The sequence below is a fragment of the Kogia breviceps genome, chromosome 17 (genome assembly GCF_026419965.1).
Source record: "Kogia breviceps isolate mKogBre1 chromosome 17, mKogBre1 haplotype 1, whole genome shotgun sequence".
NCBI lineage: Eukaryota > Metazoa > Chordata > Mammalia > Artiodactyla > Physeteridae > Kogia > Kogia breviceps.
The window spans coordinates 23360014-23432102 of record NC_081326.1 but is presented as its reverse complement, the minus strand read 5'-3'; the positions used below and the strand labels follow the sequence as shown (position 1 = coordinate 23432102).

At 36.9% G+C, this 72089-nt stretch overlaps 1 protein-coding gene across 8 annotated transcripts; it reads left to right on the top strand.

The window, feature by feature from the left end:
• Positions 1 to 17539: 17539 nt before the first annotated feature.
• On the top strand, positions 17540 to 52137 carry SNX16 (sorting nexin 16). 8 transcript variants are annotated; one of them, XM_067017994.1, is made up of 9 exons: positions 17553 to 17718; positions 19457 to 19704; positions 19792 to 19931; positions 25536 to 25622; positions 32643 to 32791; positions 43447 to 43516; positions 47443 to 47579; positions 48103 to 48222; positions 49089 to 52137. In XM_067017994.1, exons 2-9 carry the CDS (start codon positions 19557 to 19559, stop codon positions 49183 to 49185), a joined length of 948 nt encoding a protein of 315 aa, XP_066874095.1. In that variant the 5' UTR covers positions 17553 to 17718; positions 19457 to 19556; the 3' UTR covers positions 49186 to 52137. The 8 variants fall into 8 exon arrangements, with proteins under 8 accessions (XP_058898687.1, XP_066874095.1, XP_058898686.1 ...); XM_067017997.1 differs by having other exon boundaries at positions 17573 to 18191; positions 49089 to 51390; XM_067017996.1 differs by having other exon boundaries at positions 17607 to 17948; positions 49089 to 51390.
• Positions 52138 to 72089: the final 19952 nt, after the last annotated feature.

The window sequence follows — 72089 nt, the reverse complement described above, 5'->3', positions numbered from 1 at the left end:
CTCTGAGAAGTAGGTGTAGATTCAATGTGTTGTGGGAGGAGGTGAATTCAGGGTCTTCCTACACTGCCATCTTGAACTGGAACCTATTCCCTTCCCTTCCGAATTTGTTCTCCACATAGTAACAGAAGTGATTTATAAAAAGTAAATTTGAAAACAGAAAAAGTAATTTGAAACTTCTGCTTCAAGAAGGAAAAGTAGATCTTCTTCCCCCTATTTCTCCCATTAAGTACAACTGAAAACCCTGGAAACTGTATATAAAACAAAAATGATTTTCTCAGGGTATATGCCCAGTAGTGGGATTGCTGGGTCATATGGTAGTTCTATTTGTAGTTTTTTAAGGAACCTCCATAGTGGCTGTATCAATTTACATTCCCACCAGCAGTGCAAGAGTTTTCCCTTTTCTCCACACCCTCTCCAGCATTTATTGTTTCTAGATTTTTGGATGATGGCCATTCTGACCGGTTTGAGATGATATCTCATTGTAGTTTTGATTTGCATTTCTCTAATGATTAATGATGTTGAGCATTCTTTCATGTGTTTGTTGGCAATCTGTATATCTTCTTTGGAGAAATGTCTATTTAGGTCTTCTGCCCATTCTTGGATTGGGTTGTTTGTTTTTTTGTTATTGAGCTGCATGAGTTGCTTATAAATTTTGGAGATTAATCCTTTGTAAGTGTCCATCAACAGATGAATGGATAAAGAAGATGTGGCACATATATACAATGGAATATTACTCAGCCATAAAAAGAAATGAAACTGAGTTATTTGTAATGAGGTGGATAGACCTGGAGTCTGTCATACAGAGTGAAGTAAGTCAGAAGGAGAAAAACAAATACCGTATGCTAACACATATATATGGTATCTAAGAAAAAAAAATGTCATGAAGAGACTAGGAGTGGGACGGGAATAAAACACAGACCTACTAGAGCATGGACTTGAGGATATGGGGAGGGGGAAGGGTAAGTTGTGACAAAGTGAGAGTGGCATGGACATATATACACTACCAAACGTAGGGTGGAGAGCTAGTGGGAAGTAGCTGCATGGCACAGGGAGATCAGCTCGGTGCTTTGTGACCACCTAGAGGGGAGGGGTAGGGAGGGTGGGAGGGAGGGAGACGCAAGAGGGAAGAGATATGGGAACATATGTATATGTATAACTGATTCACTTTGTTGTAAAGCAGAAGCTAACACACCATTGTAAAACTCCAATACTCCAATAAAGATGTTAAAAAAAAAAAAAAAGACTCTGGAAAGTGGAGAGAAGGCAAACCAGCTAGGGACATGGAGACCCAAGGAACCAAAGGGTAGTGAGTTACCTGTGTTTTCTTTTAACCTCATATATTCCAGATTTGGAATTGAAGAACTGGCAAACCAGAAATGTCAAGAGACATAAGCAAAAAGAGCCCAAACAAAAGCCATACTCCTTGGAGGTTTGAGAGGGATAAATATGCTTGGAAATGAGAAAGGAAGCAGGAGCCACAGAGGGTATTATTAGTGAGGAGAAGCAGCATGTCTCAGTGTTTTCCTTTTCTCTTTTTTTTTTTCAATCTAACTCATCTACTCCTCTTCCCTCTGGACTATATTTTAGATTGCAGATCTCCCTGACATATTTCCATGGCAATACTAAACCATTACCACCTGTCTCGACTCCACCACTATCAGACAGGAACCAGATTTTCAGATGAGATCTGGGGAACAGGAATAAAGGAAATGAGAAGTGGCAGGAGAACAGAAGGGCAGATAATAAGATGCTGAATTAACCTCTTAACTTATAGCAAATATTCAAAGTGTCAGTGGAGAAGAAGAGAGAGGAAACTCATCGATGGTGTGGCATTTCATACTTCAGTACACATTATGAATACTCACTGAGAGTTTCAAACTATTTATTACCACATTCAACTAAATGGGGAAGGCTTTATGGAAGACATGAACATGTGAGAATCAATTGAAAGATGGATAATTCAGTGAATTGCTGGGATGTAAGAAAGAAATTTAGGAAAAACTGCAAAGGTGTCAATGTAATAACTGAACCAAAAAGGAAATTTAGTATTCTTGATTATTGATACATGAATACTATACATGAATATATTATGTATATTATATACATAATACTATATATTGTTATGTAAATATATTGAAATATATAATTAAATTTAAGCTGTATTATCAGTAAATATTAAGAAAAAAATCTAATTGAATATACTTTTAAAGTTTCACTTTTAGGTCCAAATCAGTGCTGAAACAGTGTACTAGGAAACAAGTGAAGCCTTGAAACAAGCATTTTAAATATAAATTTATTAGTGTTCTTTATACACTAATGAATTAGTCCACACACTAATGAATTACTCTAATCTAGGCTTTTTGAATTCTCAGTAAATACCTTTGGATAATATTTGCTAATGTTAAAATCAAACCATGTATCTCAGAAACCATATTAAGTGACCTGTATATAATATCAATACCTTTTGTTTTGCTAGCCAATGGATTCCTTTTAAAGCTGCTTATAGGGCTTCCCTGGTGGCGCAGTGGTTGAGAGTCCGCCTGCTGATGCAGGGGACACGGGTTCGTGCCCTGGTCCGGGAAGATCCCACATGCCGCGGAGCGGCTGGGCCCGTGAGCCATGGCCGCTGAGCCTGAGCGTCCGGAGCCTGTGCTCCACAACGGGAGAGGCCACAACAGTGAGGCCCGCATACCACAAAAAAAAAAAAAAAAAGCTGCTTATAACTTTTTCTTTAATATATATAACTGTGAAATGCTAAATTTTACCACAAGGTGGCTCTTCCTAGATTCTAAATTAACTGTATCATGTAAGTAGCACTGAAGGGCTTCCCTGGTAGTACAGTGGTTAAGAATCCACCTGTCAATGCAGGGGACACGGGTTCAAGCCCTGGTCCAGGAAGATCCCACACGCCGCAGAGCAACTAGCTCAAGTGCCACAACTACTGAGCCTGCTCTCTAGAGCCCGCAAGCCACAACTACTGAAGCCTGCACACCACAACCACTGAAGCCCACGCACTGAAGAGCCCATGCTCCACAACAAGAGAAGCCACCACAATGAGAAGTTTGTGCACCACAACGAAGAGTAGCCCCCACTTGCTGCAACTAGAGACAGTTTGGGAAAGGAGAAAAAACGTAATATGTACAACTACATGCTCTTTCAATGATTTTTATATGTATATGTGTGTGTGTATGTGTGTGGGGGGACGAGGGGTGTTGGAAATCCATGATTTAACCTATTTCACTTGTACAAGAGTATATCTCCCATTCAATGATGGATACAGGATATGAAATGTCAGATATGAAATAATTCACTTAAGGAATGTCTTTATTAGCATTTGAGAGAAGCCCAAAATACAAAACATTCATTCATTCAACAAATATATATTGGTCCTGACTATATTCCAGATTCTGTAATAGACAACATAACAGAGTGGTTAAGAACATAGACCCTGGAGCCAAATTGTCTAGGTTCCAATAGTAGTCCACACACCCCCGCCCCCACTATCTGTGTCCTCTTAGGTGAAACACTTAATTTATTGTACCTAGATTTACTCACATGTAAAATGGGTCCGATAATATAAGCTTGTCATGAGGATCAAATACTCAATATAAGTAAAAAGTATAAAAGAGTGCTTGCTATGTTTAAGTGCTTGGTAAGTATTAGCTATGATTATTAGGCACTGTAGTTGACTTAAATCACATCAGCAAATTCCTTGACACTCCTCCCATCAAAAGTCTAATGTTCTTTTCTTTAGATATGAGCTAGCCTTAGTGACGCATTCACAAAAAGCAGAAGGCAGTGACTTCTGAGGCTAGTTTAAAAAAGCAATACAACCTCAGCATGGTCCACTCTTTCTTAGGATGCTCACTCTTGGAACCTAGACACCATGTTGTGAGGAAACAAGGAACAAGACACAAGGAAAGTGCAGGTAGAGGCGTCTGGCCAACAGCCCCAACTAAGGTTCCAGGCAACAGTGAGCATCAGCTGGCAGACTTGTGTATTATTGAGCCAACAGGTGGTTCCAGTCACAGCCTTCAAGTCGCCCTAGGTGTGGCTGAGTAGAGCAAAGCTAAGTTGTCTCTCCCAAGCCATGTTCCCATGGCAGAGGCATGAGCAAAATAAATGTTATTGCTTTAAGCCACTAGGTTTTGCCAAGTTTAGTCACTCATTAATAACCAGGACAGGCACTGAACCCATAAATAAGAAGACCCAGCTTCTTCCTTCAAAGAATAGTATAGTCGAGTACACAGGGACAGTATGATCTACTAAGAAAATTTATGGACTTTGGAGTCAGATAATCCAGAGTCCTAATCCTCTCTGTTTACTGCCAAACACCTCCCTAAGCTCTGCTTCTGCATCTGAAAAATGAAGGTAGTAATACTTGCCCTCAAGGATTTCTATATACCCTAGCAAAGCAAATCACCTCCCTGCCTTGAGATTTGCCTCTCTATTTCTTCTGGACACCAGAGGCAGAATAATCTGTCCGAAATGCAAATTTGATCCTGGGCTCTTTTCTCTGTCTTCCGAATAATCTGTCTGAAATGCAAATCTGATCCTGGATTCTTTTCTCTGTCTTGCCATTGCCCATTCCCAAGAGGAAACTTCTATGCTCCTCAACCTTGCTTTCAAGGTCCTCTGTGACCTGGTCTTCCACCTCCTCGGCCTCATCCTGAGCCTTCCCAAGTCTAAGATTTGAGGTATTTGCTCTGTAGACTTCCTCTATTTCTCTTCTTGCATTTCCTTCTAAAATCCAAAGAATTCCCAGTCAGGTCTCTATGTAGTGTTCCAGCCACAGAAACATGAGCTTGTCTGAAAGCTTGAAGGACAGGGTAGATCTTAAGTATGATGTTCTTAAAGAGGTGAACCAGGAGTTTCATGCAGAATATCAAAGAAAGCTACCTAAGCATTACCTTTATACACCTTTCCTTCGCCTGAAGGTTTTCCATTCTGAGCAGCTGGCAAAAATCTTTTTCCCCACATGGCTCTCTTATAGCCAGGTAGCTCCACCCTCCATTCTATCCCACCTCAATCATGTACCCCTCCTGGTCATCAATCTTCCACCCAAGACTAATAGCTAAGGAAATCCATCCTAGAATGGTTTAGGACATACAGAGAACCTAGCAGTCAGACTCCTAGACTTCTCTCACGTCCTCAGAAAGAAGCCCACATGCAACTTCCTGGGAAAGGCAATCTCAGCTATCCTCTTGGTTGCTTTACTTATATAAAAAAAATCAGCCCATTACTACATTATGCAAAAGACCTAATAAGCAAGTTGACTCGTTTACTTTAAGGTCTGGGGTGCATGGAAAATTGTACATATTCATATACTCATAATGTTTTGCCCCTAATACACTTGACTCTACCATGCTGTTTTGCACCAACAGACCTTAGGAAATACTGTCCTGCCTGGAATGCCGCCGTCCCCACACTTCCAATTCCCACTCCCTTCACCTAACTTTTAATAATCCTTCAGATCTGACCTTAGATGTTATTTTCTCCAGGAAGTCATCACTGATTATCCACCTTACAGTGGCCAACGCCCACTTCCTTCGTATGAACACTCTCCACTTTACTGAGTTATGGTTCTTGCTGCTCTGCATTGTAATCACCTGTTTGGTCTGTTGCCTTTGAACTATACTGTAAATGCCATGAGGGCAATAACTAATTCTGATTTCATTACCACTGTATCTCTTAGATCAGAGTATGGCAAACATAAGTATTCAATAAATATCTGTTGGTGAAAAGAATAAATGAGATAATACATGTAAAGTGACTACCACCGAACCTGACACTTAATCCCCAACTCCAAGTAAAACTGCCTCTCTCTTCTTTATGCTGATCAGGTACCCTGTTGAGAGATCCATCCTAGTGTCTAGAACACATTCATATTTATTGATTTAAGTGCCTATCTCTACTTAACTGCTCACTGAAGTTGTTAAGTATAAAGTGTTTATTTTTAAATGACAACCACTTGGAATTATGCTTCACACACACAAGGTACTCAGCAAACGTGGGCTGACTGAATGAAGGGGGAGACAAATATGAAAACAATTTCAATACAATGTGATAAAGGCCGAAGTTTACACTAAGGACAAACAGGAGCACAGAGGAAGAAGTGCCAATGAAGCTTGGGAAACTTATGAATAAACACATGAAGGATTTAAAATGTAAGCTTTATGAATGGACTCTTTCAAAGGAGAGAGAAGCAGCAGCATGGACCAAGGAGAGGAGGCATTTCACATGTACAACAAGTGCTTCATCCAGTATAGGGGCTAAAAAGAGAGAAAATGAGAACTAGGAATGAGGACATTAGAGTGGTAGGCAGGGGCCAGATCATAAAGTCCTATGTGCCAGCTGCCAGGCTAAAGAGTTTTGTGTTTTATCTCATAAATGATGCTTAATAATAAAAGATTATGATGCATGTAGATCTATGTTTCAGAATTCTCACTCTAGTAGCAAAAGTGGAGAATGAAAGTCTGGTATCAAGGATACCAAGTGTGGAGACAACTGTATTAGTCCAGGGCAATATATTGGATGCCCAAAGGAATGTATTTGTAGTGATAAATGAAGAGAAAACAGTTTTGAAAGATATTTTAAAAAACAATTGATAGAGACTGCTTCTGACAGAGTATAAGGAATGGAGAAATAAAACTCTGGGACAATTCTTAAGTTTTCTGCTTCAGGTGATCTAGTAGGTAGGAATATTGTCACCAACCAAAGTAGAGAGGGGAGGGGAACATCAAGGTAGAGAGGAGGGAGACAATGAAGAAATAATGACTTTAAAGTACTGATGGAACATTCAAGTAGGAATGTTCAACCAGCTTTAGGGACTAGGCCTAAGTGGAATGCTCCTTTCTTGTCTGTTCTCTTCACTTCTAGAAAAGGAAAAACTGGGATTGGGGGGTCAGCTTTACCATTTTTCCAGCTGGACTGTTGCTGACAGGCAAACACTTCTCATCACTCAGCAGCCACAATGAAGTGGGTGCTTCTCCCTGTGGATCACTAGAGGGGAAGAAACGTGACCTCAATCTGTACTAGACAGCACCTAACCTGACTTTCCATAAATCAATAGAGATCCAGTGGAAGTATAAGCTGATCTTTATTGAGGAAGAATCTCAACCTTTCTCTAAAGCTATATATCTTTACCCATTAATTGGGACACCATCCAAGTTCTTCTGCCTCTTATTTAGGATTTACACATATCTTCATCATTGATCACCTCTCATTACATCATTAACTACCCTCAGAGAGTACATTATTGATTGTTTTTCAGCATCCATGTTCCATCCTCCCCTACCAACAGCATCCGGATTGTTATGCTGACATACACCCCCTCCCCCATGCAACCCATGTTCTTTGCATAAAGCTTATTCAAAGTCACCTACTTCAGGGCTGGACCTTGGTTGATTTAAGCCAACAAATATGTTCTATTCCCCTGGCCACAGTCACTACTGCATTGTTGGGCATCTGACTTAAACCATCCAATCAGGATAAATCTCAGGAATCTGCTTGGAATATTCAGATGGAAGTTTTTTTTTCCCACAAGAATTAACGAGGAGACATATATACTTCATTACTGCCAGCAGCCATCCTACATCGTGAGGCTTTTTAGCCTAACACTACAGAAAACAGAACAGAACCATTAAGTCATCAGATCACCCAACTTAAAATCCATCCTACCTCTGTATTTTCAGGTAATTGTGTCAATACATTTGATTATTAATGTTTCAGCAAGTGTGGGCCGTATTTTCTATTACTTACACCCCCGAGTCATACCAACCAACTTAGAACCTGGTACTAAAATGTGAAATGAGCTGAATGAGAGCAGCACAGTCCAGGGCATATCCCAGGCTGAGGAACTGGTCATCCTGATAATAAGGTTGAAAAATTGTTGGTTAAACTGTTAGCTGTTGTGATGGGAAAGAAACACTGTATTCACAAACACTGAATTCTCCAGGGCACCTCATCCTCTCTCTTCAGGCCTTCTCAAATGTTACCTGGGTGACGTTGGTGGCACATCTCAATAATTCTCTGAACTAGCAGCCCTCAACAAGAATTTTGGAGAAGTTTGCTGGCTCCACCTACCTGTGTACTGCATCCTTAGAACATGGAGTACTTAGCAACTTATATCCTCATCTTTGGTACTTAGCTGCCATAAGTGATAAAACTCATGTATCAGCTACTTGCATATCTTTATGCCTATTTATATCTACACCCATACCTATAACTATATTTATACACATGCTTATGTATATATCTATAAAGTATATATATATATATATATATATATATATATATATACACATATGTCTAAATCTATATATCCAGCTGCATACATAACAGTACGTTGTTGTAACATTAGGGTGGTTATAGCAATTAAAGGCGCTCAAGGGGTATTTGTTGAATGAATAAAAAGTGCCTGCAACATTTTGCATTCTCAGTAAAGCCTAGGCATTATTATCTGTATTTATTGTATAATAGTAAAGATAGTAACAACAGAAAATCCCAAGTTAAGCTTGCTTATCAATAAGGAAATGTACTACCTCAGATAATTTCAAGACCAGAAGCAGAGCAGACTCTAGGCACAGTAAAATCAAAGACACCATCATGTCATCAAGATGCTTACCCCCCTTCACTCTGCCATCCTCATACCGGCTCCATCCCAAAGTGATTCCCTTGCAGTTGCAAGATGAGGACCAATGGTGGTCAGGACTATGCTTCCTTGTTCACAGCCAGTTGCGGAGAAGAAGAGAATATTTCCCCCCAAGAACAGAAATTAAACCCTTCCCTTTTCTTGGCCTTTCTCTTGACCCTTCTCTTCATTTGCCTATGTGGCAAGCAGCCCTAAGGTGGCTCTGTCCAATTTAAGATAAAAGAAAAATTGTACAGATATTGACGAGCCCACAGAACCTCTAGGAAACTTGGGGACAATGCCGCCAGGAACAAAGCCTAAAACCAAACCATAAAACAAGTCTTGTGAGGATGCTTCTGTCACTGAGCTTTAGACGCTGTACCTCAGACGACCCACACAGCCGGCAAGGGAAAGGATTCATCTGATTGGTAATGCCGAAGGCATGTTCTGTACCCTAGCTGCAACAGCGGCTGAGAAAGCAAGTATACAGCAATTTAGAATTTTATAGGGGGAAATGGGCTCTGACCTCTCACCCAGATTCATAAGACTGGAATTCCCTAGACTCAGAAAGACACACAGAGAATTGGCATCCAATAAGGTCTGCTGCAGAACTGTTACAGGAGCTTCTGTCAACTCAGCCATCCACATGGTATGGTGCTCCCTGGGGAAAAGAGGACTAGCTGAACAAAACTCAAAGGGCTTGCTTGTCAAACTGTGTAACACTTCAGTATTCAAGCAAAAGTGAAAGAAAGTTCTCTGTTTCAATTGGCAGCAGGCTGCCGTCCTGTGGGTCTCCAATCCAGCAGGGGCAGGTAGCATTACTGGAAGATCTCCAGCTTGCATCCGTGGTGTAAGAGTTTGACTCAAGTGACACTGAATGTCTCAGCTCTGTTAGTGGAAAGACTAGTGTAGAGCTGTCAATGCAAGCATGACTCCATCAGTGGCAAAAGCAATGACAGCAGCTCATCCAGCAATGGTGACAGGGAGCAATGACCAAAACAGATTCCCTGGAGCACAGAAGATATCTCTTGGGGAGTTTAAGGGTACGTAGAAAAGGAAAAATTTACAAGAGACTAGAACTCCTTACAGTGAAGTGGGAGCTTGAAACTAGCAAGATTTGGGTATTAATGTTAACATCCAATGTCTCTGAGGCGTATGGATCACATATGCAATTGGAGAAACATCTGGCATCTTACTTCCTGGAATTAGAGTGAGTTCTTAGGAAAAGTAAAAGGGAGTGTTTTTGCTAACTGGTTTCCTTTTTCCTCCTACAAAACATATGAAGCAGCTCACCTAGAATGCTCTGCCCCCCCATGTCTACAAAGTTGTTTTCTTCTAGACATTCACATTCTCAGAGAGGTCCGATTTGATGCCTCAATAGATAATTGCTGCACCTCGCTCTACCCCAGCCACTCTGATCATATAACTCTATTAAATGTCTTCAAAGAATATTAACCTAGATAAATTCTTAAAACTTATTTCTTGTTATGTCTATTATCTGTCCCCATGTAAACATTTACCAAATGTGAACTCCATGAGAAGAGTGGCTTTGCATATGTTCTGGCTGATAAATTCCTGGAGGCTTAGAACAATAACTGGAACATACGGTAGGCAGGCAACAAATATTTGTTGAATGAAGAGGAAGATCTGGCTCCTCACAGAGTTGAGGCTATTTGATACCACATAAAAATTAAAACTGTCTGCAAGTCTTTATTTCAATTCAAACAACTTTGTCTCTCATTATTAAGCAATCTCTACATAAAATCCTCTATACCTTTTCTGCCTAGCATACTCCTTTTCCCAACTATACCCCTCGCTTCCCCTCCAGACACATCCTTCACCTGGTTAATTCCTTCCCAATCCTTCTGGTCCATCCAGTCTTTCAATAAGGAAGATGAGAGAAGTGAGAACTCAGAACCAATATCAAAGAGCAAATCAGAATAACAATAAAGCATCTGAGGACAAAACAGGCACAGGAGAACATCAGTGTATAAAGACAAATTATTTTAGGAGCCAAACCTAGTATGCATGAATTATACTAGAGCTAGGTAAGAGTCAAAGAGAAAAAAGAAATGAAATCATCTGAGCCAGCTGTCATACTGTTAAATGAAGTGGGGAACCCAGGAGTTCCTGAAACTAAGTCCAAAGACTTTGTTTTCAATCTGTGTCTTGCCAAGTATGGCCCTCTGAGGGTCTAGGTTCTACCCACTGCAATGACAGAGAAGGAATGGCGGAGGAGAAATCTGAGCTTGGGCTTCACAGACAGACAGAACTGGGCTTGAGTCCTAACCTTTGTAAACAAGATAACTTATCAGAAAATAACTTTTCATATATAAAGGACAAGGTATTTGGCCTTTCAGAGACTCAATCTGTAAAGGATCAATTATGATAATAGTACCTGACTCGTGGGATTATTTTGAGGGTTAAATAAGTTAATGTACATGAAATCGATAGTGCAGTTCTCTGCTCATAGATCATTCATTCATTCAACAAGTATCTACATACCTTACTATTAATATTGTCTATCTTCTTAAAGTAGTTGACCTACCGAGTTGACTCAAGATAATAATAATAGCTATTGTTCATTTTGCCAGGCACTGTACTAAGCACTTACCAAGCAAGATCATTTTTTATTTTTCACAACAACCCAATGAGGAAGAACTATTATTGTCGCGTATTACAGATGAAAAAAAGTTGGAAGTAATCCAAACAAAAGACCACAGGAAACCCAGATGATTTAAGCCCTCCCTGAAGAGGCTGATATCCCACATAGGAGATGAGCAGGAATCCTGGTATTGATGGATCAGAGACTTGCTACTTCTTCCAAGGCTATACTTTTTACCCTAAAAACTTTTTTTTTCTTTTTTGAAAGGATCTCTCACACACTGGGATGTTGAAACCTGGCACTGGGACCTCAGAAACCAGAATTCCTTCTCTGTGTTTATCCCAGAAGTTGCAGCATATCTCAAACTTTATTAAGACAAAGACTTAAAAATGTACAATAAAACCTAATCCATTGGTCTGTTTAATTTCGGTAGTTTAGCTTTTTTTGGTTTTCATTTTATTCTTGCTCTGCATAATGCCTTTTATAGATCTTAACCAGGTTGTGATACTTGTTTGGTTATCTCCTTAAGGTTTCAAATGACACACATAAACTCATAAAGCATTAGATCTGAAGTGGACCTTAGAAATCATCTATGTAGTCCAGTGATTTACAAATTACTCTGAGCAAATGAAGGAATCCTTTCTCTTTAAGCAGAGTTTTTTCACTTTGTTTCATAGAGCAAATTTCCCTCTAATGTCTCTGAAACCAAATTCCACTGAGAATGTTTGTATGTGTGTCTGTTTCTCTTAAACCACCAAGCTGATCCAATAAGAAAACTTTAGTCACCCATTTTCATTCATTTATTCAGTCTAGCCCCAACATATGCCAGAGGTTCTGCGAGCTAGTGGAGAAGAAAAAGATATGTCCTCTGCCTTAAGGAGCACATGTTCTAGTCAGGAAGGCAGTCATATAGGGATTACCACATCCAGTGGGGGCAAGACCACAGCAGAAGCTTGTAGAGAGGACTGCGGGAACATGGCAAAGAGGGATTCAGACAAGTCTTTGCAGAGCAGGTCACCTAGAGCTGAGCCTCAGAAATGGGACGAGAGAGTAGAATTCCAGGCAAAAGCTACAAGAAATACTAGCAAGAGAAAAAAATGAAAAGCTTAGACTGGGAAATAATTGATATAGCTGGACTTTGAGATTCATTGCATGTGATAGGTACTCAATAAATAGCTGGTCAGTTAATTTACTAATTAATTAATCTGGAGGAAATAGACCATAAAGGAGAAAAAAGTCATTACATGAAGGGGCTCTGGGCCTACCCAAAAAGTTCGGATTTTACTCTCTAAACTAGGAATTGAAAATGCAAAAGTCTAGAGGGATCTTATAGGAAATGTGAATAAATAAGATGGGCCAGGCATAAAAAAAAACAGTTATTATGGAGACTTTACATGAAGTACCTGCCTTATTCAAGTATCATATAAAATGCTGTCAACACATGGATGTCCAGTATATAATCCTGGCCCTTAGGCTGCACACACAACAAAGTACTCAAAAATAATGTGATGATTGTCTCCATTTATGTACCAAATACAAATACAATGGGCTCATAGAGGCGGTGCTTACTTAATTCCATCCGAGGAAATCGGGAAGGTATTACTCATGAGATTATATTGGAGATGGACTTGACGGATGAGTAGGAGCTCATATCTCTATTTCCAGCTACATCCAAAGACCCTTCAATCCAATCAGGTTGGTCTCCTCAGTGTCCCACAGCACCCTACATTGTTATGCCCTTTCTCAATTTTTTGACTGTTCCTAGGGTGCCCTGCCTGCTTCCTTTACTTATTCAATTCCTAGCAATCCTTAAAGGCCCAGTGCAGGCCTTCCTCATGCATAAAATCCATGAAGACTTCCCAGGTATCAAATGTTAACTGAGAATGTACCAGGGACAAGACACTATTGGAAGGGGGAAAGATATTTAGGACACAACGAGTGTAAAAGTGCTCAGAAACGGATGACTTACTATGCATGGTAAGAAGTTTACCAGTTTGGGAGTCAAGAGTTCACTGGCTCTGGGATTGATTACAGGCAGAACTTTTAGCTTCTGTTTTCCTCAGTAGTCTTAGCTCTAAAATGGAGGCTTATCTTCATAACCATTAGAGTCCCTTTCAGTTCTAAGACTGTAACTGTGATTTGGTGAAGGAATTTGGTCTCTTTGTTGTATTTCCAGTAGGATTTCCAAGCATGCTTTCAAAATCTTCCTTAGGTAATACGATGAGTGGAAAATCACTAATCAATGGTAGCAGTATTGAAGTCTCTTCTTTGTCCCATTATAAATGTCATGTAATTCCTACCCTGGATTTAGGAAATTGCATAGGTCACAAATTCATTGTAATAAAGTTGGCTATCATGCTGCCTGTTACAACTTTGGTCACCTCCTGTTACTCTAAGAACAGATCATTTGTTGTTCTTTTTCTGAACTCTTACAATTTCATGGCAGGGAGAAAATAAAGGGCAGGTGGAATACAGATCCTGAATATTAAGATTACAGAAACACTGCCTATGGAAAACAACATACATGAATTAGGGAACCCATGAATATATCAAAGTAAGAATTGAAAAAGAGTCATTTTATGTTTTTTAGTTATTATAAATCATTGAAAAGGACTTTCTTGCATTTTATCAGCTTTTACTTTGCACCTTCAGTGTGCCTCATTCCAACTTGCTGTATTAGTTGTACTCTTGGTTATAAGCAAAATAACCAACTCTGGCTAGATTTAAGCAAAAATCAAATCTATTGGAAGAACACTAAGTTACTCATGAACTCTAAGGAAAAGTGGAGAATGGGGAAGAACCAGATCAACTCCAGGGATCTCAGCCATGAGACTTCATGGACCACAGAATGTCCCTTAGTCTGACTTTAGCTCCTGTGACTTCCAGCCTGTATCCACACCACCCACCCTCAAAATAATTCCCAGAAGAGAGCATCATTTGGACACAACTTGGGTCAAATATCCTCTTCAGATACAATCAACTATGACAAAAAACTTTTGTTATAAAAGTATCATATTACGAATATGGCCACGAGGGCCCCAGCCTTGTAGAAGAGGGACAAGCTTCATAGAAGGGGGAAAGGTTGGGATCTAGGAAGCTACCTCAAGAGATGTCTGCCTATTGCGCATACTTTACTTTGTTGTGTTTTTTTCTACCTTTCCTCTCCCCTGCCCCTTAAACTCACTACCACCAAGTACCACTATCTATATATCATTGTATAAAATAGTACCTTGAGTGGGCTCAATATATCCTGCAAGGTATATATCTTTTATACAAAATTAAAATACTGAAAGGGCAGGAAAATGGTCTTTACAAATTAAAGACCTGTTACTTTACAAATTAAAATGTATGCAATTCAATTTGATTGTGTGCACTGTATAGAGGCATCCAAGCTTAACTAGCAATAAAATATTCCATACATAGAGATTAGCCACTAGATGTTGTCTGTGATAATACAACTTTTACGCTAACAACCACAGGATATTCTTTCTTAATTCTTAAGGATGTTCCGGCGGCCAGAAATAAAACTATGCATATGTGGTCAATTAATTTTTGACAAGGGGGCCAAGAATATATTATACAATGAGGAAAAGACAGTTTCTTCAATAAATGGTGTTGAGAAAACTGTATAGCCACATGCAAAAGAATGAAACTAAATTACTATCTTAAACCATACACAAAATCAACTCAAAATGTATTAGAGATTTGACTGTAAGACCTGAAACCATAAAACTCCTAGAAGAACACATGGGCAGTAAGCTCCCTGATGTCAGTCTTGGCAATGATTTTTTTGGATCTGACTCCAAAAGCAAAGGCAACAAAAGCAAAAATAAACTAGTAAGAACTACATCAAACTAAAAAGCTTCTACATAGCAAAAGAAACCATCAAGAAAATGAATGGGAGAAAATATTTGCAAATAATATATCTGATAAGGGGTTAATATCCAAAATATATAAAGAATTCCTACAACTCAATAGCAAAAAAGCAAACAACCCAATTAAGAACGGGTAGAGGATCTAAACAGACATTTTTCCAAAGGAGACGTACAGATGGCCAACAGGCACATTAAAAGATGCTCAATATCACTAATCCCCAGGGAAATGCAAATCAAAACCACAATGAGATATCACCTCACACCTGTTAGAATGACTATTATCAAAAAGACAAGAAATAACTAGTGTTGGTAAAGATGTGGAGAAAGGGAACTTTCTTGCACTCTTGGTAGGAATGTAAATTGGTGCAGTCACTATGGAAAACAGTATGGAGGTTCCTTAAAAACTTAAAAATAGAACTATCATATGATCCAGCAATTCTATTTCTGGGTATTTATCCAACGAAAACAAAATAATAATTCAGAAAGATACAAGGTACTCCCAAGTTCATTGCAGCATTATTTACAATAGCTATTTTATGGAAACAACCTAAGTGTCCATCTATAAATGAATGGATAGATGTGATACACACACACACACACACACACACACACACACACACAATGGAACACTACGCAGCCATAAAAAAATGAAACCTTCCCATTTGTGACAAGATGCTCCTTGAAGGCATTATGCTAAGTGAAATAAGTCAGACAGGGAAAAACAAAACAAATACCATGTAATCTCACTTATATGTAGAATTAAAAACAAAACAAAACACCAAGTTCATCAGTACAGAGAACAGACCGGGGTTGGCAGAGGTGGGAGGTATGGGTGAAATGAGTGAAGGGGGTCACAAGGTACAAACTTCCAGTTATAAAATAAATCAGCCATGGGGATGTAATGTACAGCATGGTAACTATAGCTAATGAAACTATATTGCATATTTAAAAGTTGGTAAGAGAGTAAGTCTTAAAAGTCTTCATCACATGAGAAAAAATTTGTAACTATCACATGAGAAAAAAATCATAATTGTATGGTGACAGATGTTAACTAGACTTACTGTGATGATCACTTCACAACATATACAAATATTGAATCATTACACTGTACACTTGAAACTAATATAATGTTATATGTCAATTATATCTTTTTAAAAATAGTTTTAAGAAATATTCAGTTCATTTTCTAAAAGTAAAATCTAGACATTCATCTATACCAGATATTCTGGAAGATAAAAGTTACATATAGTATGTATATCCTGTATGCCCCTTTCAATAATTAGTGAAGGAAGTTCTTTTTGGACAATTCCAATGACTTTTCCTAGATCTTTTTTCTCCTCCTAACTGGGATATCTCTATGCCTTTACTTCTTGAAAGTTTAATTCCTCAGTTTCCTTGATATTAGATTATCAGATTTCCCACATCAAAAGTATTTTTTGCTACCACCTGCAGTCCTGACCACAAGGGAGGAAAATATTGCAAAGCTCCTTTTTCTTTTCTTTCTATACCTTTATTAACTTACAGAAATCATGGATATAACTGCCACCTCACAGCCAAGACTCCCAAGTCTGTCCTGAAAACTACCTCATGTTTTAGTCTACTGTTTCTACAGAATTCTCTTTTTATGTCTCATTCACGCTGGAAGAGCAATATTATCAACCCAAAACCATTATTATGCCACAAGCCAGATTAGCTTCCTACGTGTATTTTGAAATTACGACTATCAATTTTTCTGAGTCTTCGTAATATTCCAAAGCCTTAGAAATCATGGAATGATTTTTATATCCAATTGCTCAATTCTAATGATAAACAGACCTGCAGACTGGTCTGAATTTCAGTATTTGACTATCAAAGAACGACCTCCCTGATAATCTTTAGCTCTTTAAATGTGCACGTCTAACAAGCTTAATACCATATTATTTGAGTAAAATTGCTCTCGAGATAGTAAAAACAAAACAAAAAAACCCACCACTAACACACTGAAGAATTTCAGCAGTTCTCTGCCAATGAGGAGTTCTGAATTATGTAGGACGAATAGGCTGTAGCTGAGCATTCTATCTTCTCACTCAGAATCAACTGTCATCCCTTAAACGCTGTTAATTCTGGAAACTAATCTGTAACCTGGTAGAACCAGCCCAAACTGGTGATGACTACTAGTCCCATGATGCAGTGCAGAAGCCCGGGCCAATGTTGGCCGCAGTGCCTCCCCGGGAATTGTAGTCTTCTCATCACCTGTTGGGCAAACTAGGTACCGTAGTCTCCATTTCTCAAAAGTTAACTTATAAAAATAAATCTATGGAAAAGAAGGTAAATTTCTTACCACAAAACTAGTTTCAACCTAGGTGCCAAAGACCTCTAGCCCCACAACTCCCACCTGCGCCTCTGGGGGCCGGCGCCCTTGGCGTGACGTCACTTCCTGGAGCGGCGCCCCGCCCCGCCCGCCCCGCCTTCCACCTCGCTGGGATCTTGGGCCCTGCGGCCCGGGCGGAGGCGGGCAGAGGCAGGGAGCAGCTGTTTTCTGGAAGGGGTGTCACGTGAGGCCTCGCAGTGTGGTGGGTGGAGACGGAAAGCTGCGGTTAAGGACCAGAGCTGGATCGCGGAGCGGGGTAAGGTAGGGGCCGGGCAGCGGGCGCTGTCCTGAGCGCTCGTGCAGTGACACCTGCGCCCCCGCGGTTGGCTGGCGGCGGGCGGCTCCCCAGGAGGGTGGGCGTACGCGGCAGGAACTCCAGGCCAACCTCAGGCCACCGCCAACTCCGCCCGACGTCTGGGAGGCGCGGGCTGCGCACCGGGCGGCGGAGGCGAGACCGTCTTGGGTCCCCAAGGAGATCCGGGAGCGGTGAGTCTTGCCATCCACCGAGCCGGAGACCCGTGGCCTGATCAGACACCGACCAGACACTCCTGGGGTCGAGCTAAGCCCGGGCTTCTGCACTTTGCTCTCGCCACCGACTTCTCTCGCCCACCGTGTTGCTCAGGCTCGGGACACTTCACCTGCGCTTGGTTTTCCAGAGTAGCACTGAGATGTTCGTCCTCAGACCATGTCGATGCCAAGGCAAAAGTGGAGACACTCTTAATGAGCCCAGTACGTTTTTCTAACGTTTGGGGAGCGCTCACGTCTTTGCAAGGTCAATGGCTGTATTGGTCTGAGCGCTCCCCGCGCCAACCCTGCGGCCTCAGGTATTCATTCGAATGGTTAGAGGCGGGGCGACCTTACAGGCGGTGAGGAGGTTGAGATTTCAGACTTTTATTTACTTCTTTTTGGGGAGGCCATCTGGCGGAACGGAGGAGCGGTGAATCAGCAGCTCAAGTTTCCTGAGTCTTTGATGATGGGGAAGGTAGCCCAGAGCCACGTGCTGGGTTAAAAATTTTATTTCAGCATCTGTCAGAGTCTGAGTGGCTTGTTTCCTACCTTTCTCACCAGTAGGGCTGCGTAGATGTAATTGGTTAGGCAGACCTCTTGTTATGTACCCTTTCCCTGGTCTGTAGTTATCGCCATTTCTTAGTTTATTAGTTAACAACTTAGTGGTAAAGCTTTTCTCGTTGTATCATTACGAAATTATTCTGAGGCAAGATAAACTCGTCCTTTTGATAACAGAGCTTACCGAGTACGAGTTTTGAAGATTTGTTACGTACCTGCACTTTATGGCGTAGCAGAATTAGTGATGATCTAGAAACTGAAGAATATTTAAACTTTTATTCATTTAATATTTTTTGATATAAGTTTAATGTGCTTTGGGGTTTATTTGATTAATGTAATTTGACTAAGTTTTTTTTAAAAATGCATTTGATCCTGGGTTTAATAAACCGTTGCTTTAAGAACTCTTATTATTTATCTTACAAGGTGTCTAAGCTTCTGGCTCACTGTCATTACTCTGGGTAATTGTTCAGTTTCACTAATTAAATCAGAAGGAAATATGAATAATTATTCTCCCTTTCTTTCCTTCCCTTTACCCTTCCCTCCCTGTACTGTATTTAGTAGTGTCAGGATCATAAGCAGAGAATAAAGTTTCCGAACGGTCTTTATCACTTTTCCTCTTTCCAACTCATATAGATGAGATCAGGTTACAATGGACGTTATAGAAATCCATCACGAAGAAATAGAGTGGGTAAAAAAGGATCAAGGTCAAGAAAAAGGGTGTGAATACTTCTGCTCTCCTTACCTTGAAAACGGGAGTTCTTAGAGATGACATTTTGGGATTAAAGGAAGAGGTTTGGGGCATGTTTTCATTCCAAATAAAGTAACAGAGTGTCACGAAATTAAAAGAAATGGATATGAGCATTTGGGGTTTTTTTGCATAATGCTCCCGGTTAAAGACTAATCTTTCAATATGTTCTTTTCACTTTTAGGTGGTGAATTCCTAAGAAGAAAATAATGGATTGCATATTACTTGTTCTCTAATTGTTTGAACTCAGAAGTGTGCAGGTTTGTTGCAAAAGCCAAAAGAAGATGGCAACTCCTTATGTCCCAGTTCCTATGCCAATAGGGAACTCTGCTTCCAGTTTTGCAACCAACAGAAACCAAAGAAGTTCTTCTTTTGGGAGTATCTCAACAAGCTCAAACTCTTCCAAAGGCCAGTTAGAAGACTCAAATATGGGTAATTTTAAACAGACAAGTGTACCTGATCAAATGGAAAGCACTTCATCTGTCTGTAGCAGTCCCCTCATTAGGACTAAATTTACAGGTGCAGATTCTTCCATTGAGTATTCCGCTAGACCAAGAGAAAGTGAAGAACAAAATCCTGAAACAGTGAATTTGGAAGATAGACCTTCTACACCTATTATCCTGGGTTATGAGGTGATGGAAGAAAGAGCTAAATTTACTGTGAGTATTGACTTCTGCTGTACATCAGTAGAACATGAAAAATTGATTAACCTGTGTTCTAAACTTGTGTTAAGTGATGTTAGCCTATACTTGTAATTTCTTGAACATAAAATTCAAACGGTTTATACCCCTTAAGTTGTCATGCCGAAGTGAAGTTTTGCTTTACTTGAACGAATTTTCACAAACCAGTAACAGCTGTGAAACTAGCACACAAATCAAGAACAGACCATTACAATAGCCTAAAAGCCTTCCCCCATGCTCTCTGTCAGTCAATACCCACTCTCCTATTAGCCTAGATTAATTTTGCCTATTTTTGTACTTTATGTAAGTGCAATTATGGAGTATGTACTCTTGGGTATGGTCCCTTCAGCATTATGTTTGTAAGATTCATCCTTGATTTTGCATGTAATTGTAGGCAGCTCATTTTTATTACTGATGCTATTCCTTTATGTGAATATACTACAATTTATCCATTCTACTGTTAAGGAGCGTTTAGATAATTTCCAATTTGAGACTCTTACAAATACTGCTGCTGTGAACCCTTTAGTACTTGTCACTCAGTAAACACATGTACTTATTTCTTTTTGATAGCTCCCTAGGAGTAAAATTGCTGGATCATCTGTCCAGCTTTAGAAGATACTGATGAACAATGTACCAGAGTGGTTGTACTAAGTTATACTCCTTTAACTAGTGTATGAGAGTTCCAGTTACTCCACATCTTCCCAACATGTGGTATTTTTCTGTCTTTTTCATTTTAGCTATTCTAGTGGGTTGAATGATACCACATTGTGGTTTTAATTTGCATTTAAGACTTTTTTTTGGCCATTTGGATATTGTCTTCTGAAGTGTCTGTTCAAGACCTTTGTTCATTTTTCTTTTGGAAAGCGTTTTCCACTTTGATTTGTATGTTTTCTATGCATTTTGGGCATAAGCCCTTTTTCAGAACATGTGTTGTGACTATCATCTCTCTGTGGTTTGCCTTTGTTAATGGTGCATTTGATAATCAAGAGTTCTTAGTTTTAATATAGTCCAGTATATTAAATTTCTTTTATGGTTAGCACTTTTTAAAATCTGCCTCAGGCTTCCCTGGTGGCTCAGTGATTAGGAAAACACCTGCCAATGCTAGGGACACGGGTTCGAGCCCTGGTCCAGGAAGATCCCACATGCCACAGAACAACTAAACCCGTGCACCACAACTGCTGAGCCTGTGCTCTAGAGCCTAGGTGCCACAACTACTGAGCCTGCGAGCCACAACTACTGAAGCCTGTGCACCTAGAGCCCGTGCTCCACAAAAAGAGAAGCCACTGCAATGAGAAGCCTGCACACCGCAACGAAGAGTAGCCCCCACTCACCACAACTAGGGAAAGCCCACACCCAGCAGCGAAGACCCAACACAGCCAAAAATAAATAAATAAATAAAATAAATTTATTTAAAAAATAAAATAAAATAAAATCTGCCCCCTCTTAGGTTACAAATATGTTGTCCTATGTTTTCTTCTAAAAGCTTTATTGTTGGACCTTTCACAATTAGATCTGTAAACCATCTGGAATTGCTTTTTGTCCGTGGTGTGAGGTCAGGGTCAAGACACATTTTTTTTCTCTCTGAAGTCAAATTTTTATAGAAAAGACAACTCTTTCTCCTCTGCATTTACTCTGTTGCCTACGTCATAAGTCAGGTGACCATAAATGTATGGGTCTGATTCTGTGTTCCATTTTTCCCTGCTTTACCAATTCCACACTGTCTTGATTACTAAAGCCTGATGATAGTCTTGACATCTGGTAACTTAATTACTCTAGCTTTGCTGTTCCTCTTCAGGATTGTCTTGGCCCTTTGCATTGGGATTGTATTGACTCTGTCTAGGGAAGAATGACATATTTATGGTACTAAGTCTTTAAATCTATGAACCTAACCCATTTATTTAAGTCTTTAACTTCTTTTAATAATATTTTGTAGTTTTCAGGGCAGACGTCTTACCTCTTTTGGTAAGATTTATTTCTAGTTATAGATGTCATTTGAGGTTCTTGACATCATGTTTTCTATTTGTTCTTTGCTAGTTTATATATTTTGGTCTCATATGTTATATATTTATATATCCAGTGACCTTGCTAAATTAAATTCATTTATAAGCTTGTTCTTTCAAACAGTTTGTTCTTTCTCTTGGATTTTCTTGAAGTAATGATTTCCTATTTATTTCAACATTTCATGCTGTAAATTTATGATAGTATGGAAGGACCACCAAGAAAAATAATACTGAAATAATTTATGAAGAGGCAGTCTTTAGGGTTCAAATATTGTAAGACTGATGATATGATGGGAAATCTGCATGGACCTGACTTTTTTGCAAGTGATTTTTGGAAATTATAATAAATTGGTGGCTCATTTCCTTACATTGACCTACCTTCCATATGAAGGAATGAGCATTCATTGAGGTGACATGTGTGAAAAGTTCATAGGCAAATTTAAGGCAGTGATATGTAAATATAAATTCTTTCAAGACAATACAGAGGAAGAAATAAGTGGCAAATATGAAATTAGTCATAGTTGTTTATTTATTAATTTGACATTTTTGGAGTACCTGTTAATGTGCCAGACCCTCTTCCAGGTAATGTTGGGACAGCAACTCGACTGAGTGAATGAAAGATAGATAAGTTTTTTTTTTTTTAATGCTAGTATGTCACATGGTGATAAGTGCTATAGGGAGGAATAAAAGAGGGGAAGGAAATAGAGAGTTTTTGGAAACTGGAGTTGCAATTTAAATTGCGTTGGCAGTCATGGCCTTACAGAAAAGATGTTAGCACTAAGATGTTAGCATGGGAATATCTTGGGGGGAAAGCTTTCCAGACAGGTGGCATAACTGCCAAGACCCTTGTGGCTGAGAATAAGCAATGGGAAGAGATGTACGAACTGAGGTAACAGGTAAAGGCAAGCGAGTGTGACACCCAGATCAAGTAGAGTACATAGCCTTTATAAGGCCTTTAGATTTTGCTCTGCATGAGATGGGAATCTTGAAAATGTTTTAAAAGGAAAAGTCAGATGATCTGACTTAATTTTTTTAAAGGCTCATTCTGGCTGCTGAATTGAGATTAGATTTTCGTGGGGGAAGATTAGAGACAGGAGACAGTTAGGTTCCTGCAGTAATCCATGGGAGACATGATGGTGGCGTGGACCAGGTGGTGGAAGAGGTCCTAAGAAGTGATCAGATTCTGGATATATTTTGAAGGTAGAGCCTTGGGACGTGGTAGATGGAGAAATCAAAGGTGATCCCGAAGTTTTTGGTCTAAACAATGTGAAGAATAGAGTTGCCATTTAACTAGATGGCAAATTTTGAGGGGAAGATCAGGCCTTTTTTGGGGAAGTGCTAGGTTTGAGATGTTTGTTATACATCAAAATGGAGATGTCAGGTATGTGTATGTGCATGTGAGTGTGTACACACATATATGTATTTTATCTCTCTCTCTATATATATATATTCAGTATTGTGTAGGGTAGAAATCTAAGCTGGAGTTACAAGCTTGGGAGTCTTAGGTTTGTAAAATAGTTTTACCTTGGTATATTTCTTTTAATTGACCTCTTAACTGAAGAAAGTATTAGGACAAACTGGCAAGACCTTATGTAGAGTGTCCAAGCCTTTGAAAAGTGTTTAAAAACAAAAAGTGACTAGGAAGGGTGGTGAGTAGGATCGGGAAAGAGTCATGAGGTGGACTTCTTTGGTAATGTATTGTTTCTTGCTCTTGGTACTAGTTATATGATGTGTTTACTCTGTGAAAATTCATTGAGTTATACAGTTAAGATTTTTGCACTGTTCTGTATGTATCTTATGATTAGTGTATGCATCTACATTTGTTGTTGTTTACTTAAAACAGGGAGTACATAACAAGATAGACAGTACAAAGTAGTATATACTAAGTTTCAAATAAAGAGTAGAGACAATAACTGCTATTAGAACATAGAGGAGGCAGTGATCAATACCATCCATAAAGTTTTCATTGAAAGCACTACTTAAACAAGTAGAAAAGTAGGAGAGCTTTCTAGAAAAGATAAAATGAAAACCTCTTTGTTTTTCCTAGAGAAATGGGAGTGTTTAGGGACCACTGTAAAGAGTGGCTTAGTTAGAAAAGGCCTCATTTTTTAAAACAGGAAAATAAAGTTGGTATGTATTATGTATAGATAAACCTAATTATCATATGAAGTTGACTTGTATCACACATCAGTTATTCATAGTCAAAAGTTTTGAAGTCAATTTAAATTAGTAACTCCTAAAAAGAATGTTTTCTTTGTATCCCCTTTATGACTATTTTACATCAGGGCTGTCTGGAGACTTTACAGGATATCCAAATAATTTTCTTCCTCACCTTTAAATGTTATAAAGATAAATTACTTATGTTTTATTTCAAAACAAAGGGATTCATCCTAACCCTTGCTGACTCCCTTCAAAGCTGAAAAAGAAGTCTGTAAAGGAGAAAAGTCAAATGCTAAGGATGATCTACAATCCCTAAATAATGAATTGTCTCTAGATCATCCAATAGGATTATGATATGAGTCATATTTGTAATTTAAAATTTCCTAGTAGCCATGTTAAGAAAAAGTAAAAAGAAACTGGTGAAATTATATTTAGTAATGTATTTTGTTTAGCCTCATATACTTAAAATATAATTTCAACATGTAACCAGTATATAATCATTTGAATGACATATTTTTACATCTTTTTTCACACCAAGTCTTTGAAATCTGGTCTGTATTACACTCACAGTACATGTCAATTTGGACTAGTCACATTTTGAGTGTTCTATAGCCACGTGTGGCTGGGTGCAGCTCTAGAGCTACAATTGAAAGTTATTGCACAGCAGACTTTAAGAAAAAAAGTTACTCTTTTTAAGAGAGTTTTACTCATTCGATAGATAGTTACTGAGTACTTTTTATACATCATGTATATAGTTTAGCTCAAAACACTGTACCAAAAACTACCAGGAGATGTTTCTCTGAGATTCCGTTATAAATAATACTTCCAAAATTATACTTATGAAAAATAGGATCTAGCTTTTTCTTATATGCTTTTTAAAATATTGACTTGCTTCAACCACATTTTTCTATTCAGTAGCCTAGATAATTGTACATAATTATATAAATGTAAACTTTTATCTAATATGGGTATTTTATACCTTGTATTTCAGCCTTGAAGATTAAAACATTGTCTAATTTATTTGATAACTTTGCTTGGCCAGTTACTGAATTTAAAAATTAACTGTATAAGACAAGATTTTTCAAATTTTTTTCAAGCATGATTGATTCTTTTATTAATTTTAGAATATATTAGCATAAAATATATTGTGAAGGCTGATAAGTTTTATTTATTATTAGTGTGCAGCTAAAAAGCATTTTGCCTCAAATATGTCAGTCATATTTCTTAAGAAAAAATCTTGCTTTTGGTACCTACATTTGATTATTTGAACATTTGAGGGTCTTAATAATTTCTGATATTTTTTATATATTGTTATGATCTGGGTTGTCAAATAAAAGTTTTTAAATTATTTGGTTTGAATATTTTAATATTTTTACATAAATATATTTTAAAACTCTCTCTGTTTCTCGCTTTCTCTGCATAGGTATATAAAATACTAGTAAAGAAGAGTCCAGAAGAAAGCTGGGTAGTTTTTAGAAGATACACTGACTTCTCTAGGCTTAATGATAAAGTAAGTACTTTAATAAATCTAAAACTGATTTTTCAGTTTTGAATTATTATCTGTTCCTGGAATTCTGTTATATTTGTGTTTTTTCTTCCTTGTTAATTATTTGAGCGAAGTCAAGTCTTTGCTATTTCCAAATAAAATTAACTGTTTCATTTAACTTTAATAGTTCTAAGTCCCATCTCTATGCATAACTTAGTTTTATTGGAAACAAAAAATTATTTTTAATATTAAAAATGTGAAAACCTTAAAATTGGCAACAGAGATATAAGTGATTATTTATATAATCTTGTGAGTTTGAAAAGATGTATATATATAATAAGACCCCCTAAATCATATGACTACAAAAGAATGAACAAGAAAGAAAAATTCAGCACATTGTGTTAGTTTTCTATTGCTGTATAACAAATTATCACAAACTGTGCTTTAAAACTTACCTGTTCATTATCTAGAGATTTGGAGTGCTCAGCTGGGTTTGCTGCTTAAGATCAAACAAGGTCAAAATCAGGCTGTTGGCTTGAGTGGCCTCTTACCTGGAGGGTCTGGAAAAGAATCAGCTTCCAGTGTCATTCTGATTGTTGGCAGAGTTTGGTTTCTGGTGGTTGTGAGACCAAGGTCCCTGTTTCCTTGCTAGTTGTCAGCCAGAAGTTGTTCTTGGCTCATAAAGACTGTTCTTCAGCCCTTGCACATGGCCCTTCTATCTTCAAAGTCAGGAAGAGATGGTCAAGTCCTTCTTGTGCTTTGAATATCTCTGACTTTCTCTTCTGTCACCAGCCAGGAAGAAACCTTTACCCTTATAGAGCTCATGTGAAAAGATTAGGCTCACCTAGATAATTTTCCTATCTTAAGGTCAACTGAATAGTAACCCTAATTGCATCTACAGAATCTCTTTTCCTGTGTAAAAACAAAACACAGAGGCAACACCAGGGGCAAAGGTCATAGGGCCATCTAGAATTCTGCCCACTGCATATGTGAAAGAGACAAAGATGATAATAATAAACCTCAATATATTAAGTACCCTTAAAAATAAGTAACAAAAAAAAGAAAATTCAACAAATGATATGAATGGGGTAATCCACAGAAGAAATATAAATGACCAATAAATTACTATCACACGTACTCCAAGAGAAGAAAATTAAACAATTTTTCACCTGTCAAGTTGACAGGCTTTAAATGGTATTATCCATTGTTGGAAACATGAGTCTTCCTAGAGGACACCCTAAAGCTGAGCATAATTTTGACACAGTCACATTTCTGGGATTTATCCTATATAATAAATTATGGATATGAGCAAGATTTAGCCCTGAGGATACTTATCATGATGCTTTACGTGTTGTTGTTTTCTTTGTTCATGTTTTGTTTTTAATAGTTAAAAATTAGAACCAACCTAAATTTCCAACGCTAGGGAATTCACTGAGTTAATTGCGGTAAGAGTTCAGTAGAAAAACAGCAGCTGAGGCATTCACAGAGCTGCAGAGAAATCAGGTGGGGCAGGTGGGGGTAATTGGTATTTAAGAAACCAAGAGAAAGAGCATTTTTCCAAAAGAAGCAAGTGATTTATGATACTTCTGAGAGTCCAAGTAAGCTGAACTTGGACCAGAAATTATTCCCTAATTTTATGACATATGTTTAGTAGAGGTAACTTTACTGGTCCTATTCTTTCCCATCTGCCACCTCCCCCCACCTTCTTCCTGGACACTCAGAACTTCTCAAGTTGGTATATTCTTAAAATGTTTGGTGGTGGGAAACTCCATTTATGTGACTTTGCAACTGCCCCGATGCCAAAAAGTTTCTACCATTTCTGAAAGCCTCAGTTTGAATGAAAAGGTAAAATATAAAATGCTGAACTATTTTATCCCTAATTAAGGTATTGTTAAGGTGACTTTTTGCAACATGTCAAAATACTTAAAAGTATTATTTCTAATATATTTCTACTATTATATGTAAATTTTATTTTCTGTTTCTGAATTCTTATATTCACGATTTAAAAACCTGTAATTCTTTACTTCTTTTTATTTTTTTTTAATGATTAAACAAACAAGAAGACCAAAGTAATTCATGAAGTTACCAGATACTTAAGTGGATTTCTTAGCTTTCTTATGAAATTGTTATAATTTTTGTTCATACAGTTTCTAATAGTTTCAATTTTGAGCTATTTCATCCTTTATGACTTCTTATTTTTATTTTCAGGACTCAACTATTATTTAGTGTTTACTTCCCTTGGTCTCTCTAGATGCATCTTTATTGCCAAAATATTTATCTTAGGCAAGCAGAGATTTAGATAGCTCTTAAGCTTTTGAAGAAAGATGTTAGTAGAAGTTTAATTTAAATCTAGTAAATATCTCCTTGATACTCTGAGTTGGGCACTTAAAATTGATAAGTGTCTGTGTCAGTCTTCTAGGTACCAGAAAGAGCTCCACCCATCACCTGATTTTACTGGCAAGAATCAAAAATGTGTGTCAAGCACCAGCAGCCACACAGTTTAAATGGTAGTTATTATTTCTATAATTGTTAAAAATAAAGTAAAATCTTAGGGTCTTTCATTTTATAAAACCAATCATGAAGTATTTGTGAAATGAGTAGCTTGAGTTCAGCACTGTGCTAGGAATTTGGTATTATATAGAAATTATATAGATCTGATTCTAACGTTGAAGAGTTTATGTTTTCCATTTATCTATACTAGGAAAAAAGTAGTCAGTTGACAATATGAAAATTATTTAACATAGTTAAAATAGCACTGTTTAGAAAGAAAATTTTCTGTAGAACTCTAGTCTTTTTTTTATTCCTCTTTTTTTAATCTCCTGGGCTATAATCTGGCTTCAGCTTCTCTAGGAGTTTTTTAAGAGCCTCTCCTGGGAAAGTCAGAGGGCAAAGTCATGAGCAAGATCTGGAACACATAGAGCTTTTCAGAGTTGAGGCATCTGGCAGGGTTGTAGGGCAGGCTGGTGATGAATAATTTGCAGAAATATGGCCACGAGAGTAGGGTTTTCTCTATATTCTACTTAAAAGCTCGCTATTTTCTACTTCCAGGTTGCAGAGTAGGTCAAAGCTGAGTATTTCTGTGAGGTAAAATGATTATTCTCAGTTGGTTCCACACAGCAGAGCATAGGGAGGGAGCAGAGCCATTATCAGCTCACTGTCAAGAGAAGCCAAGCTCATGAAAATCTGGGCTAAGCTCAACCAAGCATTTGATCCTCTCATTAAAAAGGAATTCAGTGGTAATCCTCAACATGTCTGCCTCTTGGGTCACACTGTCATGAACTGTCCTGAACTGATTGACATCAAGCAGTTCATAAGTAGTGTCCTAAGTTTGCCTTTTACTGTCTTTCTGGGGATTTTTTTCACTTTTTTCCTTTGTTGGATTTCATTTCCATTATCTCATGTCTTCTTTCTTGAATTGCTCTTTCCTTTTAGTAGAACTAATCCCCTAGTAGCTTCTTGAGGAAGATTACATGGGAAGTGATGTCTTTCAGACCCCACATGTCTAAAAATATTCTCATTCAGTTTTCATACTTGGTTGAAATGTGGGCTAGGTATAGAATTATAGATTGGAATTATTTTTTCAGAATTTTGAGGATAATAAGCTATTTTCTTCTCGCTTTTAGTGTTGAGTATTACTTTTGAGAAGCCCAAAGCTATTCTTTCTCCTGATCATTTGCATGTCACCTGTTTTTTTCTTCTTTAGAAGTCTGTTGAATCTTCTCTGTGTAATTAATCTGAAATTTCACAATGACTTTTTGTAAAGTTCTTTTCTTCTATTATCTAGTACACTCTGTGGGCAACCCATGTGGTTCAGATCAGAAAAATGATTTTGAACTGCTTTATTAATGAATTCCTCCCTTCTGTGTTGTCAGTTCCCTCTTTCTGTAACCTTTCTTGTAAAACAGATATTTGGGCTGGTTCCAGATCTTTTCCTCCCCTTTCTTTACTACCTTTTTCTTTATTGCTATTTGGAAGGAGATTTCCTTATTTCTTTCTAAAACCACCTTTTTATTCTCTGAATGTCCCTGTTTTGGATCATTTTATTCTTATTTCTTGAATGTAGTATCTTAATCCATTGAGTGTATTAGTGATTGGTTTTATTTGTATTTTTATTATTTTATGGTTTTTTTCTCCTTGTGTTGTCTGTGTTCTCTGAGTTACTTTTTTTCTGTTTGTCTTTGTCTTCCATGTTAAGTAATACTGTGTAGTAATTCTTTCTGGTTGTCTGGTCATTTAAAAGTTGGGTACTAAAAGCTGATTGGAATCTCTTACTCCATGGGTGAGGCTTATATATTGACTTTAAGATTCACTGTATAATGGGGAAGGTGGGCTGTGTTGGAGAACTTCTGATGTCAGGATCTTAAGGTCTTTCCTGTTGGATTGATCAGACTCTCCAGAGAAGTGTTTTCCAGTCTCCTGCCTTGTGCTGCCAGTTTGTGAGCAGTTTGAGGTCTCTGTAAATATAAACCTGGTATAAATTTTTCTGCACTTTGGGTTTTCTTCACTCTCCTGAGTCAATTGCTACTCTCCTCTCTACATTTTGGTTTCCAGTATGTTGTTTTATGTTTTTTTTTTCTCTTCACTGTAGTTTTAGCAGGGCTGCAGAAAGAGAGAATTAGATGAGTGTACTCAGTTCTCCAACTTAATCCAAAAATTATGTGCATTCCTTTTTTAAAGGCTTTTTATGGAAACATCAAATGCCTATTATGATGTCATTTCACAGGAAATCTATTAATGTTTAATTTAATGGAATATAAAAACAAGCCTTTACTACAGTTATTTCAAGTTAATATATAGTTCCCAAATTGTCCTTTGTTCAAAATAAAGTTATTGAGTAAGCACTCATAATATAAACACTTTGTGAGGGCTCAATTGTGGAACAACTCACTCTTTTCTGAGGATTATTTTTTTAGGGGAAAAAAATCTAACCATGCATGTGGACATATGTGACATTTAAATTTTAAAGCTTGAAATTAATAAAAAAACTTTTTATTTTCTCCTTATGGCTTTTATTACTTGCATTGCAAACACAGTAAACAACCAGACTCCAAGGCCAAAATTATCTGTTTACATCTTGAAATCAAATCAAGGTTTTCAGTATAGAAATATAGACAGAGTTTATGTTTTATATTTTTATTTAGCATTTTACCCTGTGAATTTTCTCTTTTGCTAGTCTTTTATCTTACATTGTGATATTTTGTCTTATATTTAAGTATAGAAATTTGAACAGTACATGATTTCATTTCATTCATTTATTGAACATAGATTGTTGACTGCTTGTAATGTAGCAGGCATTATGCTAGACATTGGGGGTGCAACTATGAATAAGACAGTCGTTGCAACATAAAATGATTCTAAGTCTTAGCTGTACTTTGGACTTCCCTGGAAAACGTTTTAAAATTACAATGCCCAGGCCGTATCCCAACTAATTAAATGCAAATATATCAGAGATAGGACACAGTCATTAACACCAGATCCTCATTAATTATCCTTAGAAAAGAGGGAGCTGTTCTACAATAGAGCTCTCACAAAGTGTCTGTATTATGAATTCTTACTCAAAGTTCCTTGGGTGATTCCAATGTGCAACCAACGTTTAGAAGACTGGTCTGGTAGAAGAGTCCAAAATTAAATAAACATTACTTAATTTACATCGTGATAATGTCATTTAAAAAATAAATTAATCATTTGAGAATGTGTGGCAGATTGTCTTTTCTAAACATGTATGCAGCAATATTCTCAGTCCCATATGCTCTTCCGGAATCTTGCCGCTGACTATCAAGAAGTAGAATCTGTTTCCTCTCCCCCTTGAATGTGGGTGAGCTTGTGACTGATCTAACCAATAGAGGACAGTGGAACTGATGCTGTGAGATGATGAGGGTAGATCATAAGAAGCATACAGCTTCATCTTGGCTTTCTATCTTGGGATGCTCCCCCTTGAAACCCAGACTTTATGCTGTGAGAAAGTCCAAGATACATGGAGAGGCCATGTTAGGCTTGTGACTGACAGACACAGCTAATGTCTCAGCCAACAAGCAGCATGATCCAGTATAAATATGTGGGAACGAACTTCAGTTGCTTCCAGCTCCCAACTTCAAGTTTCCAGCAGAGGTTCTAATTCATTGTGACAAAACAACCCATCCTCACCATTCCCTGTACGAATTACCAGCCCACAGAGTCCATGGCCTAATAAATGGTTATTTTACACCACTGAGTTTTGAGGTAACTTGTTACCCAGTTACAGTCACTTGATCAGAGAGTATAAAGGGAAATCTAACCTAGCTTAAAAGGTGGAAAAGTCTTTCTTAAGAAAGTAAAATTTAAGCCAAATATGCAAAATTGATCATAAGGCAAAATGTAAAAGCTAAGACTATAAACATCTTAGGAAAAAGCATCGAAGAAAATTTTTGTAACCTTGGAGTGAGCAACGATTTCTTAGATAGTATCTAAAAAAGCCTAAAACCATAAAAGAAAAAAATGGATGAATTAGGTAACATTAAAATTTTTTAAATGTACTCTGTTAAGACGGTTAACATGAAAAATCAAGCCACAGTCTGGGAGAATATATTTGTCATACATATATCTGACAGAGGCCTTCTATCTAGAATATATAAAGAACTCTGACAACTTAAAAGACAAGTAACCCAGTTTTTTTAAAGCAGAGGGTTCAGAAGATTTAAATAGATAATTCGCCAAAGAAGTTATGCAAATCCAAGCACATGAGAAGATACTTAACACCATTTGTCAAGAGAGGAATGTAAATTAAAGCCACAATGAAATACTACTACACACCCACTGGAATGGCTGACATTAAAAAGACAGGCAATGCAACGTGTTAGCAGGGACAGGGAGCAACTGTAACTCCTATGCATACACAACTGGTAGAAATCAAGAAATAAAACAACCATGGCATAAAAAGCATAGCTGAATTTAATTCTTTTATTGTAAGCTTGTTATGTGAATAGTTTCACATAGTCAACAGGATAGATTTTGTAGAATTCATATCATTGAGTTGAACATTATATCTTCTTTTTTCTTCTTTTTCAGTTAAAAGAGATGTTTCCAGGCTTTCGATTAGCACTTCCACCAAAACGCTGGTTTAAAGATAATTACAATGCCGACTTTTTAGAAGATAGACAATTAGGATTACAAGCGTTTCTTCAAAATTTAGTAGCTCACAAGGACATTGCTAACTGGTATGTAACAAATTGAATAACAGGTTATAAATGCATTCCAATAATTGGTTTAAACTAAAGAATAAATCTAGGACCATATATATTCAAGCACAAAAATATAAGGTAGGCGTATTTATCTCTAATAAAGCACTAACTGTAATTTTCTTGCCTTTTTTCAGCAAGGACTTTATTTGGTGTTTGATTTATAGTAACACCTCCAAAAAGTCAGCAAAGTTGAAAATTCACTGTTCCATATATTCAAACCACCCAGCTATAAATTTGATGTTAGAATTTTAGTAATAATTTAAACAGAGTGGCTCACATACTGGTAGATTTTTAGTTAAATAGCACTATATAATTTTGATGATAATATTTATATGTCTCCAAAGTAATGCAAAAATATGAAAATTGTGAAGTCAGGTTAATTTATACAGAGAGTAAAGTGAAAATACCAGAAATCATTAAAAAGAGAAAGAAAGGACCTATATGGGTTTTTTGTATCTGAATATATTTACAAGAAAATTGCTATATGATTTAATATCATCTGGGTATGTAATTTTGGAACTTACGTTATCAGATAAATTAGAACCATTTTGAAAAAAATTACAGAGCATTTACAATGAAGCAATAGCATATTGTATGGACACCTGTGTCTGTAACTATCTTTAGCAATGTTTCACATAAGAATGGAAAAAAAATAAGAAAACTGCCCTTACTTTTTTCAGCCTTTTTTCTTAGTCTTTCTTTTATGTATATCACCTTATATTATACATGTACTATGCATATACATCTTGCTTCTATTTTTTTTAAAATTTTAGTTTATTTTTTTATACAGCAGGTTCTTATTAGTTACCCATTTTTTACCTATTAGTGTATACATGTCAATCTCAATTCCCAGTTCATCCCACCACCACCACCACCCCCACACACTTTCCCCCCTTGGTGTCCCTACGTTTGTTCTCTACATCTGTGTCTATTTCTGCCCTGCAAACCGGTTCATCTGTACCATTTTTCTAGGTTCCACATATATGCGTTAATATACAATATTTGTTTTTCTCTTTCTGACTTACTTCACTGTATGACAGTCTCTGGATCGATCCACATCTCTACAAATGACCCAATTTCGTTCCTTTTTATGGCTGAGTAATATTCCATTGTATATATGTACCACATCTTCTTCATCCATTCATCTGTCGATGGGCATTTAAGTTGCTTCCATGTCCTGGCTGTTGTAAATAGTGCTGCAATGAACACTGGGGTGCATGTGTCTTTTTGAATTATGGTTTTCTCAGGGTATATGCCCAGTAGTGGGATTGCTGGGTCATATGGTAATTCTATTTTTAGATTTTTAAGGAACCTTCATACTCTTCTTCATAGTGTCTGTATCAGTTTACATTCCCACCAACAGTGCAGGAGGGTTCCCTTTTCTCCACACCCTCTCCAGCATTTGTTTTTTGTAGATTTTCTGATGATGCCCATTCTAACTGGTGTGAGGTGATACCTCATTGTAGTTTTGTTTTGCATTTCTCTAATAATTAGTGATGTTGAGCAGCTTTTCATGTGCCTCTTGGCCATCTGTATGTTTTCTTTGGAGAAATGTCTATTTAGGTCTTCTGCCCATTTTTTGATTGGGTTGTTTGTTTTTTTAATATTGAGCTGCATGAGCTGTTTATATATTTTGAAGATTAATCCTTTGTCCATTGATTCGTTTGCAAATATTTTCTCCCATTCTGCAGGTTGTCTTTTCATCTTGTTTATAGTTTCTTTGGCTGTGCAAAAGCTTTTAAGTTTCATTAGGTCCCATTTGTTTATTTTTGTTTTTATTTCCATTACTCTAGGAGGTGGATCAAAAAAGATCTTGCTGTGATTTATGTCCAAGAGTGTTCTTCCTATGTTTTCCTCTAAGAGTTTTATAGTGTCCAGTCTTACATTTGGGTCTCTCATCCATTTTGAGTTTATTTTTGTGTATGGTGTTAGGGAGTGTTCTAATTTCATTCTCTTACATGTAGCTGTCCAGTTTTCCCAGCACCACTTTTTGAAGAGACTGTCTTTTCTCCATTGTATATCCTTGCCTCCTTTTTCATAGATTAGTTGACCATAGGTGTGTGGGTTTATCTCTGGGCTTTCTATCCTGTTCCATTGATCTATATTTCTGTTTTTGTGCCAGTACCATATTGTCTTGATTACTATAGCTTTGTAATATAGTCTGAAGTCAGGAAGTCTGATTCCTCTAGCTCGGTTTTTTTCCTTCAAGACTGCTTTGGCTGTTTGGGGTCTTTTGTGTCTCCATACAAATTGTGAAATTTTTTGTTCTAGTTCTGTAAAAAATGCCATTGGTAATTTGATAGGGATTGCATTGAGTCTATCTATTGCTTTGGGTAGTATAGTCATTTTCACAATATTGATTCTTCCAATCCAAGAACATGGTGCGTCTCTCCATCTGTTTGTATCATCTTTAATTTCTTTCAGCAGTGTCATAATTTTCTGCATACAGGTCTTTTGCCTCCCTAGTTAGGTTTATACTTAGGTATTTTATTCATTTTGTTGCAATGGTAAATGGGAGTGTTTCCTTAATTTCTTTCAGATTTTTCATCATTAGTGTATAGGAATGCAAGAGATTTCTGTGCATTAATTTTGTATCCTGCAACTTTACCAAATTCATTGATTAGCTCTAGTAGTTTTCTGGTAGCATCTTTCGGATTCTCTATGTATAGTATCATGTCATCTGCAAACAGTGACAGTTTTACTTCTTCTTTTCCAATTTGCCTTTACATCTTCTTAATGTGTGCTAAGCTTAATGACTGCTTAAGATCTCTGCCCACCCCCCCTCACTTTCCTCTAATAAAGGAACTATAAGCCAGACCCCTTCTCTCATCTCCATATTCCCATCTGCAGTTGCCTCCTTAACATCTCCTTCAGACAAACCTCAAACCTAGGAAAAACTTCAATGCTTGCTTTCTGACTTTTACCCCAATATTCAGCATCATCCTCTACCTAAAACCCACAAGTCATCTGGACACATCCCTGCCTTTATACTTTAAACACTACTCGAATCTGTCTACTTTTCTCCATTCCTGCCATCGCCACCTAGTCTAGCAGTTTTCTCTCACTTTAATTACTCCTTTCCCATCACTCATCTTCCTCATCCACTCTTATTTCTATAGCCCATTGAAGCCACAGTGATCTTTTGTAATGCAGGGAGCTTTCTGGTCCCTGACCACTTGCCTGTCTTTCCAACTTCATGTTTTGTTATTCCTCCCTGCCCCCATTCTCTGGTCAGCCATATTGGTCTTGTAATTTTTCAAAGTTGCCTGCTCCTTTGTCCCTTAGGACCTTGCAGTATGTTATTCCCTAGAAAGGCAACATTTCACACTACTACCCTTGCTCCCCCAGCCCTGGCCTAGATAACTCCTTCATGTTTCAACACAGACTTTTAGGTAACTGGCTCTCTGGACCAACCCCTCACCTACCACCACCACCAAAAACTAGGTCAGGTCTTTCTCATAGTATCTTCTCTACTGGTTCTGAAAGTCAACTCCTAATGCCCTAAGACACCCATTACATGTAATGACTTAACTTCTCATTACATACTTCTAGGATTCTACTAGCTATGTACCGGTCTTGAGAGAATGAGAAAATAGTCACTCACATCATTGTCAGCAGGGTTTAATCCTGTCGTGGAATCCCAGCTGAGAAAGGCTGCTTGGTACTTTACTTTCACAACATCTCAGTTTGTAACTATTTCTGTGATTATTTGATTGTGTTCTCCTACCAGGCTGTAAGGTGCATACATAGTAGTAGGTCATGTGGCTGGTTTACCCACCATTCAGTGTGCAGTGCTTAGCACAATGCAACACAGAGTCCATGCTCGATAAGTACTTGTTGAATGAATGGTAGAACTGTTGATATTTGCTGTTGTACTATTTATAAGAAAAAGAGACTGAAACAAATATGACAAAACTTAGCAACTGTGTGTTCCAGCCTAGGTGGTGGGAAGATGGATGCTCCCTACTTTTCTATAATTTTTTACATCTCTCCAAAGAAAAAAGAAAAAAAAAAGGTTAGTGTTAATTCAGATACACAAAGCAGGAATAGAAACCAACAAAGTCTAAAATCATAGAGAAAGCCTTTGAAGAAAATATATTTTATACCATACCATAAAAGAAGACTTTTACAGCTACGAAGTCAAAACATCATATCCCCTTTCTCTTATTCCTTATTCAGTAAACCTTTATGTCTGTGTATTGCAAATATGGTAAATTAAAATCAAATGTATCTATAAATGACTATACTCTTTCTATTTAATAAAATATTAAATAGTATGCACCACGTTGATGAACTCATCTTGTGATTTCTTGATTTCTTTAAACATTAAAAGTGTATCTTAGTTGAGATGTATCTTTTTTAAAAAATTATTGTTAATAGATCTGTATCTATATGGTAAACATTCAAGATCCTCTTTCTAAAACTGCAGTCCTTAGAACAGTGATAATTATCATGTTCAACTTATAGATAGGTGTTTCATGGACAGAAAGATTTCTTGGTCAAATAAGTTGGGGAAATGTTTCATTTGGCATTCCTAGAATATTAAAGGTTCTAAAAAGTGTTGCATGAAAACCTCTATTGTGCCTCACATTTACTTGCTTACTTATTTTTGTCATATATCTCAGACATTTAAGGAATACAAGTAAGATAACTTAAATAGAACTCTAAATAATGTTTGTATACCTTGTTTGTTCTAGGGTACTATATTTTTTGCTAGTGATGAGTAGCATTTTTTATTTCACAGTTTAAGCAGTTTCTTAATACATTACTGTTTAAAACAAGACTTGGCAGAGGGAAAAGTTATTCATCTGTATCCTAAGCACTTGCCCTTTGTCATACGAAGAAGAGTGAAAAGGAAGCTGAGGATATACTTACTGAACTTAATTCATTTGAAGAAATTAAGCTTCTGTTTGAACAAAATAATAGAGTTTATGAAGTCCTGCTTGACATGATACAGATTATAAAAGTAAAAGGAATTCAGAGAAGGGGAAGATCAGTCCTGTTTGCAGTGAATCAAGCAATACTGAAGTAGGGAGTGGGGTTTGAGAATCTTGAACAATAGTTTAAGATTATGGGTGGGAGGACAAATAATTAGAAAATATCCAGAAAGTCTGAGGTTGTCAAACAGCCATTTATGAATTCTTATAAGGGAGGAAAAGATAAAGACAAAATCCCAGTACTTCTTTATAAAAACATAAAACTACAGTTTTTATAATGTAATAAAGCTAAATATTTTGTATTCAGATACCCATAAACTCTTAACTTATTAAATTAGGTCTCAGAGACCTTATGCAAAATTGTTTAATGAGCTTAGTAGTGAAATAGTTTTAGGCAATTACTTAACTGATTTTTTTAAATGTATGCATTTATTTTTTATATATTTATTTATTTTATTTATTTACTTTTGGCTTCGTTGCTGCGTGCTGGCTTTCTCTAGCTGCGGTGAGCAGAGGCTACTCTTCATTGCGGTGCACGGGCTTCTCATTGCTGTGGCTTGTCTTGTTGTGGAGCACGGGCTCTAGGTGCCCCGACTTCAGTAGTTGTGGCTTGCAGGTCTAGAGCGCAGGCTTAGTAGTTGTGGTGCATGGGCTTAGTTGCTCCATGGCATGTGGGATCTTCCCGGACCAGGTCTCGAACCCATGTCCCCTGCATTGGCAGGCGGATTCTTAACCACTGCGCCACCAGGGAAGCCCTACTTAACTGATTTTAATTAGTGTTTCCAATTAGAAAATGAAGTAATTGGACTAAATGTTCTTTAAAAATCCGCTTTCAGCTCTGTTTCTCATATGCTATTCCTTTCATTGTGCTTCTTTATAAATCTTGAAGGCATACCATCAGAAAGAGCCAGATTCTAACATTCTTTTAACTCTTAAGACTTTTGGTCCTACATGGTGCTGTCCTAAGCTTACTCCCTCGTCCAAGTAGGCATATCTATTAAAAACTAAATTCCATCTCAAATTTGAGAGTTGTGCTGTATTATTTATCTACAACAGTGGATAGAAATTTGTTCTGATGCTCTTAATAGTTTCATTAATTTTTTAAGAGCAATTAGCATAGCTCTTACAAATAAATTCATTATTTTTTGAATACTTATTCTGTGCTATGCTGATTTATTCAGATTCTGTATAGCCCTGGAACTTGTCATCTACTTTTTGTTGAAGCAGACTGCTTGGTAAACAGAAAATACTAATAATACAGTGTAGTAAATCCTATGAAAGGGATCTCTTCAAGGTAGTGTAGTAATGCGTATAAGAGTACTGAACCGAGTAGAGTGTAGGGGAGGGAGATTTAGTCAGAGGAGATTCTATGAGGAGATAATAGATGAGCTTAGTCATGAATATGAAGTCTGAGTTAGCCAGCTGAAAGTGAGAAGGATGGGCCAGGATGATAGCAGCAAGCATGAAACAACATGATAGGCATGAGGATGTACTATTGCTGAAGTGTCAAATAAGAAAGGCAGTAAAAGCTTGAATGTACACAGGTGCTTTATGCCAGCACTAAGACCTTGGCTTTGTTCCCTCTTGTTAGAGGAGGCATAGAAGGATTTTAAGCTGGGTTTGACATAAAGCATTTGCTTTTGAAGTATTTTTGTATTAGAAGGAAAAAAACTGAACGTAGGGACACAAGTGGACTAAAAGTAACTAGGTGAGAGATAATCAAGATATAAACTAGGCCCACAGCCTTGCCTGCATATCCAGCACAGGAGGGTAAATGTGAGCCCTTCAGCTTCACACCCAGCAACCCATCTCCCTCACCGTGACCCTCACTGTCACCAGCCTTGATCCCTGAGTCCCTATCCTCGGGGTTGTATTTAATGTCAAATTTTTGTTATTTTCTTTTTACTAGTAGAGAATACTGAAGAGAAATAGTAACTGATAAAACATTTCTATCTGAAATCCCTCAATTAATATTTTCATGCAGTGACTTTTTGTGCTTAATTTGGGTTTGACAGAAGAAGTATCTAGTATTTTTAGTACTTTTTTTACTTAGTTCTTTATAGACCTTTTAATGGATTGTAGGCATTAGTTTTAGCTTTTTTTAAATATAAATTTTGAGATAAAGAGCTCATTTAGCTATTAAATTACTGGTCTTTTTAAAAATTGTGGAATGTAAACAAATACATACCCATGAAAGAAAAAAAAGAAGGTATATTATGAAATAAAAGGTGAAGATTCACTGGATGAAATAGTTTTTTAAGAAGTTTGAAAATTACAGTAAAACTCTTTTAAAGGAAACATTTTCAAGAGACTCAAAGGAAGAGTTAAAGCTATAGGGCAAATTTCCTCTGATAAAAACAATGCTGAAGGGTACCATCTCTGGTTTCCTTATATTCAGGCAAGTTAAGTCAACAACTGATCACAATATTAAAATAGAGATTTCCCAACCACACTAAGAAGTTACTCTATGTGATAAACAGAAAGATAGTCTTTCCATACCTTTCAATTCCAGATTGTTGGATTTTCTCTTAGATAGGTTTCTCTCCTAATTCTGATGTTTTTCTTACCTTCATTATCATGGTCAAATGGAAACAAAAGTATTAAAGATCAAATACAGAAGAGAGATTAGGGGGTTGTATTGAACCTATCAGTGAACAAATAAATAATAATTTTTTAACTGACTTCTATTTAATCCATAGAACATTTACTAATATAGACTCTTTGGTACTTATACTTTATTTGAATTTACTTGATTTGTTTATAAATTATACATTGATAATATATAAGAAATCACTGAGCAGAGCCATGGCACACATAGGCAGTCAAATATTTATCAAATCTAAATAAAGTTCTCTAGTCAGTGATTCTCAAGAAGGGGTAAAGGCTTTCTTTTCTAGCGGGGAGAAAAGGTACCTGAATTTTTGAGAAAGAAATTGTTTTCTCAAACACTACCATCTGCCAGACATTCTTGTGTGTCCCTTTCCTTGGATGGGAAAAGAGCTTAAGAGTATTAACTTTCTTCCTCCATCAACTGAGTCCTATCGAAACAGAAGAAATGTATTGAACCCCTGAAAAAAGTGTTTTGTAAATCACAGTTGTAGTGCTAGTTTTAAATTTCATTCTTATGCTACAGATTAAACAAAGTAGGGCATGGAATATAACCTTGGAACTGTAGTGAAAAAAAGTTAGAGAATCCATTGGATTTCATTTGAGTAGAACTCTAGTGAGCCATAAATCATAAAGATTTTTAGGGAAGGAGAATGAAATGGAATAACTACTCTAAAAAAAATTTCCTACAGCTAGGTACATTGTCAACATCACTGTGGATCTTGGGCTGAATTTCTGCTTTAAACCAAAGGTATAAAAAGAAATACATATATCCTTTTACCCCCTTTTTCTTTCCTAGCAGCAGCATTCCAATAATTAGAGTAATAGTGAACATAAAAATGTTACTAAAGAATGAGGAAATCTGAGTATAAACTGAGTATAATCTGAGTATAAACTCATAAGAAATAACGTCACACATTAAGTTGTCATACACTGAAAGTATTCAAAAGACTCTTCCATAAACTTCTTAGCACTTTCCTTTTCATCCTTAAAGGCTATTCTCTTAGCATTTCATCCAAACTTTTGACCTGTCAATCCCAAGATCAGTTTATTTCTTGTGCCTCATTCGGCCTAATAGTTGGTTTTCCGATATAAATAGTGGGTGGATAGAAACTATAATATCCAAACCAAAAGAACGTATGGTGGTCCTGTTCTTCTCTATACTATTAGACCAGCTGCAGTATTCTAGAGACTTTGATTGAAGAAAGATACAGAGAAATTGAATGTGGTCAGAAAGAAGTAATCAGCAAGGGGAAAGAATCCAAATGAACCAAAACATAAGAGAAAAGAGTTTAAAGGTAGAAAAAGGCACATATTTATACTCAGAAGACAGATTTAAGGTCTAGCTCTACCACTTGCACTAATGACCTTGGGTGGGTCATTTTACCTCTCTGAACTTTATTATCACTTGTAAAATGGAGGTATAATGCCTATCCTCACCTCACATGATTGTTGTGGAAATTGAATAAAGTAGGATATGTGAAAACCCTGTGTGTGTAATGTACTTTGAAAATGTTAGAAATGGTAACCATGTGAGGTGATACGTTAATTAGTTTGATTGTACTTCATATTTCATAATGTATGTATATGTCGAGTCAAGTTATATACCTTAAATATATATAATTTTTAATTGTCAATTATATTTCAGTAAAACTGGAAAAAAAGTGTTGGCTCCATGAATGCAGAAGACCATATAGGCTTTAAGTACTCAATTAATTTTGTTACATAAAAAAAGAAAAGGAAATGTTAGTGTGTTAGTATTGCTTGTTAGAGGTATAAGGTTAGAGTAAACATAACATTCTTGACATATTTTTAGGGTTATCATGTGAAAGAAGGCTTAGACTTACCTGGAAGGGCCCCAGAAAGCCAAACTAAGACTCATGAATAGAAGCTTCAGGGAGAGAAATCCAGCTCAGTGAAGAAATAATTTTCTAGTTTTCTGTATTATTCAAACTTAGGATGGTTTATTTTAAGAGATGGTATAGTCCCTATTTCTGGAGGTGTTTAGACATATTCTTGGCTGAACATATGATACTATAAGCAGCATACTATGGATAGTTCAGCTAGATCACATTTATGATCCCTTCCATCTCTATTATTTCATGATTATGAATACTCAAGTTTTATCTCAGTTTCCCTGAGTGTATTTTTTTATTATCTATATTATCAAGATTTTATAATCCAGAAACTTGCTCCTCTTTTTTCTGTTTTTGGGATCTTCTGGATTACTTTCTTAACACCACTCCTCTGTATTCATTTTTTCCTTTGGAAAGATTTTACTAAAAATCCCATTTATCTCTTTATCACCACCACCTTCATCATCATCTTTTAAGTCTCCATATTTTTATCTTAACATACATATAGAGCTGTCTCTCAATACAAGATTACTTTTTAGAAAGAGGAGTATTTTGTAACAAGGAAGTTCAGGTTTCTACCTTCTTAACCTGTTTCTGGTAATTGAAATGTATAAGTATAACGATATCATATTATTTCATTATTTTGAACTTTATGGTAATTCAGAAATGGGATGATCAGAATTCTTTCTCTTGAATTCTCTGGGGAAAATATTTAAGTAAATTAATATAATAAACATGATCGCAAGAAAAATCTTTAACTTGTTTCATAGTAAATACTTTAGTTACTTTAGAATCATCTCCTGAAGAAGAAACAAATGAAGTATAAATTAGAAATTATATTTCTTCATAAAAAGATAATGACTTTTTTAGACTAGTTCAAATTAATATTTCTTTGAAAATAATACTGTCTTTTCACCATTTACATTGGTTTCTTGTACCATTTCTGATTTATGTTTTATGTCGTGTAGTTTTTATGTAACATAAATTCACAATCTATGTTCATACGATCTTAGAAATAACCTAAAATCTTTGTATCTTCTATAGATTTTATATTTGTATTTTGTTACTTGTGTGAAATCACATACGCCATCTTGCTTATTTTCATTTATCAGCAGAACCAACTTGCTTAAAACACTATAGCTAGCTTCAGAGTAACTTTTGCTTTCTGCTATCTCGCTGTCTTTTGTAAACTTATTTGTACCCCAGCTAATTTTTTTTTTTCCTTTGAAAGCCTTGCAGTGAGAGAATTTCTTTGTCTGGATGATCCACCAGGTCCATTTGATAGCCTAGAAGAAAGCAGGGTAAGTGCTGTATTATATATCACATGAAAAGAGGAACAAATAATACCATACAATAACTACATTGTTTCTTGAACAGCAAACAGCAAAGTTATAATTTCGGACCATGGTAGTTTTGTACAGAAAGCTTTTAATGTTTGAGTCAAAGCTTTCTTTCATTGAAATACATGAACATAATTTAGTGAAAAATAAAAATTTGTACATGTCCTATAGTCTATGAAGCCCTAAAATTAAATTCTACGTTTATTCTCTTTATTTATACCGTTTCAGAAAAAAAATTACTTGGAAATTTATTTTACATTTAAAAGTAACATTTGCATGCTGAGTTTTCTTCCATCTAAGTATCAAAGTAAAGAACCTACACTTAAAATCAAATTAAAAAGCTAATCTTCAGAAGTAGAAGTTACTGTCTTGTTATCAATTCAGCTCAAGCTTAAGGCTACTCAAATTACGCTATTTGACGTGTTAAAGTAGCCTACTTCTTGAAGCAATTGGCTAGATTCACAAACAGATTTGGTAATAATAGATTAGCTAGGATTTATGCAAGTTTTTCTTCCAAATGTTTAATAGTGTTTAAATGGAACAGATTTAATTGGTAGATTTGTAATGTTTTCAGTTAAACTGAGTCAGTTCTTTGTGTTAGAGGAATGCCATAGCTTTTTTTTAAACAGCTTTATTGAAGTAAAATTTTCATCCATAAAGTTTGCTATTTGCTATTTCATTGTAAATGTACCATTTAATAACTTTTAGTAAATTTGTAGAGTTGTGTCTCCATTACCATAATCCAGTTTTAGAAAATTCCATCACCTCAAAAAAAATTCTACAAGCCATTTTGCAGCCATTCCACACTCCCAGCCCCAGACAACTACTGATCTGCTCTCAGTCTTTGCAAATGTGTCTTTTCTGGATATTTCATATAAATAGAATCATACTGTGTGTGTGTATATATATGTGCTTATAAGTGTATATGTGTGCCTATATATATATATAAAATCTCATGTATACAATATGCATAATATTGTATGTGCATAATATATACAATATGCAATAATAGTATACAGTATATATAATCTTTGCATCTAGTTTCGTTCACTTAACATAATGTTTTTGAGCATCATCCATGTTATAGTCTCTCTCAGTATTTCATTACTTTTATTACTGAATGGTTTTCTGTTGTGCACATATACCACATTTTGTTTATCCAGTCACCAGCTGAGGGATATTTGGATTGTTTCCAGTTTTGTGTTATTATGAATAATGCTGCTGTGAACAATTTCAGAGAAGGCTTTTTGTGGACATATGTTTTCATCTCTCTTGGGTTGATCCCTAAGAGTAGAATGTTTAGTTATATGGTAACTTATGTTTAACTTTTTTAGAGACTTACAAAGAATTTTCCCAAGTGGCTCTGCCATTTTACATTCCCACCTGTAGTGTATGAGAGTTCCAGTTTCTCCATGTCCTCACAAACTTTTGATATTATCTATCTGTTGGATTATGGCCATTCTTGTAGGTGTGAAATGGTATTTCATTATAGTTTTAATTTGTATATCTGTAATGATTTTTATGTTAATCGCTTTTTCGTGTGCTTTTTTGCCATTTGTATGTTTTCTTTGATGAATTGTCTGTTTGAGCCTTTGGCTTATTTTTTTAGTTGGGTTGTTTGTCTTATTGAGTTGTAAGAATTCATTATTTTGGATACAGGTCCTTTATCAAATATATAATTTGCAAATATTTTCTCATAGTCTGTATGTGTCTTTTTATCTTCTTAATGGTATCTTTTGAAATGCTAATGTTTTAATTATAATGAAGGTCATTTTATCACATCCATTATGGCTTATGCTTTTGATATTGTATCATAAGAACTCTTTGCCTAACACAGGGCCACCAGGATTTTCTCCTATTTTTTTTTCTTCATAGTTTTAACTCTTACATCCATACTGAGCTAATTTTGTATAAGGTGTGAAGTGAGAATCTTAAGTTTCTATAGATATTAAAATGTGTCAGTACCCTGTGCTGAATTGTATTGGCACCTTTATCAAAAGTTAAATGAACATGAAAGGAAGGGTTTGCTTCTGCACTCTTCTCTTTCACTGATCACATTACCTAGCCTTATGCCAATACTGCACAGTAGAAATGAGTATAGAGAGTAGATGAGTATAGCGAGATGTTGATGAGGCAGTGGGAGGAGGAGAAGGGGAAAGTGGAAAACACTGGGTTGCCTGGGGCATAGAAAGTAGCAAAATGCAGTGATCTAAGATGTTTGCCTGGTGGCTTTGATGATGAGGTGGTAGAGCAGATGTTCAGTTGGGAGTACATTTTGACTTACCATTGGTACATACAATTGAAGGGGACCAATAGGCATATGAATGATATCTATGTACTCAGGAAAGGTCAGGGCTGGAGATGAACAGAAAGAAAAATTGGAAGTCGATAGCAAGTAGTATAGGTTATAGTTGAAGTGATAACAGTAATTGCCCAAGGATGAAATATAGAGCAAAGAGAATATATAATCAAGGACAAAACTCTGATGAATGCCCACATGCAAAGAACAAGTAGAAATCTAAGAAGTAACTGTAAAATTAGGGAAACCAGGAAGTTTCACAGAGGTCAATAAAAGAGGATTCCTTTTTTTTTTTTTTTTTTTTTTTTACTTTTTAAGTCAGTAGTGACATGCTATGAAGTTGAGAAAAACAGTACTTTGGATTTGACAGTTAGAAGTCATTGTTAGCATTTGCCTGGGTATAGTTAGTAGAGAAAAGAGAGTAAAACTAATGATTTTAGCCATGAATGGGGAGGCTAAATTTGGATGATAAAAACTTTTTTCCTGGAAATCTTTTTTATTTTGAAAAGAACAAGATGAGTTAGTAGCTAGAGAGACTCCTATCAAGGGAGTGGTGGATATGACTTTGTTTTTATGTGGAGAGATATTTAGGGTTTGCTTAATCAACTTCAGTCAAGTTGATTAAATAAACCTAAGGGCCAAAAGAGAGGGAGATTGAAAATTTAAGAGAGAGTGTATGGGATAGGGCAGGCTTCCTAAGGAGATTGGGCCTAACTTGAAGAGGCACTTATTCTTGAGGACAAGAATGGAATGCAAATGTAGTTAGGATTCTGGGAGAGTAACTTTTTTTTTCTGGTAATAGGAATAAAGATCATCTGCTGGGCTTGGGCTCACCAGTAGTAACATATTGTAGGGGATTGCCAGGGGTGAAGGTTTAACGTAGTCACAAAGGAGACAGGGAATGATAGATAACTAGGAACAATTAAAAGAATTGATCAGCAACACTGAAAGCCTCATCAAGGTAAGTGACCCAGATTTTTTTCATGATATCGCTCTTCATGGCAGTATGATTTTGTTTTTTGTTTTAATCTATTTCAATAGTGTTTAGCTTCCTGGGTATAAAGGATAGAATGTCTTTGAGTGAATATAGTAAAAGGAGAAGCAAGGGAAAATAATATTGAAGGCACTGTGAAAGAAATCGTTATTATAGGATGTGTCTTCTGAGCTAATACAAATGGAATAAATAGCCAGTTTTCTTTTTTTATTTTTTTTTCTTTAAAGTATAATCATCTAGGACTGCGCAAAAACAGACTAAGGAAAATAGAAGCTAAAACAGTGGTTTTTAGTAATTTTTTTCCCAGTTATACACTAGAGCAATATCACATATTCATTTCAGGCACCCTAGCTTACTACTTAATAATTCTCAAGAAAAGGGACTTGTATTTATTTATAAGTTCCCCAGTAGGTACTAAGGTAGCAGAGACCTAAAAAGATGAGGGTGGGGAAGAAATCATCTGAGTTGTATACACATTATTTTGGTTACCTGTGTTCTTTGACTCTTCAGTTATGCCCTTGAGAAAGGTACTACATAAGTAATGTTATTCTCTTTCTGCATGTGTTTTTTATTTGCTGTTTGTTTGTTTTTAAGGCTTTCTGTGAAACTTTAGAAGAGACAAACTACCGTTTTCAAAAAGAACTACTTGAAAAACAAAAAGAGTTGGAATCACTGAAGAAACTGCTCTGTGAGAAGCAACTTCTTATAGACACTCTAGAAAACAGAATCAGGTGTGTCGTGATGCTTGCATTTTCAGTCTAATTCAGCTCAATACTCTGGGCTAAATGCCCGTTGTACGTTACAGTTTAGGAAATTTCTGACTCCAAAAGTCTTAGACTCATGGTGTACATCCTTGTAGATTGGGAAAATTGTCTGTTGTTTGATTATTTATTTAGAAGCCTGAAAATTTGAAGGATGGGAAATATCAGGAAAATAAAGCTCTAGCTGTTCACCAAGACAAACGTTATTTTAACCTATTTAAATAGTATCTTTGTTTCTAGACATTTATGCCAACTTCTCACATATGAAAGTTCTAGTTTGCCTTCTTGTCAGCATATATCGAATTGATTTTAAAATCATTTAAAATTAATCATAAGTACTGATTTCACTGTTGACACCCAGAGTCAACAGTTTATTAGGTATATGACTACACTTAGAACAGCGGAAGGCTACTAAAGCTACATGCATTCAGAACAATAAATATATACCTATTTTATTCATAGAAAATAACTTGTTGCTGTACTTTACCTTTAGGAACTTATGTTTGGAACCTGAAGAATCACTGCTCGTGTCAGGAACAGAAGGTGGACAGATCCTAAAGGTGGAGTCCTCTGCACTTGAGGTTGATCAGGATGTCTTAGATGAAGAATCTAGGTATGTAATGTTTGGTTTATTATAGCCTAATCATCTGAATAATTGGAGAGAAACAGTCATAATACTCTGGAGAGTATGTTTTTTTTTTTTTTTTTTTTTTTTTTTTTTTTTTTTTTTTTTTTTGTGGTACGCGGGCCTCTCACTGTTGTGGCCTCTCCCGTTGCGGAGCGCAGGCTCCAGACGCGCAGGCCCAGCGGCCATGGCTCACGGGCCCAGCCGCTCCGCGGCATGTGGGATCTTCCCGGACCGGGGCACGAACCCGTGTCCCCTGCATCGGCAGGCGGACTCTCAACCACTGCGCCACCAGGGAAGCCCTGGAGAGTATGTTTTTATGAACTCAGTGTTATTGTATCATGAATCTGATGAGCAAACAGAGGAAGACTATAGATATTCTAGGCTTTCCCTAAAAATGAATCTTTGTCATCCAGCCTATAAATTTCATTACTTATTTTGAAGATATGTCTGAATTAACTGGGCTGTGACTACCTAATAGGAATGATGAAAAGATGGTATATTTGAACACACATAGAATTTGTATTACATATAAATCCAAGGTCACCATTAATACATTAGTGATAGTGGTTAAGCTATAATTATGAGAAGAAATTTTCTGTTGGTTAAAGGTCATTACAAAGTAGATTTTTATTGAAAAGTGATAGTTCAGAGAGCTGAAAGAGTTAAAAATATATCTTCAAAGGTGTTATCTGGCAATGACAACTTTAAAATATTAAATTTCTGATTGAATATTTAAATGTTCTTTTTCATTAAATATTTAAATATTCTTTAACTTTAAAAGTTTTTAAGGTAATAGTGAAGTGAAATAGCATGCATCCAGTCTCTTCATTGTGTTTCTCTCTTTTTTGCAGAGCTGATAATAAGCAATGCTCAAGTTTTAGTGAACCTGAAAATTCCACATCAGACATAGAAGTAGCAGAAGTGGCATATAATGCAGAAGACGACTAATGCATCTCAAGTGGTTCCTTCCATTTTTACGTTCCTGCAAATTCAGAATAGAGTAGCAGATATTTAAAAAGAAAGAAAGAGACTGAAGCATTTACAGAAAACAGCAAGATTGCACATGTATAAAGTTTACATAAAGAAAAATTTAAGTTATTGGTATAGGAAATATATTCACTGTTGCTTTACTTTGTCTTATAGCCAAACTTTGTATTTATCACACTAAAAAAAATCTAGAGTTCTATCATCAAGGCCCACATCCTTAAATACTGTGCATAAATTATTTTGTTGTTTTGCCAGTATATTGCTCCAGACTAACGTGGGTGTGCACACTTTGTGTGTGTGTGAGTGTGTGTGTGTGTGTGTGTGTGTGTGTGTGTGTGTGTGTTTAACTCACCAGTTACATTAGTTAAGTGGACATAAATTGCATGTTGCTGTCTGTTGGTTATATACTTCCTTGTGTCTCAGACATGATATATTTTCATTAATGGTTTAAATAAGTGGTAAAGATGAATTGAGTTTTAAATGTTGACATGTTTATCACCTCTAAATAAAAGTTGCTTATTTGGAATGTTACTATTTAAAAGAAGAAAACTTTCTAGTACCAAAGGAAAACTCTTTGAAAGAGCTGTAATAACATAGCTAAAGTGATAAAATAGCCTTGATTTTAAAAACAAATTCACTAATATCAAAATACTATAATAAATGTTTTACCAATGTATTATATGTTATACTTGTATATTTTCCACATAATCTTTATCTTAAATCTCTACTTATAGAATCAGTGGGTTTGCCTTTGTCAGAACACTACCTCTTTTTGCTAATCAAGGCATACTCTTTTGAAAATATAGATTTTAAGCAAATAAGCAGTTATACAACAAAATAAAAGAGAAAAAGCCATATATCCTGCAAAGTTCCTATGTCAACTCCTGGCATTGCATTTTTATTTCTGTGTATGTGAATATGTTGCTATAATGTATTGATGCTGATTTTCTTCTTAATATATTTAGCCAAGTGATGCACTTTATGACAATTAAACTCTTTTGTGCCAAGTTTAATTGGTGAATTTCTTTAGTAAGTGGAGTTAGGAAAAAGAATTATGTAGTGCCTTTACTATTTCACTCTTTACGGAAGTCTCCTAGAGTCTGAGTCTGCGTTATGAAAAAAATGTTTATCTCAGCTTTGCATATAGTTGTTGAAAGTGCCTTGTTTCATTTTTATAGTATGAAGTTATTTATTTTATATTTCTATTGTTTTGCATATTGCTGTTAATAAGCACTGTAATCATGCTGGCATTTTGAAATCCCAGTTGGTATATTGAACTGCGTGTGCTTTCTAAAAACTGAAGGAAACTTATTGGGGAAAGAATAACAGTCTCCGTTTTTTTCTTTCACTAGCTAAAAGCTTATCAGTATCTTGATGTACATATTAAGATGTGGTTGTTTAAAATTCTACGGACGTAGATTAATAGATACAATGGCTGTTGTTCAACCTTTGATCTAAAAAGGAGACTGCTTTTTACCAAAGTACCAGAATTTTTTAAAGTCTTCATCAAAGTGGACAGGTATGCTCTATCTCAGTATTTTCCACAAACTGTATTAGAAATGTGTGTGCTGTCCAGGGAGACAGAAAGAGTATAATAAAATGGTCTAGTTGTTCATTTCAAAATATTATTCTAGGCTTTAAAAAGGTTTAAAAAGAACAGTCATTTAAATTAATATCATTTTTAGTCTAATAAAACAAGATGATAAATTCCAGATATTATAGTGCTACATACATGTCTGTTTTAAAGTGATCCATACACTTTCAAAATCTGGCCTTTCAGAAGATTGTATTTAAAACTTTGAATGGGTGAAGAAAAACTCTTGTTAATTAGGAAAACCACTGTTGTTTATATTTAGAATTTACTTTTATAATGCATCTTATTCCCAGTATTATACTCATTTAATAAATTATTTTTCAGTACAACAGTAGCTGTGTTGTTCAGATCTTGAATACTATTTTTCTCCTCCAGTTTCTATGTTCTTCTTCCTATCCCTTACGATTATTGTAAATTTAATTACAGTTAACTGCTGCATTTCACAGATGTGGAATGAGTCTGTGATTTTCTTTTTAAGTTTACACTTTATGTTACTGATCATTTTAAGTCTTTGTAAATTGGTGAAGTGCACTTCAAATGTAACCAGTTGATTAAAAATTTGAACATAACTGAAACAGAATTTTGTAGATAATCTTTTAACTTAACCTTTTGAAAATTAAGTCCATGTATAAGAAGTACAACCATAAAATTCAGCATTTTCGAATGTGTTCTATCTACTAAGATTAGCCATTTAAAGCACATTTATTTAGAAAACCATGGTCCTCAGATAAATCATGTAGTCTGCTTCACCTGTCTGTGAGATTAGAAGGGAACAGTGGCCTTAGGTCTAAGAATAATTAGTCTGGTTTTGAAATGGATTTGTATTACTTATAGGAATAGAGGACGTTTTAGATGTTGTTAAAACAAGTTTGTATTCCCAGCTAGAAAGAGAAAGGAATCTAAGTTTTATATTCTGGGAGAGTTTCAAAGAGCTACATATTTGATCCACATTTTGATTCTTCATAGCCTTACTCCATTGCAATTTGCTTCTACGCTGTTGGCTTCTACTAGCAAAAACAATCATCAAAACTTGTATTTTCAATACATGTGTTTTTAAAGCTGATTCATTCTCCATCACATTGTGTACTGTTTATGAGAACTCATGGGAGAAAATTCTCGTAGGTATCAGTTCCAGTAAAACCTGTGCATCTCCTAAACAATTGATTTGTTTTTATCTTAAAGACTGTATTACTGTCATTCTCTTTTTTGTTTTGTTTTCTGGCGAGCTCTAAGCCAAACTGTGGTTCACCTGTAGCTACTGTATAGAACCTTATGAGTTATCCTTTTGTATAGTAAAGATGACTTTATTTTTCCCTCTTATTTTCTCTTAACTCCAATTTTCTTCCCTATTTAAGTTCTTCAATTAGAACAGATGTACTTTTGTTCTGGTAAAGTCTCAGATTTTAATGATATTTTAGACTACATTAGGTAAGAACTTGTCATAGCCTGTACTAAAACAATTACTGCATCATTAAGTGATTCCAGTAATTATACAGATTATTTTAAAAGATGCCTTTAAGTAAAATCAGTGAACATGAATGCAAATTTAGAAATGCTGGCTGGTGGTAAGCTATTGGCAGGTTCTTGGCCAGAACACAATAAACTCAAATTATGGCTTTAACCATTGCCTTCAAATTAGAGCAAACCCTACTTGCCACTTTCTTATATTTATCATTGATGGAAAAGTAGAACAGTGTTAATGTCTCCACACAAAGCAAACAACAACAACAACAAAACACAGCCAATGTATACTTATAGATGAAAGGTAGTGTCTTAGATACAAGGAAGACTACTAGGTACAGACTTCAAATACCCTAGTGTAATGTTTGCAGCCCAGCTAATTGTAATCAAAGAGGTATTAGTGTTAGTCAGATGGTGGCTAAAGTCCTTTGCTACAGTATGAAATATAAAGCCCACCTTGTGGTGATTAATCTCATGACAGGAGGACTCTTCTAGAATGAGCTGATCTGCCAGTCCAGTCTTCCAGTTCCCTCTATAGCACACACCATTCATGAACTAACCTGACAGATGCTTGCATTCCTCATCTCCTTTGCCACCTTCAAAATAAGAATTGGAGAAACTTAATACTTGTTTTCTCAGCTCCCCTTGCAGCTAGGTTTGAGCCTGTGACACATTATGGCCAGTAACACAAGTGGAAGTCTGCTGGTAGCTTCTGGGAAATCTCTTGCTTTTTCTGTAAGAAGGTAAACATGCTACTGACCCATCCTCTCCCCCCTTCCTCTTGTTTTGACCTCAGATGGTATCCAGAGGTACTATGAAAGCCGTCTTGCAAACATGAGGTGTGACAAGCATGGGGGAAGAGTAAGAGAATCACAGAGACTAGCCACTTGTTAAACCACTCTAAATTATAGTTTTTTGTTAATTGTACCAAGATAAAAGCTATCTTAAATTTGGATTGTGGATTGTACGCTTCAAGAGAAAATAAAAGGCCTTTCTTCCTGTGATGATGTCGTATATTAGCAAAGAAAAAAAAGAGAAAATAAAATTTTTGAAAACTAAAGGGGAGAGAAGCATCTATTAGACATATCCAAGGTCACTTTACATTTGAGGCTCCTTTTGACAAATTAAATATGAAAAAGAAAATCTAGTATTCTACATATAGGTATTAGTCTGGTCGGGCTACTATAATACCACAAACTAGATGGCTTAGACAATAAATTTCCTCTCTCACAGTTCTGGAGGCTGGGTGCCAAGATCAAGGTGCCAGCAGGGTTGGTATCTGCTTAAGACTCTCCCTGGTTGCAGACAGCTTCTCTGTGTGCTCACGTGGCCCTTCCTTAGTGCACGGAAGTGTGGAGAGCAAGCTCTCTGGTATCTCTCGTAAGGACAGTAGTCCCATTGGATCAGGGCCCCACCCTTGTGACCTCATTTAACCTTAATTACTCTCTTAGAGGCTCTATTTCCATATACAGCCACACTCAGGAGTTAGGGCTTCAACGTAGGAATTTGTGGAGGGACACGAACATTCAGTCCATAACAGTATGGAATGAATATGACGTCATTAAATGCGTGCAAAGATTTTTCTCAGTTCAAAAGATAAAAGTAGACAGCCTTAAAAAAATATAGCATATTCTTTCATTTGTTCATTCAACAAACACTGAGTATCTACTGTGTGTCGTCTCTGGGTTATGAAAATTATTGAGAGGCACATGATCCCTTCAAGGAGTTCAGAGTGGTACGATTTTTTATGATCTCTATGTGTTGTGGCATTGAGGTAGATGTGGTAATATTCTTGATGAATTATGGGAAAGAGAGGACTGGAAAGGGGGGCAAAGACTGGCAACTAGTAGAAGTCCAGTGCTTTAGCTGCTTCTTAAAGAGGAATGTGAAGGGCACACCAAGCCGAAGAGTGTGCTCCAGCCTATGCAAGTGACAAGTATAATTATCCATAATTCTTTTTCCCTTATCCCGTACATTAGTTATAGCTACAAAATGCAGAAGTCCACTTACCTGATGTGATAGATCAGAGACACATACTATGATACACACCTTAAACATATTATTTTAACTTAATGCACATAAGTGTATATTCATTTACCAATGTTCTAATAGAGGTTCAAGGCTTTTCTTTGGTATAGTTTCACTAGTGAGAGTTTCTGGTTCTCTCTCTTGCTAAGCCATACCCCTAATGCATTTTCTGAATCTTGGCTTTGGTTTCTGCAGAATGAAGACATGTTATAAAGGAATCTGTGACAGGAAGCACATGTCTTACTGTTTTCTTTTTCAATCCTGTACTGCTATCTTACATACACTTTTACCAAGTATCATCTGACCTAGTTTTTCCTAGAAATGATAATTTATTCTCCTATTTCACTGTTTTATATACTATTAATACATTTATTTAAAATTAGTCTAAGTACAGCTGATACAATTTTGGAAACAAAACTGATGCTTGGTAATCACACAGCCCTCTTAGGAGGGAACAGGAGTGTGCAGATGTTCTAAGAAGGATCCAACCAGCCACGAGCATCCAGCGTATCATGGGTGTCAATGAGCACATCCTCTAGAGAAGATGGAAAACTTCAGTGGATAAATTATGTATTCTAAGTTTGGGGGTGGCGAGGAGATGACTTACCTTATACCTTGAATTTATCCAATTCTCTTCATCTCCACTTCCATCTCCCTGGTCCAAACCACAAAAATATCTCAAGTGAACTACTGTGAGCATCTATCAACGGATCTCCCTGCTTCCATCTTTGCCCACTATAATCTAGTCTCCCATAGTTGCCATAGTGTTCTTTTTGAAAAATGTAAATCACATCATGTTTTTTTCTCTACTTAAAAACTTTCAAAGATTCCCTATCATGTTTAGTATTGTGACATTCAAACTCCTTTATGTGGCCTCCAAACATGGTTTTACCCAGCCAACTCCTCTATCTAACACCAGCCCACATGGCCACCTTTCTGTTCCTTGGGTCTGTTAAGTTCTTCTGCCACCTAACCTTTCCATCTGGAAAGGTCTAGAATGCTGTATCCAGAATCCTAACTGTCTGGCTCTTCTCCAAATTTTAAGTTAAGTGTTATCTTTTTAGGCAACCTCAAATAGTCCTCAAAACAGTCACTTCGACTGCAGATTTCTTACTTTCTTATTGTCTGTTTCAGATCTTCCTCCAAAAGGAAGCTCTGAAGATTTGTCTACTTTCTTCTAACCCTTGCCTGCTCCCACCACTACCAAGCTTAGAAAAATACGGCACATAGTAGGTGCTCAAAAATATTTATTGAATAATTAAAGACCTAAATTAGGGAACTAGTAGAGAAAATAGAGGTATTTGAAAGGAAATTTTAAGTCTTGGGGATTGACACTCTCTGCGGATTGTTGTGCTACCAACTGAGGAAGAGAGTGACGCAGGGAGGGGAAGTTTTTTGGGGGGGCATAGATTCAGTTTGGGACACGCTGGGTTTGAAATACTATAGGTTATCCAAGTGGAGCTCTCCAGCAGGCATTTGGATACAATCCTCCAAAATTCAGGGGAACAGTGTGCCTTGTAGAACTCAAGTCAGATTAATTAGGGTTAATTGTTTTTCATATCCTTTGCCCATTGTACATTAGTCTAAAACCTATCAGGGACTCATATGTTAGTACTAAAATGAAGACCAGAAATGCATGACTCCATGTGTACTGTGGTGACAAGCATCATGGAAATATACCTAATGGGCCCAGGTGTCTCATCCAGTTAATTTGTTTTTCATCCCATAAGTAATTTGTTATCAGAGAAGATCATCTTTTTCTTCTTCCTTCAGAGGAGATACAATAATGGCACAATATCACAGTTTTGTCTTGTTTGGGGCTAATTTTAATATTTAGTATTTAAAGCAAAGGTTAAGAAAAAGAAGAAATTCATATATACAATAAAATGAGAAAAGTTTGACCTCACTAATCAAAAATAGTTACTATATATATGTGTACGTATATTTTTTTAATGGTATTTTTACTAGAGTTGGAGAAATGAAGTCTGTGTATTGCTGGTGGCAGTGGGAATTGGTTTAAGAATAATATTTCTGGAGCTGATCTGACTACATACAGCAAAACTATTAAAAATATTCATAGCCTTCAACCTAGGAATTACACTTCTAGGAACTTAGACCAAGGAAATATATGTGGTGTTTAAAGATCTTGCTTAAGGGCTATGCATCGCATTTATCTCAAGCACTTCAAAATTTCCACTGCTAAGGGGATTTATTAAATATTTTATAATAGATAAAATGGTAGACTCTTTTGTACCCAATAAAGCAAGGTTGCAGATTTAAAGATGTACATGAAATACCACTACTTGAATGAAGCAGATTTCAAGACAGTATGGTCTCACTTTTATAAGTAAAAAAGGTATACATTTATGCATTGGTATACAGAAAGAATAAATACGTAAAATATAAGAATAAATAAAGATTAAATAAAGAATAAATACATAAAATCATAGCCATGGTTATCTACTTGATGGAATTACGAAGGAATTCTGTTTCCTTCTTTTCATGAATCTGTATTCTCTCACTTTTCTACATTAAGCATGCATTACTTTGTAGTTTTATAAAATTATTTTTAAACTAATGGTAACTGATATGTGTTTAACACCACCGTCTACTGTGTGTTTGACTCATGGCAAATTCCTCAACCTACCTGTCTCCTGCAAAAGGAAGATAGTGCCATTCAAACTACAACACTGGTGGCGTTGGTGGTATAGTGGTGAGCATAGCTGCCTTCCAAACTACAACACTGTTGAGGCCTAAATGGAGTGTGAAAACTCAGTCTATCACATAGTAGGCACTTATAAATGAACAGACTCTGACATTCAACCCTGTGTACCATCATTGTTGGCTATTCAGGTGTATACCCGTAAACCTGAAATACAGTGGAAATCCTTCATTAAACTGATATTGGTGGACAGACCGAATGTCATTCATTAACCATGTTATTCCATCATTTACCCTATATTTCACATTTTGAAGGCTTGACTAGGCTCTCTCTGGTTTACAAATGGTTTTTGTTCTAACCATACTTCCACGTGACCCATTTGGTAGCCGATGGTTTATCAAACTAAGCTTAAAATTCTTTTTTAATCTGTAAGATAATGGAAATCTGTAAAATGTTTGCAATGGGGCAAAATGGCTTTGAACTGGTGATTAAGCAAGAATAATTTAACAATAAATATCTAGGTGGACATTACAGGGCTTAAGGGAAGCAGTTTGATTAGAGATGAAAGGTACATGGAGACTTTTTTTTATTGGAGTAAAATTGCTTTACAATGTTGTGTTAGTTTCTGCTGTACAATGAAGTGAAGCAGCTGTATGTATACCTATATCCCCTCCCTCTTGGGCCTCCCTCCCACCACCCACATCCCACCCAACTAGGCCGTCACGGAGCACCGAGCTGAGCTCCCTATGCTTCACAGCAGGTTCCCACTAGCTAGCTGTTTTATACATGGTAGTGTATTTATGTCAAAACTAATCTCCCAATTCATCCCACCTTCCTCTTCCCCCCTACTGTGTCCACATGTCCGTTCTCTATGTCTACGTCTCTATTCCATATATGTGGAATCTAGAATAATGGTACAGATGAACCTAAGTGGAGACTTTGGTAAAGAATCTAATGGGAGATTTCAAAGAGAGCCAGGCCAAACACAGAGGTGATACAGATTTGTAGTTTGCTCAAAAATGACAACTCTGACCACCTCAACTAAATAGGCCAAAAAAGCTAACAGTGCAAAAGATTTGCCATAAGGATACAAAAATAGCTGCCCAAATTCTCCCTGGTTTCTCACGGAGGCCAACCTCTAGTTTGGTGACTCACGCAGCACACATGGGGCACAAAGTCACGGAAGCAAAGTAACCACTGGCTCCCTCCCTGCCTTCTGTACATTAGCTAGAGTGGAGGCATGTCAGCCCTAAAGGCACACCTACTGCCATACAAGGGAACCCCTTTCAGTGCCATAATTATCTGACAATTAATTCTATTTTTAGTGTCTTCGTGCATTCATGTTTCACAAAAGGCTATCAATCTCCCGCTCCAATTTTATGCTCATTCATCAAAATAAGGGCTGTGTTTTTGCTGAAAATGGATTAATGATTTCCCTGTGATAAATGAACAGGAATTAGAAGACAGAGGAAGAAGTGAGAGATGGCCTATAGTTGAAATAATTAAAGTATGCATGATAAAAGAAGAACAAGTTACAACATTTGGGCTCATGCCCCGGAAATGAAGGAAAGAAGACCAGACAAATATGAATACAGTGCATAGCGCTGGGACAGACAAAAGCAGAGGGGCTCTCCGTCTAGGAGGCTGATAATTCACTGTGTCAGACTTCAATCCTTCAGAAACTCAATGATTTATTTAGTAGGGTCTTGGAGAAACTGTTTTTATAGTATAGGAACAACTTTATGTTCAAAATAAGACTTTTATTGTATGGGCTGAAAGACATAAATACATTTAGAAATGTCTTTCACTTTTTAGCTAGGTAATGCATTAATTCCTTGATAAAGGTTGATAGAGCTAACATGGGTATATTTACAATGTCTTCCTCAAAGTATTTTGTAAAACCCTGTTGGGTTTACTTTTCTGAACATTTCATATCTGCAAAATGTTTCCTAATTTTCTCCAGTTTTGGAGCCCCAGAACCTTCCAAGTTCACTTACCTCTTAATCCAATACTAGCTAAGAATATACTTTAAAATTGAACAGACTTAAGTTTGAATTTTGGCTCTGCTTCTTACTAAGTGGAGCAAGTGACTTTGCCTCTCTGAGCCTCAGTGCTCATTTAAAGTGGAGATAATGATAGTGTTCACCAATTTGGTTTGTTGAAAGGAGGACATGTGAAAGGGTGTGTCAAGTGTGCAGCTGTGGACCTGGCCTCTCCCATGGCCTGAAAATATCACCATAGCCCCGGGACAGCATGGGTGTTGCAAAGGTGCTAAGCGTGCTATTCTGTGCACAGGTAAAGCTGTCAGTCAGGCATTTCTGCCTCACCCAGTGCCCACCAAGCTGTGATATAAAGAGATCCTAATTCAGTCAGTCTGGAGACTTAAGAGGAGAAGAGAAAGCTACCTGCAGTCCTGGACTATCCATATTCCTACCTTTTATAGTTTCACTCGGTGATAGTGGGATCTCTGTATGAATAGATATTTTCATGGAAATACACGTTTGATGCACCCAAGTTGACAGTCGGTTGGAGCTCACCTCTCAAGGTCATCTATCACTGCTTCTCATTTCCTAGTCATATTAGCCTTTTTCAGCTCCTTGAGTGTTCTACTTTCCTACCCCCTTACCTTCACACACAGCATTATCTCCACATTTTCTTTCAATAGAAGCATAAAGCCAAAACTTAGGATATCTCAACTTCCTGCTTCTGCTGTCTTTCCAATAAGTTTTGTCTCATGAGTGATGCTTACAAATTGTTCTATAAACACTGAAAGTTAAAATGAATTGTCCAGTGTAAATGCATAAGGCAAATAGAGCATATTATTTAAGGACACAAAGAAATAGGGAAATGAAGGAAGTTGATCTATTTGTTGTCAGACATCAAATGCCCTCAGAGTTATTCTTGGAAGCATTTTTCTTTTGGTTTAGTCTCAGCTTTCAAGTATGTCAGAGGAATAATATTGATTTAGTGCACTGTCAAGGCATAAAATCTGATATGGAAGTCACTTCCTAAATTTATTTTCAGGGTACAGAATGGTCATCATGACTAAACAGACTGTATGCCTTGTGCCTTGGTAGGCTCCTCATTTTATTACACAGGGCGTTTTCAACTTAAAAATGTTTGAAAATAAATATTATTTGAATAACGTTATTCCATTCTTTTTTCACAAACTTCTGCTGGGATGAGAAGAGATGTAGTTTAAGAAATTTGTATGTTGAGATACAGAAATAAGAATTTCCTTAAATTTAACCAATTTGAGATTCCTGCCCATGTCTGTGGAATTTCTGGAAAAATGACAGCCACAAAGACACATTCTATGCTGGCCTTAGATTCTGTCTAGAGAAATACTGCAGAAACTTTTTAGACATTGCTCTCAGTTACACAACACTTTGTATTCTGTATGAGTTCAGGCATTTAATCAGCAAACAGTATTGGCCGTCTGCATGGTAGAGCCTGTTCTTGACATGTGCTGCAATGAACAAGGCCCTTCTTGACCCAGCTACTTCTGCAGGCCCTCAACTCCAGACATGCTATCTTCCAGATCTGCATGGCATATTGCCCCTGGGATGCCCAGGAAGCTGAACCCCTACCACCTTGTACATTCCTCTAGTAGAGTACTTACTGCTTTGGGCTTTACATTTAAGTCCATTCCCAATGTAGACACTAATCATATGCATGCCAGAGGCTCTATGGATATTTGTTGCACGTGAAAGGATTGTGACCAATCTTGGAAATTAAAAATAATTTTAAAATAAGGTATTTGGGGCTTCCCCGGTGGCGCAGTGGTTGGGGGTCCGCCTGCCGATGCAGGGGATGCGGGTTCGTGCCCCGGTCTGGGAGGATCCCATGTGCCGCGGAGCGGCTGGGCCTGTGAGCCATGGCTTCTGGGCCTGCGCGTCCGGAGCCTGTGCTCCGCAATGGGAGAGGCCACAACAGTGGAGGCCCGCGTACCACACAAAAAAATAAATAAATAAAAATAAGGTATTTGGACCTCAGTCAATTAATACTTTATCAACAACTCACAAGTAATATAGACTCAGAGGGTCTATTATAACTAGAAGTACTTTAGAAATTAGCTGGTTTAAACTGATCCTCGGGTACAAATCCCATACGTAACAAAGCTGCCTTTCCCCCAGAAGCGACTGTGATTTGGACAGCTCTCCTGCAGCAGTTGTGGCACGGAAGTTTGCAGACAGACTCTACTTCTCTAGATTCCAATCCTAGAATGTTTATGCCTGAAGAAGCCTGTCAAGTCTTCTGCTTCAAATCCCTCATCTTACAGGTAAAAAGTCAAACCAGAAAGATAACCTGAATGCAGTGACTGAGTGGTAGAGCGTCATGGAAAACAAGTCTTTTTGGCTTCCAGTCCAGTGCTGCTTTATTTCATACAAACCTCTTCTGTGTTTGGTTATATCCATAAAGACGACATGGATGATAGATCATAGCCATTGTCTATGTATTAACTTTCCCACAGCTACTGGAGGGAGGGTTCTCAATTTTGTCCCTGATTCCAGGTTCCAGTTCTACCTTTTAGGCTTATGTTGACAGAAGAGGTTGGTGAAGAAGGGTCGTGTGTCCCATTTTAATACCAACAAACGGGAGTCAACAACTTCTAGCCTGAGCCTGGCTGCACACGTCCTATCATCCTCCCTGAAGTCTTTGAAAATCGGTGCCCATTCCAATGCCTGGAAGCTCATAGATAAGGAGAGCTGTTTCTCCGAATTTACTGGAATGTTGAGCCCCTCAGGCGCTGCTGCAATCATGCAGTCCTGGTTCCTCTGTGCGAGTGAGCAGTGAAACCCCTGCTCCTCTGAGCCGCTTGTTAGAGAACTCGCCTCTACTGCGTGCATGGCTGAGCAAGGTTGTTGGGTCTTCTCAATTCCTTGAGAAGCAGTCAACCAAGGCATCTCCCAGTCAGCACAGTCCCAAGCCACCTGTACTCGGGGAAGAGAGGGCCATCCCAGGCATCACTGCAAACTTGATGCTGTCACTGGCTGCCTCACGTTACTGGTGCGCCAGATGCCCCGGAGTGTGAGATGAAGCCCGAGGAGGGTTTCCAAAGAAGACTTACTTTCAGGCTCAAACCATATGGCATGCTTTGTTGCCTAGCTTATAAGGAAGCATTTATCAATTCTAAAGTTTCAATTAATAAAATGCAAACTATTAGCGATTTTCCACGAACCGAGCTGCCTATGGCAGATTTTAGCCGGCGGCTAATCCTCGGCTTGATGATGAGCTTAGAGTGCCGCCTAGTGGGAACGATGCGTGGTAGCACTTGATAGCCTCGCGTGGTAGCACTTGATAGCCTCGCATTCTGCGGAGGAAACAACTATCAGAGGAGATGTCAGAGAGGCTACAAATTGAAGATCTCGGTGTCTGGCTGTTGTTTTACGGGTTTGTCAGACCTAAAGGAGATACATCCCAAAGAGATTTATCTTGAGAGATTATCTCATCTAAGAAAATGTACTACCCGAGTGAGTGAACTCATCCCAGCTAGATCTCAAATAGCCTACAGAGGAATGTATTTCATTTACTGTAGAATTTTTGGTGAATTTTTACCTTTACCTTCATAAAGTAAGAACATAAAATTCACCCTTGCCTTACCCATTTTTATATCTGAAATGCTAAAAGTCATTATCAACTATTTTTTAGTTGTAATAAACTTTGCAATGTATCCATTTCTATTAGTTTACTTAGGTTGCCAGCTACACAATGTTGAAAGGTGCCTGTCTCTGAACATTTTTAATAATTCTACTCCCAATATCACCCTTTTCATTTTTTCACATTCTCTTTATTCCTTTATCAAAAACTTTTCTTGTGCTTTAATTCCTTTTACAGCTAGTTTTCTAAAAGTGGTATGTTTGAAAACTTTTTGTCACCTTATTTTGAAAAAATAAGATTCTTCCTCTTTTCTCCATATCTTCCGTTTGAGGGAGAGGTTGATTTTTTGAAGAGAAGTGGCTTTGCTCAAATAATTAAAAGAAGGAAAGCTGCTTCTTGGAAATGGGAATTTTTCCATTCTGTCAAAATGTGGCACAGAAGCTTAAAAAACCTCCTGGATTTTCCATGTATCCTGTTCCTTCCTCAGTTGCAATTTCCACTAACTGGCTATTAGCCAGTCCTCTTCCACGCCACCCTCTTCTCTCTACGGTTGCAGTTTGCTGACTCCAAACTCTGACTCTTGTACAGATTACCCTCTGCACTCCAGCCCTGAAATCATCAATGGGCACTAAACATCTCAGCGTCGATGTCCAAAACCAAACTGATCCCCTCCCTCCCACCCAGGTTTGATCCACCTTCTGATATCCCTGTTTCATAGAAAATGGCACCACCCACCATCCGCTGAGCCCCTCAAACCAGTAATTGAGGGTATCTATGACCCCTCATCTAAACCCCATTGCCGTGCTCTCAGTTCACACCTCTCACTGGGTCTTTCTGTGTTCACTTCACCCGTCTCCAACCTAGTCTTTATTTTTGTGGTAGACTGGACTTCGTAAAATTCAAGCTCATCAACACTTAAAAATCCTTCCTGGACTCCCCAGTACCTTCAGCATAAATCCCAATCCTATACTAGGATATCTGAGACCTTCATCACCTGGCTCCTATCAGCCTCATCTCTCCCCACCCTCTGTCTTACACCCAGTGTTCTGGCCATCCTAGACCCCAGCATAATCTTTCACAATGCCCTGCCTTAGCCACCGCCCGCCAGCTCCTTGGACTAGACCCTTCAGTCCTCAACTCAAGCAACAGCTTGTCCTGAAGACGAGCCTAAGGCATCCAAGCAACAATGGAACACTTATCACATCGCACTGCACTGTCTTTTGATGTGCCAGCCGTCCCCCAACCAGACTTCTTGAGGGCAGAAATTGCGGTTACCCATTTTTGAAAACCTAATGCCCTAGAGAGTAGTTGTTTTACTTATTGGAGAAGTTGTGAACAAGATGACAATGGAGAATCTTTGTGACTTCTCATGTGCCAGGCACAGCATGGAAGTTACCTGTATGGTTATATTTAATCCTAATTTTGACCTTATAAAGATATTTTTAGATACTTAGTTTACACGTGAAGAAAACAAGGGTCAACAAAGTTAAATTATCTAAGGTGACTGTGGTGGAAGCTATAATGTACCTTCCACAATCCCTTCAAGGTATTACTGACTTTCTCACCTCCTTGAAGTGTTGTCTTGGCACTCCTCACCCCAAGACTATGCCTTTTTTCAAGGCAGCCACATTCAATAACCATTCGCCATGGGGGATTGCCTCCACTCAGATACCACTTCTTAGTGTCTCACAAGGTTAGCTAAGGCCTCCATTTAGATTGCATTGCAGCTCAGCTTCTCCTTCTATCTAATCCTTTCCTTGGGTGTTGATGCCCAAAGTGCCCCTTATTAAACTTCCTGTGTTCTTTTCCATCTCAGGGTCAGCTTCTCAGGGAACCTGGCTGGTAATAGTCATGCAGCTAGTAAATGATGGAGCCAACACCTGGACCAGATCAGCAGCCTACATCAGGAGCTGTGCTTGTGATCCATTAGACTACATGACCTCCTACGATAAACAAGCCTTACTTATCTTTGCATCCCTGGTACTAAGCATAGGTACTCAACAAATATTTGTCAGTTCACCTTCTTATCTGTTTTTTTGGCTTGGTTGGTTAGGGTTATTTGTTTACAGTTCTTGCCCTCAGAATACTCACAATCTAGTCTATTGCCACAAAGGGGTGGGCAAATTATATTCTAAAGTTCATGATGGTAGGATCAGGTCAATAAATGATCAATTTAATTGTTTCAAACAGTACAAAAACACTCTAATTTTAGACTTTGTTTTATTTATCAATGCTTTTAGAAACTCAAAACTTTAGCAATTCTATTTCTACCCCTTAAATACAAGCCTGATCCAAGTCTTATTGATGTTATTTTAGTAAATACCTTTAAGGCCATTAAAAAGAGAAATATTTTGGGCTTCCCTGGTGGCGCAGTGGTTGAGAATCCGCCTGCCGATGCAGGAGACACGGGTTCGTGCCCTGGTCCGGGAAGATCCCACATGCCGCGGAGCAACTAAGCCCGTGAGCCATGGCCACTGAGCCTGCGCGTCCGGAGCCTGTGCTCCGCAACGGGAGAGGCCACAGCAGTGAGAGGCCCGCATACCACAAAAAAAAAAAAAAAAAAAAAAAAAAAAAGAGAAACATTTTAAGAGAAGGAGAGAGAAAAACTCACAGGCACGTAATGACCCTTGGGTCTACCAGGAGTGTTCATGTCACACATTTAGCTCTCCTGCACTTTACAGTCTGCTCTGAGTGACTTCAAGCATTGCAGTCAGCTGAAACCTTTAGCTATAGCAGAATGCTCCAGATCCTGTCAACAAACATCTTCAGGAAAGAAATCAGAGTAAAAACAACTCAAATTCCTTTGAACCTTAGTTTTTTGGTTTTTTTCCTTTTTAAAAAAATTTTTATTGGAGTATAGGTGTTTTACAATGTTGTGTTAGTTTCTGCTGTACAGCAAAGTGAATCAGTTATACATATATCCACTCTTTTTTAGATTTCCTTCCCATTTAGATCACCAGAGAGCACTGAGTAGAGTTCCCTGTGCTATACAGTAGGTTCTCATTAGTTATCTGTTTTATATATAGTGCTGTGTATATGTTAATCCCAATCTCCCAATTTGAACCTTAGTTTTAAAACATGATCTTGAACTTGTCGATCTTGACTAAGAACTACAAATGGGCTAACTTTTCCAATAGGGACTGAGGGGAGCCAGTGTTTGAACTGTTAGTAGCTCAATCTTTTCAGCTGAAGTTTGCTTTCTTTCTCTGCTAAAAGCATAATTGTTCTTTAAAATAAAAAATTAAAACTCTGTCAGAAAAACAAATAAACAATTAACTAATTAATTAGAAATGCAACCAATCTGGCCCAGTTTCCCAGGAGTTTATTCCACAGTTTTAGGCTTATGTAATTTTGCATTGTCCAAAGTAAAATAACCTTCTAGGAGAAATACCAGTATGACGCACTCACCCTTTTTACAGTCTGGATTTCTACAGCCAAGGAAAGACAATGAATGGTCCTTTCTTAGGTTCTACTGGTCTGGAACTATTTTCTTAAGGATTTTATTCCTGTGTCATCTTGTGAGAGAAGCACTGGTATCAGTAGAAGTACAGGGAAGAGGTTAAGTATATAGGTATTGAACTAAAGGAGAACTGAATTCAAATTCTTAGTCTTAATTTAGCAATTGTGTGTCCTCAGGAAGTTGCTTCATCTCGTTGTTTTTTTTTTTTTTTTTTTTTTTTTTTTTTTTGCGGTACGCGGGTCTCTCACTGCCGTGGCCTTTCCTGTTGTGGAGCACAGGCTCCGGACGCGCAGGCTCAGCGGCCATGGCTCTCGGGCCCAGCCGCTCCGCGGCATGTGGGATCCTCCTGGACTGGGGCACGAACCTGCGTCCCCTGCATCAGCAGGCGGACTCTCAACCACTGCGCCACCAGGGAAGCCCTGCTTCATCTCTTTGAGCCACTTTCAAGCTTATTATTAATGACTACTTATATTAATTAATTAATACCTAATTCATAGCCATGTTTTACAAACTAATGAAATATTGAATAAGACTTTTGCACTCAGTTGGCATAGAGATAGCACATGACAGATGGTGATAATTGTTACCTAAACTTCTCTGTTGCTTTGAGAATTGACAAGGGGAGGAAGAAAGTACTTATTGAGCATTAATTTTGTACCAGGTACTGTACCAATTTTACATACATATTCCCATTTAATTCTCATGATAATCCAGTGATATCAAGGATAGTGTTCCTACTATATCATAGAAGAATTTCATCCTCAGAGAAATTAAGAAACTTTCCCAAGGTCAGAGCTAGACTGTGACCTACCTAGGAGCAGCATCTGTGTCTTGCTTAAATTCACAATATCTATCATCATGTAGTCTTTTGTGAAAAAATATATGAACAAATGAATAATTTGGGAATGCATAAACTAAATGTAAGCCTTATTTCCCATGTAGTGCAGACTGCGCATATGTCACATTCAAGGAAACAGGAATCTTACTGAAATTTTAACAAATCATGTAGACTGTTATTATGCATTCATAAAAGGTACAGAGAGTGGTACACACCACTTTATGCAGAATATTTTGTTTTATACAACATACTTTATTTCCGGGTACTTAAGGAAATCTGTATCCAGTTATTAGCTGACCACTAACGAAACAGAGACTTCAATGGACACACACAACAAAGAATACAGACTCTAAAAAACTAGTTCAGAAAAGTAAATAAACAAGCAAACAAGTTCAAGAAACAACAAAAAACACTAAGGGATGGATTATAATATTTGAATATATGATATTCAAAATATCCTGTTTTCAACAACAACAAAAATAAGATGAGACATACAAAGAAACAAGACAGTATGGTCCAAACACAGGGGGAAAAAAGCAATCAATAAAAACTATCCCTAAGGGCTTCCCTGGTGGCGCAGTGGTTGGGGGTCCGCCTGCCGATGCGGGGGGCGCGGGTTCGTGCCCCGGTCCGGGAAGATCCCAAAAAAAAAAAAAAAAAAAAAAAAAAAAAACTATCCCTAAAAAAAAAAAAGCCCAGATGTTGGACTTATTAGACAAAGACTTTAAATTGGCCATTTGAAATGTGTTCAAACAGCTAAAAGAAACAATTTCTAGAGTGCTAAAGGAAAGCATGAGAACAATTTCTCACCAAATAGGAAATATTCATAAGGAGAACAAATTTCTAAAAAAGACTTAAATGGAAATTATGAAGTTGAAAAATATAACAATTGAAATGAAAATTCACTAGGGAAAATCAGCAGCAAACTTAATCAGGCAGAGAAAGAATCAGTGGACTTGAAGGTAGATCAATTAAGATTATCTAGTCTGAAAAGCAAAAAGAAAAAATAAAAAAATAAAAGAACAGAGCCTAAAAGAGCTGTCTGATACCACCAAGCAAACTAACATATGTAATTGGACACCCAACTAGAGAGAGAGAGAGAAAGGGAGCCAAAAGAATATTTGAAGAAATAATGGTAAATACTTCCCAACCTTGATGAAAGATATGAATCAAGAAGCTCAATGAACCCTAAGCTGGAAAAACTCAAAAAGATCCACACCTGCATACATTGTAATCAAATTGTCAAAAGGCAAAGAATCTTTAAAGTAGCCAGACAGAAGAGACTCATCATGTACAAAGGATCCTCAGTAAGATTAACAGCTGATTTCTCATCAAAAACCATGGAGACCAGAAGGAAGTAGCATATTCAAAGTGCTGAAAGAGAAAAAAAAAAAAAAAAAAAAAACAAAAAACTGTTACCCAAAACTCTATAACCAAAAAAACTACCCTTCAAAAAATGAAGGAGAAATTAAGATACTCCCTGATAAAGAAAAACTGAAAGAATTCTTTGTTAAGAGACCTGCCTTATAAGACATACTAAAAGAAGCCCTTCAAGCAGAAATGAAAGGACACTAGACAGTAATTTGAATCAACACAAAATAATAAAGAATAGCAGTAAAGGTAACTATTGCTAGGTAAATATTAGACAGTATTAATGTAATTTTTTGTTTGTAACTCCCCTTTTTTCCCATTTTATTTAAAAGACAAGTACATGATGCAATAACTATAAATCTATGTTGATGGGCACATATGCCTAAAGATGTAATTTATGCAACATAAAGGGGGATGGAGATATATAGAAACAGAGTTTTTGTATACTATTGAAGTTAAGTTTGTGTTAATCTGAACTAGTTATAAATTAAGGTGTTATTTGTAATCCCCAAGGAAATCACTAAGAAAATAACTTTAAATTACATAGTGAAAGAAGCTGCAAGGGAATTAAAATAGTACACTAGTATATATTTATTTACCATTTATATATTAACTTTTTAAAAGAAGTAAGTAGTGGAGAAATTAAGGGGAAAAGACAGACATAAGATATAGAAAACAAGCAGCAAAATGGTAAATACAGTAACTACATTAAATAGTAATGCTTAAATTCTCCAATTAATAGTCAGAGATTGGTGAATGGATAAAAACAGAATATCTAATTATATGCTGTCTTCAAAAGACTAACGTTAGATTCAAGCACAGATATAGATTGAGAGTAAAAAGATGGAAAAAGATATCCCTTGCAAACTGTAACCAAAAGAGAGCTGGAGGACCTATAAAAACACCAGATAAAACAGACTTTAAGACAAAGATGTTGACATGGAAGAGATGGCAGGAAAACTAAAGTAAACTTCTAATTGACTAGAGCTTGGGATAGAGGCCACAGCTAGAAATATACATGATGACAGGACTGTTATATTAAACTTTAATCCCCATACTAGCTCAGAAGTCAGAGTATAATATTTAGGAAATATTGGTTGACTGAATGAATAAATTTATACGTGAAATCTAAGTCATTCTCATAGAAGGGTAGTTGAAGCTATAATTTAAATGATATCTATGAGTAGTATAGAAGAAAGAGAGGTCAAATAACTAAATTATGGAAAATCTGGGAAAGATTAACATTTATGAGTCAGGAAGAAGACTGAGTCCTCCAAAGAGAAAGAAATGCAAGAGTGGAGATTGAGGAAATACAGGAAAGTTGTGGAGGGCAAGGAGTAGCAGACTTTCAAAAGAGTACAGGACACACACATATTGTATTAATATAGAGAGTATGTATAATTTGTATATAAGCATATATAATCTACATACACACATTTCATATATTTATAGATATATTACATATAATCATGTCACATGCCACATACATGTCATCCTTTCAGTGCTTCATCGAGAAGTCTGAATTGGAGTTTTTTTCTGGATGGTGAAAAGGAACACTCAACCCTCCTGATATCACAAATAATAGTGTATATATAACCTTCAGTAGACTGTGAATATCAGAAATGTTCAGGAGAATCATTCATAATCAGAGGCATTACCTACTTGCTCAGTGTTCGAATATCTCCCTTCTGAATAACAGTTTTACTGCTTTGCCCTCTTTGTACTCCCTCAATGTATACCAAGTCTTTTTTTTTTTCTGAAAAGTAGCTCCCATGTCTTGTATAAAGTGCAATAAAACTTCTAGTCAGTCAAGAAACAAATGATGCAAAATAAATTTGAAGTTAGAGGAGTATTTTAACTATTTTAAGAAATACTTTCTCCATCAGAAATATTAATATCTGTCTTAAATTAAAGAAATGAAAGGAAGTAGAGAGGTGAAATAGACATTGACTAACAGTTCATTTTGTTCCATTGGGCTGTAATGTAATGCTACCAAGATATCCTTATTGGTCCTAGCTTCTCTGAATTTTTCCCTTTAAAAAAATTGTTTTTTCTTTCTTCTTGCTTGGATTGCTAACTTTGACACATTATTCAATTTGTTTTAGTAATACCTATACCACTGTGGTGTATAAACTATTTGTTACTCCAATTTCTACTAAATAAATCAGTGCTTAGACTCTATGTTTGCCAAGAATAAGGAAATTCTGCAATTCAGGGTTAATTATTCTCTGTTGTTGAGTGGACATGTGTGATTTGAAGCAGTGTTTTTAGGTTTAGGTAGCTAACACCCCTTCTCTCTTCTTCAGGTAGGAGCACCTTGCTTATGCTTTAGCAAACCTCCCTTCCTGCTTCTCAGTTCACTATGGTCCGGGTAGCTACTCCAGAGTTAGTTATAGGAGCCAAGCTTAGTCAATCAAATATTCTGGCTCTGGAATTTGATTCTTAAGCAGAATAACAGCTTGGTCGAAATGGTAGCAGCTTACATTTCCTCACCGTTGGCTACTCAGAAAAAGGAGTCCCTTAAATCTGGCTGCTGTGAATTCCAGAGACTCTCTGATTTCTAATCTTCCTCTGATTTGCATTTCAAGTGTTTTCTTTGATTATGGGAACTATCCAAATCACTTCCAAAAAAATCCAAGTTTGTCTCTTAACCTATGTTGTGTGTTTCTTATAACCAAGAAGAAGGAGAAAAGTCTAAGTGATATATTGGAAAACACTTTATTTAAAAATATGAAACAGCACTGCCTGAATGGAGATCCACCCCTGAGGTATCACTGTAAAGTAGTGAAACCAATTTTTAGCAAACATCCCAGAATTTATAACTTCCAAACAGAAGTTTTTCCATTCTAAGATACATTGCTGGAAACACCTTTAGATGTCTGATTAATACCTTTATTCTTTTCAATACCTCTTCAATCTAAGGATGATTTACTTTTCACCTTTCCTCTCATTTCTTTCATTCATTCCTACTGTCAACAGAGGGGCAACAACATTATAATTTTCTTTCAAAGTATTTTATTTCTTTTCAGAGTAAGAGGTCACCTTTTGCAAAATTTATCTTATTTTTAATACTTCAGCATTTTAGTACTTCAAATCATACATTACTTGTGCACTCATGGCTAATGAGGAACTGATCTTCTTACCCAAAGCTAAATGATAGAAATATAATGTGAGCCACATGTGTAATTTTTCATTTCCAAGTAGCCATATTCAAAAATGGTAAAAACAATCAGGTGAAATAAATTTTAATAATATATTTTACTTAAACCATCCAAAACAATATTTCTACATAAAATAAATATAAAAATACTAATGACACATTCTACATTCATTTTATACTAAATCTTTGAAATCCAATACAGTAAGTACCCTACATACGAACTAGTTCTGTTCTGAGAGCGTGCTCATAAGTCCAATTTGTTCGTAAATCCAACAAAGTTAGCCTAGGTATCCAACTAACAGAATCGGCTACATAATACTGTACTCTAATATGTTTATAATACTTTTTACTCAAATAATACATAAAAAACAAACACAAAAAATAAGGAAAACATTTTTAATCTTACAGTACAGTACCTTGAAGATTACAGTAGTACAGTACAACAGCTGACATACAGGAGTTGGCCTCGAGTGAACAGGAAACAAGAGTTACTGACTAGAGGAGGGAGAGGTGAGAGATGGTAGAGCTGAAGGATCATCCGCAATAGGAGAAGGAAGGCAAGCTGCAATTTCACTCACACCTGACGTTGATGGCACAGTTTCTGGTTCCTTGCTGGATTCAATTCTATCTACCCTCTTGAAGAAACGATCCAGTGATGTCTGAGTAGTAGTTCTTTTTTTCTTGTCATAG

Coding starts and splice junctions, on each gene's coding strand:
- SNX16 (XM_059042704.2), top strand. CDS start 19,557: ATGGCAACTCCTTATGTCCCAGTTCCTATGCCAATAGGGAACTCTGCT. Junction 47,580..48,102: donor ACTCTAGAAAACAGAATCAG/GTGTGTCGTGAT, acceptor CTTTACCTTTAG/GAACTTATGTTTGGAACCTG. Junction 48,223..49,088: donor GTCTTAGATGAAGAATCTAG/GTATGTAATGTT, acceptor TCTTTTTTGCAG/AGCTGATAATAAGCAATGCT.